At 37.7% G+C, this 72089-nt stretch overlaps 1 protein-coding gene and 1 long non-coding RNA gene across 9 annotated transcripts; one reads left to right on the top strand and one right to left on the bottom strand.

Annotated features, from left to right (window-relative positions):
* Nucleotides 1-16563: 16563 nt before the first annotated feature.
* Nucleotides 16564-41134, bottom strand: SPDL1 (spindle apparatus coiled-coil protein 1). Of its 8 annotated transcripts, none has more exons than XM_070569055.1 (12): nt 40944-41134; nt 36132-36313; nt 32907-33083; nt 30190-30384; nt 29450-29599; nt 29255-29353; nt 29067-29177; nt 27276-27416; nt 22787-22890; nt 22017-22204; nt 19737-20079; nt 16564-17492 (listed from the first exon to the last, which is right to left on the bottom strand). In XM_070569055.1, exons 2-12 carry the CDS (start codon nt 36288-36290, stop codon nt 17345-17347), a joined length of 1815 nt encoding a protein of 604 aa, XP_070425156.1. In that variant the 5' UTR covers nt 36291-36313; nt 40944-41134; the 3' UTR covers nt 16564-17344. The 8 variants fall into 8 exon arrangements, with proteins under 8 accessions (XP_070425156.1, XP_008506326.2, XP_008506325.2 ...); XM_008508104.2 differs by lacking the exon at nt 40944-41134 and adding an exon at nt 40639-40809; XM_008508103.2 differs by lacking the exon at nt 40944-41134 and adding an exon at nt 40627-40809.
* LOC139075046 (uncharacterized) lies at nt 40878-44456 on the top strand. The gene is made up of 2 exons (XR_011525073.1): nt 40878-41316; nt 43280-44456. It is a non-coding gene; the product is annotated as an uncharacterized lncRNA (long non-coding RNA).
* Nucleotides 44457-72089: the final 27633 nt, after the last annotated feature.

Below are 72089 nucleotides of genomic sequence, written 5' to 3' on the forward strand. Positions count from 1 at the left end.
GAAAGGATGCCAAGGACTGCAAGGAGCCAGTAGAAGTGAGAAAAAGACAAAGAAAGTTTCTTCTAGAGTTTTCAGAAGGAGCATGGCCCTGCTGACACCTTGCTTTCTGACTTTTAGCCTCAAGAACTGTGAGACAGTAAATTTTAATTGTTAAAGCCATTCAGTTTGTGGTAATTCACTATGGCAGTCCTTGAGAATGACTACAATAATACTACATTGATTTTCATGTTGATCCACCCTGCATTCCTGCGACAAATCACAATTGACCATGAAGTATAATCCAAAAATAAGCTGACCGATTGGACTTGCTAGTATTTTGTCGTGCATTTTTGCATTCATATTCATAAGGAATATTGGTCTGCAGTTTTCTTTACTCATGATGTCTCTGTCTAGCTTTGGTACCAGGGTAATGCTCACCTCATAGAATGAGTTAGAAAATGACCTCTCTTCTATTTTTTTGGAAGAGTTTGAGAAGGATTAGTGTTAACTCCTGTCTAAACTTTTGGTAGAGGTTCACTAGTGAAGTCGCCTGGTCTTAAGCTTTTCTTTGTTGGGAGCTTTTTCTCTTTTTTTTTTCCTTTATTTTATTGCAGTAATATTGGTTTATAACATTATATCACGTTCAGGTGTACATCATAATATATTTCTTATTCTGTGTAGATTACATCATGTTCACCACCCAAAGACTAATTACAATCCATCACCACACACATATGCCTAATCACTCCTTTCGCCCTCCTCCCTTCCCTCTTCCCCTCTGGTAACCACTGATCCAATCTCTGTTGCTATGTGTTTGTTGTTATTTTTATCTCCTACTTATGAGTGAGATCATATGGTATTTGACTTTCTCCCTCTGACTTATTTCACTTAGCATAATGCCCTCAAGGTCCATCCATGTTGTCACAAATGGCCAGATTTCATCATTTCTTATGGCTGTGTATATACCACATCTTCTTTATCCATTCATCCCTTGATGGGCACCAAGGTTGCCTACAAGTCTTGGCTATTATGAACAATGCTGCAACGAACATAGGGATGCATGTATTTTTACACATTTGTGTTTTCAAGTTTGTTGGATAAATACCCAGCAGTGGAATAGCTGGATCATATGGTAGTTCTATTCTTAATTTTCTGAGGAAACACCATACTGCTTTCTATAGTGGCTGCACCAGCTTGCACTCCCACCAGCTATGTACAAGTGTTCCCCTCTCTCCACATCCTCTCCAACACTTGTTGTTTCCTGTCTTGTTAATTATAGCCATTCTGACAGGAGTGAGGTGATATCTCACTGGAGTTTTGATTTGCATTTCCCTGATAGCTAATGATGTTGAATATCTTTTCATATGCCTGTTGGCCATCTGTATATCTTCTTTGGAGAAATCTCTGTTCAGATCTTTTGCCCATTTTTAAATTGAGTTGTTAGTGTTTTTGTTGTTGAGCTGTATGAGTTCTTTGTATATTTTGTATATTAACCCCTTATCTGATACATGGTTTGCAAATATCTTCTCCCAATTGTTAGGTCGTCTTTTTGTTTTGTTGGTAGTTTCCTTTGCTGTGCAGAAGCTTTTTAGTTTGAAGTAATCCAATTTGTTTATTTTTGCTGTCGTTTCCCTTGCCTGGTCAGACATGGTATTTGAAAATATGCTGCTAAGACCAATTTCAACAAGCATACTGCCTATGTTTTCATGTAGAAGTTTCATGGTTTCAGATCTTACAGTCAAGTCTTTAGTCCATTTTGAGTTGATTTTTGCGCATGGTGTAAGGTAATGGTTTACTTTCATTCTTTTGCATGTGGCTGTGTAGTTTTCCCAACACCATTTATTGAAGAGACTCTCCTTTCTCCATCGTATGTTCTTGGCTCCATTGTCAAAAATTAGCCATCCGTATATCTGTGGGTTTATTTCTGGGCTCTAGATTCTGTTTCATTGATCTGCGTCTCTGTTTTTGTGCCAGTACCATGCTGTTTTGGTTACTATAGCTTTGTAGTATAGTTTTAAATCAGGGAGTGTGATACCTCCAGCTTTGTTCTTTTTTCTCAGGATTCCTTTGGCTATTCAGGGTCTTTTGCTGTTCCGTATAACTTTTAGGATTCTTTGTTCTATTTCTGTGAAAAATGTTGTTGGAACTTTGCTAGGGATTGCATTGAATCTGTAGATTGCTTTAGGAATTATGGACATTTTAACGATGTTAATTCCTCCAATCCAAGAGCACAAAATATCATTCCATTTCTTTCTCTTCTTCAATTATTTTCCAACAATGTTTTATAGTTTTCAGTGTACATATTTTTCACCTCTTTGATTAAGTTTATTCCTAGGTATTTTATTCCTTTTTTTGCAATGTAAATGGGATTGTATTCTTAATTTCTCTTTCTGCTACTTTGTTGTTAGTGTATAGAAACACAACTGATTTTTGTATGTTGGGATTTTGTATCCTGTAACTTGACTGTATTCTTTTATTATTTCTAAAAGTTTTTTTTAGCGGATTCTTTAGGATTTTCTATATATAAAATCATGTCCTCTGCAAAGAGTGACGACACTTTATTCTTCTTTATTGATTTCACTTCTTCTTTTCCAGTTTGGATCCCTTTTATTTCTTTTTCTTGCCTGATTGCTCTGGCTAGGACTTCCAATACTATGTTAAATAAGAGTGGTGAAAGTGGGCATCCTTGTCTGGTTCCTGTTCTTAGAGGGATAGCTTTCAGTTTTTCTCCATTGAGAATGATATTTGCTGTGGGTTTGTCATATATGCCCTTTATTATGTTGAGGTATTTTCCTTCTATACCCATTTTATTTAGAGCTTTTATCATAAACCAAGGCTGTATCTTGTCAAATGCTTTCTCTGCATCTATTGAAATGACCATGTGATTTTTATTCTTCATTTTGTTAATGTGGTGTACCATGTTGATTGATTTGTGGATGTTGAACCATCCCTGCATCCCTGGAATAAATCTTACTTGATCACAGTCTATGATCTTTTTAATGTATTGTTGTATTCAATTCACTAGTATTTTGTTGAGGATTGTTGCAGCAATGTTCATCCATGATATTGGCCTGTAATTTTGTTTTTTTCTGTTGTCCTCCTCTGGTTTTGTTATCAGGATAATGTTGGCTTTGTAGAATAAGTTACAAAGCCTCCCCACCTCTTCTATTTTTTGGAACAGTTTGAGAAGGATAGGTACTAAGTCTTCTTTGAATGTTTGGTAGAATTCTCCTGGGAAGCTGTCTGGTCCTAGGCTTTTAATTTTTGGGAGGTTTTTGATTATTGTTTTGATCTCCTGACTGGTGTTTAGTCTATTCAAATTCTCCACTTCTTTTTGATTCAATTTTGGAAGGATGTATGGTTGTAAGAATTTATTGATTTCTTTAGATTATCCAATTTGTTGGTGTTTATCTTTTCATAGTATTCTCTTATAATCTTTTCTATTTCTGAGGTGTCCATTGTAATTTCTCCTCTTTCATTTCTGATTTTATTTATTTGAGGCTTCCCTTTTTTTTTTGTGAGTCTAGCTAAAGATTTGTCAATTTTGTTTATCTCTTCAAAGAACCAGCTCTTGGTTTCATTGATTTTTTTTCTATTGGTTTTTAGTCTCTATTTTATTTCTGCTCTGATTTTTTTTAAAGATTTTTAAAAAAATTTTTTTCCTTTTTCTCCCCCAAGACCCCCAGTACATAGTTGTATATTCTTCGTTGTAGGTCCTCCTAGTTGTGGCATGTGGGATGCTGCCTCAGCGTGGTTTGATGAGCAGTGCCATGTCTGTTCTCAGGATTCCAACCAATGAAACATTGGGCCGCCTGCAGCAGAGCACACGAACTTAACCACTCGGCCACGGGGCCAGCCCCTCTGCTCTGATTTTTATTATTTCTTTCCTTCTTCTGATTTTGGGCTTTGTTTGTTCTTCTTTTTCCAGTTCCTTTAGGTGCACTGTGAGATTGTTTATTCAGGATTTTTCTTATTTGTTGAGGTAGGCCTGAATTGCTATAAACTTCCTTCTTAGAGCCACTTTTGCTGTATCCCATAGATTTTGGCATGTCATATTTTCATTTTCATTTGTCTCCAGGTAATTTTTTATTTCTCCTTTGATTTCTTCATTGACCCAATTATTGTTCAGTAGCATTTTGTTTCATCTCCACATATTCATGGCTTTTCTGATTTTCCTCTTGTAGTTGATTCCTAGTTTCATACCTTTCTGGTTAAAAAAGATGCTTGGTATTATTTTGATCTTCTTAAATTTATTGACAGTTATTTGTGGCATAATATGCAACCAATCCTCGAGAACATTCGATGTGCATTTGAAAAGAATGTGTATTTTGTGGTTTGGGGATGGAATGTTCTGTATATAACCATGAAGACCATCTGGTCTAATGTGTCATTTAAGGCCAGTGTTTCCTTATTGATCTTCTGTTTGGATGATCTATCCATTGGTGTAAATGGAGTATTAAAGTCCCTTAATATTATTGTGTTACTGTCTATTTCTCCTTTTATGTCTGTTAATAATTGCTTATATATTTAGGTGCTCCTATGTTGGGTGCATAGATATTTACAAGTGTTATATCCTCTTGTTGGATTTTTCCCTTTATCATTATGTAGTGCCCTTCTTTGTCTCTTGTTACAGTTTTTGTCTTAAAGTCTATATTGTCTGTTATAAATATTGCTACCTCAGCTTTCTTTTCTTTGCCATTTGCATGGAGTATCTTTTTCCATCCCTTCACTTTCAGTTTGTGAGTGCCTTTAGGTCGGAAGTGTGTCTCTTGTATGCAGCATATATATGGGTCTTGGTTTTTCGTATCCAATCAGCCACCCTATGCCTTTTGATTGAAGCATTTAGTCCATTGACATTTAAAGTAGCTATTGATAAATATGTATTTGTTGCCATTTTGTTACTTTATTCTGGGTGTTTTAGTAGTTCTTCTCTTGCTCTCTTCCCTTGTGGTTTGATGGCTTTCTTTAGTAATATTTTTTTTTCCTTTCTCTTACTTATTTATTATAGGTTTCTGGTGTGTGATTGCCATGAGGTTCATATATAATATTCTACGTATATAGCAACTTATATTGAGTTGATAGTCTCTTTGGTTTGACCTCTTTCTAAAAGCTCTACTCTTTTACTCTTTTGGGAGTTTTTTTGATTAATGATTCAATCTCTTTTTTTACTAGCTCTATTCAGATTTTCACTTTCTTCTGTAGTAAGTTTGGGTAGTTTGATTCAAGGAACTTGACCATTTCACCTAGTATATCTAATTTGTTGGCATACAATTGTTAATAGTATTCTCTTATAACCCTTCTTATTTCTGTAAAGTCAGTAGCACTGTTCCCATTTTCATTACTTATTTGAGTCTTCTCTCATTTTTTCTTGGTCAATCTAGCTAAAAGTTTGCCAATTTTGCTGATATTTTCAAAGAATGAACTTTTGTTTCCATTGATTCTCTTCATTTTTTTTTAATTCTGTATTTCATTTATATTTGTTTTTTCTTTCCTTCTTCTAGCTTTGAGTTTAGTTTTCTCTTCCTTTTCTAGTTTTTCTAGGTATGAGTCACATTATTGGTTTGAGATCTTCCTTCTTCTTTTCTTCTTTCCTTCTTTCTTTCTTTTTGCTGACAAAGATTAACCCTGAGCTAACATCTGTTGCCAATCTTCCTCTTTTTGCTTGAGAAAGATTCACTCTGAGCTAACACCTTCCCAATCTTCCTCTTTTGTATGTGGGTCACTGCCACACCATGGCCACTGACGAGTGGTGTGTGTCTGTGCCCAGGAACCAAACCCGGGCGGCCAAAGTGGAGTGTGCCAAACTTAACCACTAGACCATGGGGCCAGGCCCAAGAGATCTTTTTTTCTTTTTTAATTCTCTTTTTTGGGACAGAAGATTGGCCCCAAGCTAACAACTGTTGCCATTCTTCCCCACCCCCCAAGCCCCAGTATCTAGTTGTATATCCTAGTTGTAGGTCATTCTAGTTCTTCTATGTGGGATGCCACCACAGCATGGCTTGATGAGTAGTGTGTAGGTCCACGTCCGGGATCTGAACCTGTGAACCCGGGGCCTCCAAAGTGAAGCACATTAACTTAACCCCTCTGCTATGGGACCAGCCCTGAGACCTTTCTTTTTTTTTAATGCAAGGATTTACAGCTATAAATTTCCCTCTAAGTACTGCTTTTGCTACACTACATAAATTTTTGCTATGTTGTTTTGTTTTCATCCATCTTAAAGTATTTTTAACTTTCCTTAGTGACTTCTTCTTTGATCCATTGGTTAAGAATGTGTTTATTTCTACATTTTTGAAAATTTTCCAAATTACCTGGTTATTGATTTCTAATTTAATTCCATTCCGGTCAGAGAAGATAGTCTGTGAGAGTTCAACTGTTTAAATTTACTGAGAACTTATCTGAGGCCTGACTTATGATCTATCTTGCAGAATGTTTCTGATGCACTTAAGAAAAATGTGCTTTCTGTTGTTGGATGGAGCATTCTATATATATCTGTTGGGTCTAGTTAGTTTATAGTATTATACAAGTCTTCTATTTCCTTTATATTCCTTTCCCTCCATTTATATTTAGTTATTTCTATTATTGAAAGTGGGTGCTGACGTCTTCAACTATTATTGTTGAATTGTCTATTCCTCCATTCAATTCTTTCAGTTTTTGCTTCAAATATATTGGGGCTTTCTTGTTTGGGTGCATATATGTTTATAATTGTCACACTTTCTTAATGGATTGACCCCTTTACCCATTATATAATGTCCTTGGATGTGTAAACTCATGTCTGTAGAGGGTTTGAGGGATTTGGGACTATCAAGGAAAAAGATATGACTATGGCAAGGAGTAACATACAGTAAGCTTTATTGGGTGGTACTTGAACTGGGTTGCCTGAAAGAGGAAGTTTCTCACAGCAGGAGACTATCCAGAGGCTATGGGGTAGGGGTCTCCAGAATGGGAGAGCAAGGGAACTCTTGGAGAAGAAGGGAATGGAGAAAGGGTTTACATGTCTAAGTGATGTTGCTCGACAACACAGTGGGAGTCTCCGAGTCAGAAAACTCCAAAAAGCAGCAGCAGCTTAGGACCTTATAGCTGCAAGACCCTCTCTTATTAGGCAATAGGTCATGTGATCAGTTTTGCACAGTAGGGAAGGCAGGCAAGTTCTAAATGACTAAGAATCTGCTTGTTTGGACTTTTTTTTTGTAGTGGAATTGATATTTTATTACAAATGTCACATGGACAAAGGTGTATAAAATATATACTTAGCATTTAAAGAATAAAACAAAATCCACATGTGAGGATCTACCTATTGGGTTAAGGAAGAGAACACTTCCAGTACCTTAGAAGCCCTTGTGTGGTCTTCACAGATCACATTTTGTCCCTCCCTGAAGAGGTGAACATTGTCCTGAATTTCATATTAATCATTCTATTGCTTCTCAATTTAGTTTTGTCACCTTGTATGTGATTCTAAAAAAATATTGTTTTAGTGTTGCCTCTTTTGAACTTTACTCAAATGGGCTCATACTGTATGTACTCCTCAGTGATCTGCTCCTTTTCTATGAACACTGTGTTTTTTGTTTTTTTCTTTTTCTTTTCTTGTGGTAACATTGGTTTATAACATTATAGAAATTTCAGGTGTATATTGAGATATATTTTTATTTCCGTGTAGATTACATCATGTTCACCACCCAAAGACTAATTCCAATCCATTACCACACATCCTCCTCCCCTGCCCCTTCTCCTCTGGTAACCACCAATCCACTCTCTGTCTCTATGTGATTGCTGGTTGTTGCTTTTATCTTCTATTTATGAGTGAGATCATATGGTATTTGACTTTCTCCCTCTGACTTATTTCACTTAGCATCATACCCTCAAGGTCCATCCATGTTTTAAAATAATTGTATATGCACAAATTTGACATTGGGACTGGTAGGCTTTTTGGCTAATGGGTCTCCGCCTGTAGTGAAGAAACAAATAACCTAGGAACCAATACAAACAGGCCATCTTGGGGCGAGCCTGGTGGCACAACAGTTAAGTGTGTACGATGTGCTTTGGCGGCCCAGGGCCTGTCAGTTCAGATCCCAGGTGTGGACATGACACCACTTAGCAAGCCACACTGTGGTAGGCATCCTACATATAAAAAAAAGTAGAGGAAGATGAGCATGGATCTGAGCTCAGGGCCAGTCTTCCTCAGCAAAAAGAGAAGGATTGGCAGATGTTAGCTCAGGGCTAATCTTCCTCAAAAAAAAAAAAAAAAAGAGGCCATCTTTCACTCATCTATACAATAATGTCTTTCATCAAATTTGGGGGTTTTTTGGCCATTATTTCTTCAAATATTCTTTTCCCCCTTTCTCTCTCTTCTCTCTTTCTGGGATTCCTGTTATGCATATGTTGCTATGCTTGAGAATGTCCCATAGGTCTCTTCAGCTCTCTTTATTTCATTCTTTTCTCTTTCTGCTCTTCAGCCTGAAGAATCTCAATTGGCCAATCTCCAACTTCACTGATGCTTCTACCTGCACAAATCTGCTGTTTAGTAACCTCTCCATTGAGTTTATCATTTGTTATGGTACTCTTCAACTCCAGAGTTTCTATCTGGTTTCTTTTAATAATTTCTATTTCTTTGTTGACACTATTTGGTATCATTCTTACGGCTTTCTTTAGGACTTTATCCATGGTTCCCATTGGCTCTTTGAATTCCTTCCTTCCTCCCTCCCTTCCTTCTTCTTCTCGCCGCACCACCCCCCCCCCAAGTATATAGCTGTATATTCTAGTTATTGGGCCTTCTAGTTCTGCTATGCGGGATACCACCTCAGCCTGGCTTGATGAGTGGTGCTAGATCCACGCCCAGGATCCAAACTGACAAAATCCTGGGCCGCTGAAGTGGAGCATGTGAACATAACCACTCAGCCACAAGGCTGGTCCGTCTTTGAACATATTTTAAACTGCTGATTTAAAGTTTTTGTCTAGTAAGTCCAATGTCTGGGCTTCCTCCTGGACAGTTTATTAATTCCTTTTTTTCTATATGGGTCAAACTTACTTGTTTCTTGCAAGGCTTGTAATTTTTTTTGAAAATTGGACATTTTGAGTATTATAATGTTACAACGTTAGAAATAAGATTCTACGCATCCCCAGTTTGTTGTTGCTGCTTGTTGCGGTTGTTGATGTAATTTGTTAATGACTTTTTTGCACTAATTTTGTAAAGTCTGTGTTGTTTGTGGGCGCTTTGTGTTGTGTATGGCCACTGGAATCTCCATTCCATTAGCTTAGTGGTCAAATAATGATTCATCAAAGATTTCCTGAAATGCCAAGACTCAGCTGATTTTCAATTAATTATTCACCTGGTTGCTATAAACCCTTGATTAACTTCCAGAGTCCAATAAAGCTGATTCTGACAGTCCTTTCCAGTTTATTGGCTGATGTTGTGGAGGGATGGGCTTTCAGTGTCTCTTATCCACAATTTTTCTCTCATATCACTCAATATTCTAACTTTTATCTAAGAAAGAGGATGAAGAGTCTGTCTATCCACCTATCTATCTATATTTGCTATGCAAAGAAAAAAACCCCACAAAATTTAAATGGTTCCTGGTGGAAGGAGGAAACAGGGATACAAGGTAGGTTTCTTTAAATATACATTGTTTTGTAGATTTCACTTTAGATCCACACATTTTACATACTAATATAAAAAATATTTAAAAAGCAGTATGTAATTCAGAGTTATACTATTCCCAGAGCCATAAACTTGCCCAAATCTAACTTTTATATGGAGAAGTTGAGATTTGAGTTCTGATAGTCTAACTACAGATGCTACAATATTAACTATTATGCTAAATTATGTAGTAGTAAGAGACATAAGATAGGTAAAGCACCTAGCAAATCAATGAACCTTAGGTCCTTTCCACCAATACCTTACTTGGGGAGACAAGACCTAAGCATTTTGCCATCTTTGTTCTAGGCCCATACACAGGACACGTTATGTCTAATAAGTGAAAACTGAACAAATCAAGGCTATGATTATAAACAGTTGACCACAAGGCCACTTTCTGAATAATGATCAGGGAAACAAAGTGCCTACTAGAATATAGTTATGTTAGTCTTACATTATCCTTAGAAAAATAAAGGTTTGATTAACAGACCTTATTTTTTACTTAATTATAACATTGTGTAATTTCAGGTGTACATTATATCAGTTTCTACATAGACTGCATTGCGCTCACCACTAAGTCTAGTTCTTATCTATCACCATGCATATGTGCCCCTTAACTCCTTTTCTCCTTCCCCTACCCCCTTCCCCTCTGGTAAACCACTAATCTGTTCTCCTTATTTATATGTTTGTTTATCTTCCACATGAGTGAAATGATACAGTGTTTTTCTTTCTTGGTCCAGCTTATTTCGCTTAGCATAACACCCTCAAGGTCCATCCATGTTGTTGTAAATGGCACAATTTTGTCTTTTTTATGGCTGAGTAGTATTCCATTGTATATATATATACCACATCTTACTTATTCATTTATCAGTTGGAGGACACTTGGGTTGCTTCCACATCTTGGCTATTGCAAATAATGCTGCTTTGAACATAGGGATGCACAAATCTCTTTGAATTGTTGATTTCACGTTATTTGCTGTGGTAGGCGTCCCACATATAAAGTAGAGGAAGATGGGCACGGATGTTAGCTCAGGGCCAGTCTTCCTCAGCAAAAAGAGGAGGATTGGCTGCAGTGTTAGCTCAGGGCTAATCTTTCTCAAAAAAAAAAAAGCAGAGGTTTTAAGTCTAAGCTGGAAAAAAAAAAAGGTGTCATGATTCTCAGGCATCAGTAACCCAGTCAGGGAAGAATTTTTGGGGGGTGGTCAAGTTCCTTTCAAGATCCTCTAAAATTTTACCAAGCAGGGATAAATATCCAGTGTGGGATAGTTGGATCATATGATATTTCTCTTTTTAATTTTTTGAGAAATCTCCATACTGTTTTCTATAGTGGCTGCACCAGTTGCATTCCCACCAGCAGTGTATGAGGTTTCCCTTTTCTCCATATCCTCTCCAACATTTGCTATTTTTTGTCTTGTTAATTAGGGCCATTCTGACGGGTGTCAGGTGATAGCTCATTGTAGTTTTGATTTGCATTTCCTGAATAATTAGTGATGTCGATCTTTTCATGTGCCTGTTGGTCACCTGTATATCTTCTTTGGAAAAATTTCTGTTCCTATCCTTTGCCCATTTTTTGAGTGGGGTTTTTTTTCATTGTTGAATTGTATGAGTTCTTTATGTATTTTGGAAATTAACCTCTTGTCAGGTAAACGATTTGCAGATATTTTCTCCCAGGTGGTGGGGTTGGTGGGCTTTTTTTGTTCATGCTTTCCTTTGCCTTGTAGAAGCTTTTTAGTCTGATGTAGACTCATTTGTTTTTTTCTTTTGTTTCCCTTGCTTGTGTAGACATGGTATTCTAAATGATACTGCAAAGGCCAATGTCAGAGTGTACTGCCTATATTTTCCTCTAGGAGTTTTATGGTTTCAGATCTTACATTCAAGTCGTTAATCCATTTTGAGTTAATTTTTCTGTATGGTGTAGAATAATGGTCTCCTTTATTGTTTTGCATGTGGCTATTCAGTTTTCCCAAGACCATTTATTGAAGAGACTCTCCTTTCTCCATTGTATGTTCTTGGCTCCTTTATTGAAGATTAGCTGTCCGTAGATATGTGGTTTTATTTCTAGACTTTCAATTCTGTTTCATTGATGTGTGTCTGTTTTGCTGCCAGTACCATACTGTTTTGATTACAATAGTTTTGTAGCATATTTTGAAGTCAGGGATTGTGATGCCTCCAGCTTTGTTCCTTTTTCTCACGATTGCTTTGGCTATTTGGAGTCTTTTGTTGTTCCACATAAATTTTAGGATTCTTTGTTCGGTTTCTGTGAAGAAATGTTATTGGGATGCTGATTGGGATTGCAGTGAATCTGCAGATTGCTTTAGGTAGTATGGACATTTTAACTATGTTTATTCTTCCAATCTGTGAGCATGGGATATCTTTCCATTTGTTTATGTCTTCTTCAATTTCTTTCAATAATGTCTTATACTTTTCAGTGTATAGGTCTTTCACCTCCTTGGTTAAATTTATTCCTAGATATTTTATTCTTTTTGCTGTGATTGTAAATGGGATTGTATTCTTGACTTATCTTTCTGCTAGTTCATTATTAGTATATAGAAATGAAACTGATTTTTCTATGTTGATTTTGTAACCTGCAACTTTGCTGTAGTTGTTGATTATTTCTAATAGTGTTCTGGTGGATCCTTTAGGGTTTTCTAAATATAGAATCATGTCATCTGCAAACAGTGAGAGTTTTACTTCTTCCTTTCCAATTTGGATACCTTTCATTTCTTTTTCTTGCCTAATTGCTCTGTCCAAAACCTCCAGTATTACGGTGAATAAGAGGGGTGAGAGTGGGCACCCTTCTCTTGTTCCTATTGTCAGAGGGATAGCTTTCTGTTTTCCACCATTAAGTATGATGTTGGCTGTGGGTTTGTCATATATAGCTTTTATTATGTTGAGGTACTTTCCTTATATACCTATTTTACTGAGGTTTTTTTTTTTTTTATCATAAATGGATATTAGATCTTGTCAAGTGCTTTCTCTGCATCTATTGAGATGACCATGTGATTTTTATTCCTCATTTTGTTAATGTGGTGTATCACATTCATTGACTTGAGGATGTTGAATGATCCCTGCATCCCTGGAATAAATTCCACTTGATCATGGTGTATGATCCTTTTAATGTATTGCTGTATTTGATTTGCTAATATTTTGTTGGAGAATTTGCATCTATGTTCATCAGTGATATTGGCCTGTAATTTTCCTTTTCTGTGTTGTCCTTGTCTGGTTTCAGTATCAACGTAATGTTGGCCTCATAGAAAGAGTTAGGAAGTGTTCTATCTAATTCAATATTTTTGAATACTTAGAGGATGGGTATTAAATCTTCTTTGAATGTTTGGCAGAATTCTCCAGAGAATCCACCTGGTCCTGGACTTCTGTTTTTTGAGAGCTTTTCAATGTCTTTACTTGTGATTGGTCTATTCAGATTCTCTGTTTCTTCTTGATTCAGTTTTGGGAGGTTGTATGATTCTAAGAATTTACCCATTTCTTCTAGATTTTCCAATTTGTTGGCATATAGTTTTTCATAGCGTCTTCATATAATCCTTTGTTTTTCTGTGGTATCCATTATAATTTCCCCTTTTTCATTTCTAATTTTATTTATTTGAGCCTTTTCTCTTTTTTTCTTAGTGAGTCTGGTTAAGGATTCATATCTTCTCAAAGAACCAGCTTTTAGTTTCATTGACACTTTCTACTGCTTTTTTTTTTTAAAGATTTTATTTTTTTCCTTTTTCTCCCCAAAGCCCTGCGATACATAGTTGTATATTCTTCATTGTGGGTCCTTCTAGTTGTGGCATGTGGGATGTTGCCTCAGCGTAGTTTGATGAGCAGTGCCATGTCCGCGCCCAGGATGTGAACCAACGAAACATTGGGCCGCCTGCAGCAGAGCGTGCGAACTTAACCACTCGGCCACGGGGCCAGCCACTCTATTGCTTTTTTAGTCTCTATTTCATTTATTTCTGCACTGATTTTTATTATTTTCCTCCTTCTGCTGTTTGGGCCTTGTCTGTTCTTTTTCTAGTTCTGTTAAGTGTAGTTTAAGATTACTTGACAGTGGCGGACTCCATGGCCGAGTGGTTATGTTTGCACGCTCCGCTTTGGTGTCCCAGGGTTTTGCCAGTTCAGACCCTGGGTGCAGACATGGCACCACTCATCAGGCCATGATGAGGCAGCATCCCCCATGCCACAACTAGAAGGACCCACAACTAAAATATATAACTATGTACTGGGGGAACTTGGGGAGAAAAAGCAATAAAATAAAATAAAAAAGATTATTTGAGATTTTTGTTTATTGAGGTAGGCCTGTATTGTTACAAATTTCCCTCTTATGACTGCTTTTGCTGCATTCCATAAGAGTTAGTATGTTCTGTTTTCATTTTCATTTGTCTCCAGGTATTTTTTGATATCTTCTTTGACTTCTTCCTTGATCCAATGGTTGTTCAGTAGCATGCTGTTTAGTCTCCAGATATTCATGACTTTCCTAGCTTACGTTCTCTTGGTGCAAGGTTACTCGTATCATTATATACTGCCCCTCTTTGTCACCCATTGCCTTTTTTATCTTGAAGTCTTATTTGATACAAACATGGCAACACCTGCTTTCTTTTGTTTGCCATTAGCTTGGAGTATGGTCTTCCATCCTTTTATTCTGAGCCTGTTTGTCTTTAGAGCTAGCTGAGATGTGTTTCCCAGAGGCAGTGTATTGTTGGGTCTTGTTTTCTAATCTGTCCAGCCACTCTTTGTCTTTTGAATGGAGACTTCAATCCGTTTACATTTAGAGTGATTACTGATATATGAGGGCTTAACACTGCCATTTTCTCTCTTGTTTTCCTGTTGTTCTGTATGTCCGTTGTTTCGCTTCTTTTCTATTTCCAACACTGCCATTTCATTTTCATGGTTTTCTGTGGACGTTTCCTCAGTTTTCTCTTTTTTTATGAATTGTGGCTCTGCTCTGATTTTTTATTTAGCAGTTACCATGAGGTTTGTATAAAAGATTTCATAGACGAGACAGTCCGTTTAACAGACTTATTCTTTTTGATTACATAAAGATATTTGAACATATCGCTTGCCCCCAAAATGTAACTACACAGGTAGCTGAATAAAAGTGCTCCTCAAAACTGAAATACCTCCCACTCCTATTTCCTGTTAACACCACCACTTATCCACAAAAAGCAGATGTACCTTTCCCCTAGAGCCCACATCCTATTTTGCCAACGAGTCTTGATCACTTTGCTTCTCTACACAGTATCTTAAATCCAACCACCACTCTACATTCCCACTGCTACTGCCTTAGTTCGTATCTGTATTTCCTGCTTGGACTACCATGTGGCCAAACTAGTCTTTTCTGCCTCCATTCCTTTTTTAAAATCCATTTTCCATTATGCCTCTAGAGTGTTTTTACTAAAAATAAGTTGAATAAGTTTTCAACCTTCTTCATCTATTCAATAATTGCTTTGCTTATTCAGTTGCTTCCCATCATCTACAGTGATTTTTCAAAATATATTCCTAAAAGACTCAAGACTCAATAGAACTGTCTGAGTCCCCAAGGGTAATAAGGCAGAAGCTAGATGGATAAGGTTCTCTTGTCATTCCTATGCTCTAACCTTCAACCAAATTCCTTAATTTCTTTACAGGTTTGCATAAGTTTCTGTTGGAAAAGACTTCCCTAACTCAAGGTCTTCATTATTTTGCTCCTAGCTATCTCATTACATTCAACTTACTATTACTGCTTTTCACAAGTCCTATACATCCTGCCATTGGGAAGTCTTCAGTCTGCCGAATTAGAGATGTTGTTCCATGCCTTTATTCTTTGAACAGCTATTTCTTCCACCTGTAATTCTATTCTCTCCATGCCTTAGGAAACCTTGAAGCAATCTCAGCTTAGAGACGACAAAAACATAAAATCCCCCAGGCAGTTTCTCGTCTCCTTCTCTGTTCTTCTGGCATTTTTTACGCTCCATTACTACTTCTGCCGCTCTTTAACTTTTTTCATCATTTACAAACACCTGTGCCCTTGGACAAGTAACTTAACCTCTCTGAGGCCTTGGTTTCCTCATCTGTAATATGAGGATAAGTAAGTATAATACCTAGCTCACAAAGATATTGGGAAGGTTAAATGTGATAATACATGAGAGGGCTTAAAAGAGTGCTTAGCACATCAGATTGATTCAAATGTTAGATATAACTATTATTACTAATAATACTACCACTACTCCTCTATGTGGGTCAATTAAACTGGGAGCTCTGAAGGATTATTTTTCTACCCCTAGCATATAGCTCATAGTAAAAACTCAATCTACCTTCTATAATACGCAATGAATATGAGCATTCATTATGCTCACATTAAAAATATTTGTTACCTAGTGCCTTCAGCTACTTCTTTTTGCAAAAGATATCATTTAATATGAAATTTCTAATTTCCTTAGAGTATGCCTTTTGCAGCAAATTAAAGTTTACTATTTATTTAGAAAAGGCAATTTCCTTTTACCTAATACATTTTAAAAGATTTATCTAATTAACCCACTGTGATGGTTAATTGTATGTGCCAAGTTAGCTGGGCCACAGGGCCTAGGTATGTGGTCAAGCATTATTCTGTATGTTTCTGTGACAGTGTTTTTGGATGAGATTAACATTTAAATCTGTGGACTTTTAGTAAAGCAGATTTCCCTCCTTAATGTGGATGGGCCAATGCATGCAATTAGTTGAAGCCCTGGATTGAACAACAGACTGACCTCCCCCTAAGCAAGGAAGAATTCTGCAGAAGACAACCTTCAAACTTGAACTGCAACATTGGCTCTTTTTTGGGTCTCCAGCCTGCCAGCCCACCCTGCAGATTTCGGCCTTCCAGCCTCCATATTCACATAAGCCAATTCCTTAAAATAAATCTCTCTTTGTCTCTCTCTATATAGACTAATACATCCACCTACAGTATATATGAAATTAAGTTACAGACCAGGCTATAACCATTGAAAGGAAAAAAAGTCTTTATTTGGAAAGTTTAGAATTAAAAATATATATTATGCGTGTATATATAGTTATATAGCTATTATATATAAAATATATATACACAAAAATTTTATTTACCAGAGAATCAAGAATCCCTAAAGTTTCCTTTTTGTTTCCTTTATTCCCTTTGATAATATCCTATTATCTATAGAGAGTAAGAAAATAGAAAGAGGATAAATTATTGCAGTTTTATTTTAACTTCCAAAATTACTTTTTTCATATGCTTGAGACAAAATTTAAATCATGTATATGAGTACAAAGATGAACATTGGTCCTTTAAACACTGACAAAAGCCAGTTACAATATATATTTTTAAACCAAGTTTTCTATTTTTACAACATAGTGAAAAACTATGTTCATAAAAAAGTACACAGGAAAATAAAATAATGATTTCAGTGTTCCCTTTTCAAAGATATGGCTCTGAAGGTATGTGTTAATATCATTTAAAAAATCCATATAAAAGGCAACAAATAGATTTATAATAACACTTTCCTTCAGTTAACAGTTAATCCATTGTGATTTATAGAAGTTCCATGAAGGGTCATCACTTAAGGAACTCTCCTGGTTACAATTACAACCAAATTTTGAACATTTGGTCAAAGAAGCAGGAAAATGCCAAGTCCTGCCACAATGAATAGAAATAAGTAACCTACAAGGTAGTATACTATAGATGAAGACAATCTTAACTAAGGTCCAAATGGTTTGGTCAAATGGTTCCTTACTCTCATTAAAGAAAAGTCTTTACTGCTGAGGACACTGGGTCTCTGGAGTTGATTTGGAGGACACATATAGAATTGGGTGTGATTTCTTACAAGTTTCCTTTTCCAATTTGCTTGCAGTTTCTTTCCCTTCTTTAACTTCTGTTTGACTCCTTGATTCAGCAGCTAACCTACAGGCATTAAAGCATCCACTCTGAATTCAAATGTGGTTATGAAAAATTAAAGAAGAAACAACACTCTAGCATAATGGGCCTCTAATGAGACATGGTGATTTTTCTTTATGTGTATGACGAAAAAAATTATAGTTGACTTCAACACCGTTAAGAAAACTAAGTCACTGCCTCTCTAAAAGAATCTTTTTATACCAATAGACAAATTTTTGAATGTCTAAAGAAATATCTTTAAGGTTGATACAAGGTCATGATGAAGCCTACATTAAAGAATCAAAATATAATGATAAATACACCTAATAAAAAAATGTAAATGCTAGAGGACTATTTTAATGTTAACATGACATACAAAAGACAAACACAACATAAAAATAACAGGGAATCCTGAGCTGCATGAAAAGATGTCTATTTATCTCAAAAAAGGAAAAAAAACCTCAAATTGAGTTTCAAATAGCAGAATAATAATTTTAGAAAAACCAACAGTGGAGAGATATTTTAAAAGGTCTATGTTTTATAGCAAGAGCATAAATTAAATTTATAAAGCATGCATAGTGAAGTTCCCAATAAAGCCCATATTTATTGTTACAATATTTTCATAGGATTGTGTGTCTAAGTTAATCATGCAGAGAGCAAAAGGTTGGAAACATCTTAAGTTAGCAGATGGACTCACACAGACACACAAAAACAAATGTTTTGTGGTATTTTATTTGGTTTGTTTAACTAACAAGACAAAAAATTCCAACATGCTACTTAATTTGAGTCAAATAAGTAGCTACATACATTTGCTTAAGTAATTTTTATCAAGCAAAAAAAGGCAGAAAAAGAAGTGAAGACAACACAGATAGCAAGGTTTGCACTGATTAATTCTGGAAATCCACCTCCAGAAATATACAATCGTCAAGCGCACTTATACAATGAATCACATATATACAAGCATAACCTGTTAAATTCATTTCAAAATACTTAGAACCATGTGTGTGCATCACCTATCATTCATTTAAAGTTACTTTTTCCTTGAGAAGATCAAGCTTTTATTTTATGTGACTTATAGGTTATAATGTTATCATATAAAAATTCAAGGAATGGAGTAATAAATTACTCCTCTCATTAATAATAACAGCAGCTAACATTGTTGAAGTGCCTTCATTGTTGAGTACTACATTTAGTAGCACTGAAGACTTAAAGAGAAATCAGATAAAACATAAAAGAAAGCCCTTTTACTAAGATGGGCTATGTCTTACTATTTCAGCTCAAACGCACACTTAGTAAAATGTCTCATTCTGTACTCCTCCATCTAAGGGTGATGAAGCCCTAGCAGCACCTTCAAGATCTCCTTTCACAGAAGACAATACAAGTATTTTCACATCAATATGCTTAATTTTTTAAATGTCTAAAGATATTTATTTTAAATGCATCTATCATTCCATTGAATAAAGACATCCTTTAGCTTTTATCATCTTTTTTTACCTTCTCCATTTTCCTCATTCACTTTTTTCCCCACTCTTGGTCCTGCTGTACACACCCAGAACCTCTTATTCCACGTTAGCCTCAGCCCCTGTTACCTACCTTTCCCTTCTACTCACTTTCTCTTACTTTCTGACCTATTATTTTAACTTTTTTTAAAAGATAAGACCCTTAAAACATTGATTCCTACAGACATAAATGTCTAAAACTTCCTCTTTTAGTCACAAACTCAAATACGCAGAAACTAGAGGCCTTGAAGTTTTGGTGTAAAATGACAATAAATTACCTTCGATATTTTAAAATGTCAAAATAGGTATCAAAGCCCATTCTTGAAGACTTAGGAGGAACAATTTTAAAAGTCATAACAAATTTCACCTAACAGTTTTCTAGAAGCTGAAATTTCTTAGACTACTAGAAAGCCCTTTTAGGAGGCAAGTTAATTTGTCTTTCATGGCCACTCTTGAACCAGGAAAAAAATAACAGTACATTTATTCAAACCAAAACATTCAGGGATGTACTAGACTGTGATACTTCTGTTTCATGAAACAGAAAAGTATAACTTTTAAAAATAATTCCCTTATTCAGGAGTCCTTTCCCCTTGCAATCATTTTAGTCTTTCTTAAAGTTTTAGAAAAGTTGAAGGTAGGCAGATGAAATTGGGGAATTACACTGCATGCAATACTAAGAAAATAGATAAAGAAACAGATAGCACAGTTCATGCAGCGAAAGAGAAGAGATGGAGAGGTCTGCTGGTTGCCTTGAAGAAAAGAGGACACTGACCTGGGAGAGTTAGGGGTGTTTCCACTTCTTTCACTTAAGGCTTCAGAGTCAGCTGGAACTCCTATAAGTTTCACACATTTCTTTGCCTTTGTTGGCTGAATATCCATGGGCAGATTTTTGTGAGGAGAGAGAATGACTCCTGGTCTGTTTTCAGAATCTATCTTTTCTAACTGCAAGTTGTTATCTTCTAAGTTATTTGGACAGGAGTGTGACTCCTCTTTCTGAGGTGATAATCTATAAACTTCTTCCCCAATGGCACTGTTGGCACATACATCGTTAGGGGTCGTAATATCCACAGGAAGTACCTCACGCCTCTTTTTGAGTACAGGCACTTCAATTTTCTCTGAGAATAAAAACCATTAAACACATATCCAGTCAATAAATCAAAGACACAATATAAAGAGGTAGAACTAGTTACAGATTCTTTTTCCCATTCTTTTAAAACCCACTCATCTCCTTATTGAAACATATTGTTTCTTTTATCCTTTTTCATGGACTCCATTAACTATATCTTTTAAAGGTTCTCTGGCTATAAGTTTTTCCTTGGGAACTCAATATATTTGGCTCTATGAATGAACACAAATGTTCTCTTCTGGTATTATGACAAAAGCTGCACAGGGCTTTATAAGATCTCAGCATAGAGATGAGGGATGAGGTGGCAAAGAGTCAAGAAATCCAGGTACAAATCTTAGTACTAGCACATTGTAGCTCAGTGACCTTGGGGAGTGCTTAACCTCTCTGAGCTTTCTTTTCTTTATCTGTAAAATGAGGATTAAAAGTACCCACTTCACTCGATATTGTGTGTTTTACAGGTTAAATGAAAAGAACAGATAAAGTTCTCTGAATATGGTGATTTGTGCCTAACAGCTTGTAAAATATACTTAAAATCTGAATACTTCCACCATGGATACCTCCCCAGTTCAAACCATATTATGTCTCACTGCTGACTACTGCAATAGTCTTCTACCCCATTGCCTAACATTATATCATTTCATCTCCTATGCAGGTCCATATACACAGTTACTGAATTAATTGCTCTAATACCTTTTCCCTATCCCCATACCTATGTGTGTCCTTCATTTTAATAATCAAAATGTTAGTGAAGTTGGAGAAACCACGGTTGGACAGGGGGTTGGTGGTCCAACTCTACACTGTTGTTTTTAAATCATTATTTTCCGTTTCTCTTGCACTGCTCCTTTGAAAACCACATAATCTAGATTCACTAAACTTCCTCTTGTCTCTTTGCTGTGTTCAATTCAGCAGACCTTTAAAATTCATAATGGATGATTCTTAATCAGGAAACCCTATGAGAATCAGGGAAGAGAAAAAGACTGAGAGAAGGAGAAGCCTTTTTAAACTATAAAAAAATCCTTATTATTGCGGACAACCTCCCTGCCATCATTGAGAATCACTTTGGATTCACTGAGGCAATAATGAAGAGTCTTAGGCATGTGAACAGTGAAAATCTATAACCTAAAACACATAATGATACTTTTTTTTGGTCTAAGAATGATCACATTCTTAGACTTTTTTACCTTCGGCCTTTTACTTGTTAAGTTACGTACAGTAAAATCACTCTCTTTAGTGAACAGGAGGCAGAGCCTGTATGGTTAAGCTACTTTCTATCTCAGTGATTAGACTTGCTAGTTGTCCTCTCATATCTGTCCTACTATTATTCCTTAATAATACAATCCTCAAGATTTAGTTGGGAACATGGCCCCTGAGAATCAAGGCTGTATTCCTCAGCTTTTCTTAAAGGCAGGTGAGGCCACATGATTAAATTCTGCTCAAGGAGATGTATGGTGACGAACAGCACAAATGAAGCCTAGATCCTGACACTTTGACCAATCCTGAAATGCCTCCTCCAGACTTTTATTAGGGACCAATAAATACCTATCTCATTTAAGTCTCCATTATTTTAGGTTTTCTATAAACAATTTAATTAATATAGCTCCCAAACATGAGTTGCCTCAACAAGAGTGAACTCTTTAGTATTACATAAGATGCTGCAACCTGAAATGTAAAAGCATCAAACATCAAGGTTCAGATACTATACAGACATGCAAAAAGAATACCTATTATATTCATGCACACCCAGTACCCAGTTCTCTTTGAATTGTCCTATATATTCTGTAGCAGTAAATTTCTTTTATTAAATATAAATATATAATGACAGATTAGTTTGTAACAGGATTTGCATAAAGCTGTGATAAGAAAAAAATTTATAAGATTTCTCAGTTTCCCACAATTTGAAAGATAAAACATATGAAACATACACACCTTCAGGTTCATACTTCAGTTTTAACTCATCTAGTCTAGCTCTTAGTTTCATATTTTCACTTTGGGAAAGCTGGAGGCATCTTTCATTTGCGAAAAGTTTGCGCTCAATATCCAGAGCCCGTTGGCTCTCAAATAAGGCTTTCATTCGCTGTATAGACAATTCCCCTTTAGTGCTTTCATTTTCTTTGCTATATTAATGAAAAAGGAGAACCAAAGAATATTAAAATAACGTATAATATAAATGTAGTTGTTAGTGCAAATCTTTTATTATATATTTGAACTCTTAGTTTAATATATATTTCCTTGGGGTTTCTAGTAACAAACAGTAAAAAAAATAAGCTTTAACAATAGCACTTTCAAATAAAAAAAATCTCGTGCATTCTTCAAAGGAAATAGACTAAGGGGGAGACTATTCTTCCCACATTTATGCATGTGTAAATAAATTCCCTTAAGTTTTACACTATGTGATACTTATTCTTGAAAAATTTAGATTATAACAACATTTTCTACATTAAAGTTCTTTTCACTTACCAATATAAAAAGCTAAATACAAAGAAATAAAAACAACTATTCATTGAAAGTATTTTTTCTTCAATAATCAACACTATTTATATCTTGAATACATTTCATTTGCTACACAAAGATATTTTTGTTGCCTTTCTTTCCCGGAATTTTCCTCTGGTAATTTTAAAACAAAAAATTACAGTCACTAATACTACTTATAAAACAAGTCAAAAGAGTCTGCATCTTTCTATCCACCCAACACTTACTTTAAGTTGTCAAGCTTTATCTGAAGTAAATCTGTGTAATAGGTGTTATCTTCTAGAGCACCAGAGTTGGCTGAAGACTTAGATTCCATACTTTCATATAAACTCTAAAGAAAACAACAATTGTTATTTCTTAAAATAAGTAACAAATTGGTTAGCATATGTTTATCATTAATAATATCAGCTATCACTTAATGTTTATCATATGGCAGGCACTGTGCTTAGTACTATCCACTTAACTCCTTTACCTTCTGAAGTAGGTGCAAGAATGAGCATTCCTCTCTTACAGACGAAGGAACTGGCTCAAGATGCCACAAGCAAGTAAACTGAGAAGAGAGAATGTGAGCCCAGATCTGTCTCCAAAGCTTCTGCTCCTAACTACACCTGTATCCTCTGGTTTCCCTCTCCTGGCTTTTAAAATGGAAGAAATAAATACTCACTGGGTTTAATCTGGACTTTGTGACAAAGTCATAAATTAGAAAAATATGAGAGTGGAGATCCCTAAAGTTAATTGTACAGAATCTGTGTACAATTTCTCTGGGGGGGGGGGAATGTAAATCTGTTCAAAAACTTGTAAACAATTTCAGAGACTGCAGCTTAAAACCCAGATCTAAAGCCATAATTTTCAAAGTATAGCACTGAACCCACTGGTGGGCCACATGCCTGACGATGCACTACAAATTTAATCAAAATTGCAGTCCTTTCAACAGTTATTATAAGGGAAAGAAATAAAGTTACATAAACAAAATTTTATGGCACACTAATGGGTAAAACTCAGAATGCCTAAGAGGTTATTAACATTTACAAAAATTTGTCATTTATAAATTTTAATCAGTTCTTTTGTTAGTGAGAAGATAACTGTGCTCCCTAAGTTAATTCAGAAATTTAATATAATCCTAATAAAAATACCAACAAGCTTTTCTTGGAGCTAGACAAGATGTTCATAGAGAAAATCAAACATGCAGTAGCCAGGAAAACACTGAGAAAGAAAAGCTATGGTGGGGGACGAGCCCTACCAGACAAAAAATACTATACAACTTCTATAATTAATACAGTGTGGTACTGACATGCAGATAAGTAGACTCATGGAATAGAATGGAAAATCCAAAAACAGACTCAAGCACGCATGTCAGTTTGAAACATGATAAAGGTGGCATCTTAAATCACTGGAGCCAAGATTGACTTTTTAATAAATGATGCTGGGACAACCAGCTAATTATTTGAAAAAGATAAAAGCAGATTCATATTTCACACCATACAAAAGAATAAACTTCAACAGAGCTCAGTCTCTAAATGCGAAAAGTGAAACCATACAAGTACTAGTAGAAAACACGGTTTAATTCCTCTATACACACACACACACACATACAAATACACATTTAAAATGTTCAACCTCATTCATTACTAGATAAATACAAATTAAAACTATACTGAGATACCATTTCTCATCTGTCAGACTTGCAAACATTTAAAAAGACAACACATTCCATTGGTGAGGCTATGGAGAAATAAGTACTCTGATATATCGCTAGTGGGAATGTAAATTGGTACAAGCCATATGGAGGAGTTTGGGAATATCTAACAAAACTACGTACACATTTACTTTTGACCCCACAACTGTACTGTAGGAATTATCCCTGATGATACATCTACAATAATAAGAAAATGCATACATAAGCAAAATGTGCTTTGCAGCACTGCATGCAATTGCAAAATACTGGAAATAACCTAAATACCTGGACACAGGAGAGTGGGTGAGAATTTGTACAATGGAATTCTTTGTTGCTGTAAATAAGAATTAGGAAGATCTCTATAAACTTGAGTTGAAGTGATTTCCAGGATACAGTTAAATGAAAAAAGGACAGTGTAAAAGACTATCTGTGTTATGCTACACTTTGTCTTAAAAAAAGAGGAAGTAAAGCATACATAGAGTCGCTCATTTTTGCAAAAAGAAACACAGCATGAGTAAACCAGAAACAAATATAATCGGCTACCTACAAGGGGAGGAGGTGTGGCAACAGGGTAATAGGGATGGGGAAGAGGGATACTTCTCTGAGTACATCTTTTTTATAGTTCCGACTTTTAGAACCATGTTAATATTTCACATACTGAAAAAAATAAATAAATTCAAGAAGGATGGATGGAGGGCAACAAAATGAAGTAGAAACAAAAATAAACAAATCTAACTATATTTCAGATCAATAACATACTCATACCCCAGGGAGGAGGGGGAAGAAAAATCCCAAACAACCCAAGTAACTTTTAAACACAGTATTTTGACTATGTATACCCTCAGGCTAAAAACAAAAAGAACTGCAAACAAATCCTGAACTCTCGTGAGTAGGATAATTCCAAAACTATATGCATTCCAAGGTTGAGTAAATAAGCAAATATATTGAGGACAATAAGTGCCGGGTTTTTCACTGTTGGAAAACAGGGTAGGCAATGAACCCTGTGGTACTCGATTCAAACTGGAGTTATCAGTACGAAATCAAGGTTTTGTTGTTTGTGTGTATGTATATATGTACATACATATACTCATACATACCTAAATATACACACAAAACATTGATAAACACACACACAACACATATATAAATACACTAAATATATGCCCACAGATTCCTAGTTCTGTGTGCTGAGAGGGTCTAGAAGTGATGACACTCCGGTAGCAATAAGTCCATCTCATACTCGACCTTGGTTTCTAAACACCATTCTCCGCTGAAAAGAACCAGTGCTCATGGAGAAATGTTGATTCCAGGGCGGGGGCAGGTGAGCTAGGAATACCTTCTTGTGCCAGAGTAAGAAAGTGCTCCTACTGGCCTAATCTGGGACAATTTATCAGAGTAAATAAAGAAAAGTAGTGGACTATAATCCATAGGATAAAATAAGAATTCATGAGGCTAAACTGATATAAGTAAATGAATGAGGGAGGAGAAAGCTTCTTCTTTCCCATACATTTACTACTATTGTAACTAATAAATGTAGAAGGAATAGTGGAATTACCATTTGGCAATCATCATAGTAATATCTGTTTCAGACAAGAATCATCAATGGATGTTCAAGTATAAGGAGAAACATACATTTATTTGCTCTAAGTATCTCCTCATAAGAAATTTATTCAATACAGAGCAAAAAATCACAACTTTACAGTAAAGAAACCTGGCAGGCATAACCTTAACTAAGCAATCAGGGTTAATATCACACTAATGGTACAAGTAGACACCACGTGCCACCTGATGTGATGCAGTGAGAAGGGTCCAGTAGTACTCATGTAGCATTCCTGTCAAACGAATACAGCCTGAACCTAATCATGTCACACAAACCCAAATTGAGGGACAATCTACAAATTGGTTGTACTCTTCAAAAATGTCAAGGTCATGAAAGATAAAGCAAGACTGAGGAACTATGCCAGATTAAGGCAGACTAAAGAGACTTGACAATTAAACACAGTATGTGATCGTGGATTGGACCCCAAAAGGAAAGCATTTGGGGTATTTTCATTTTGCTACAAAGGACACTGGTAATTAGTAAACGTAAAAGGCAACTTAGCTAACCCTATGTACCAACGTTAATTTCCTGATTTTGACCATTGTACTATATAAGTAAGAGAATGAACTTCAATAACATTAGGTACAATTTAAGACTAAAGCGCTATCTGGTTTGCAACTTATTCTCAAATGTTTAAGGAAAAAATATATACAGATGGAGAGAGAGACATACAGAAGATAATAAAGCAAATGTCGTAAAACTGACAATTGGAGAATTTGGCTGAAGGGTATATAAGAATAATTTTACAACTCTTCTGGGAGTCTTGAATTTATTTCAAAATTTTTCTAAAAAGTAGTTTATTAAAGACGTGTATGAATTCCAGTTGGTACACAATGTTGGACAATGGGACAAAGCTCCTACTGTGCATCCAATAAAAAATGGAAGCAGACAGCACTGAAAAATAATCAACTACTGATAACACACAAAAGGAGGAACAAATCTTATAGACATAATGTTGAGTGGAATAGAGAAACAGAGGAGTATACACCAAATTATTCCATTTACATGAAGTTCAAAAGTATTTGTACATGTAACGCTGATAAAAAATTAGAAGGTGGTAGTACTCACTTAAAAAGGACATGGCAGAGCTTTTTTGGAGGGTTGGAAATATTCTATATCATGAGCTAAGTGGTAATTACAAGGGAATATATGTATGTTAAAACTCATTGAGTTGTACACTAAAGATAAGGGCACTTTGAGTTATAACTTACATACGAAAACAACAAATATGGGGAGGTTAGTTTAGTTTGGATCTACTAGAAGAAACAACAGTCAAAAACACTGAAAAAAAAAGAAACTAGAAGAAAAAATTAATTTAAATATTAACCAATCTCAACTGAAACTACAAATTAATTACATAAGTTAAAAAATCTATTCAAGTTAAAAGTATTAAAATATTCAAACCAAAATTTGGCTGTTTTTTTAAAGATGTTACACATACCTTAAATTTCTCCAGATTTCTAATTTCACCTAAGAGATGCTTAATTTCACCATTCTTCTGCTCCAACATAGCAAGCAACCGTTCCTGCTGCTCAAATTCAGTTTGAGATCCTTTCATTTGTAGCAATGTGGCAATTTGTAACTAGAAAAAAAAATCACCCCCCCATAAATTTAAGTAGAGGAGAGGAAGATTCTGATAACCATATCTTTTGGTACAATTTACACTTTTTATGAATTTGAACTCATTTTGGAAACTAATTAGCTGTTTCTAATGATTAATAATTTAAAAATATATCAATAAGTTTAGTTATAGACATAACTCTTGAGTACTTGTTTTAACTACTTATGAGTAATATCTGAAGTCCGTAACAATTATTTGTACTTCTGTGAAACATAATTGCATAGCAATCGGAAAGAAGTCAACTAAAATCTAAACCTAACATTCTTTTCCTCCTTCAGAAATTTCTGGAGTTCTAAAAAGTGTCAATTAGTTTAAACATACTTTTAAGTAAAGCAAGCAATGATACGAGATTGCAGGTATGGTTACAAGGAAGAGAGAAAGACGACTTTTAACATTTTTAAGGATCTACTTTTTGTTCTTGCTTGACACTAGAGGCTAGACACATGTAGCCTAAGAAGATTCGGAATACTACTGATGTCTAAAGCCAGTTTGGGATATTATGGGAACACTGGGAGACATGGTAGTAGCCCAACAAACACTGAAAGAAAACAAAGAACAAATGTGAGAAAAGTTACAAAGAAACTCCCAGCAGGGGAGAGCCTCAGTAAACCAGGCAGCACAGTTGAACCCTAGACATAAAAGGCACAGCTATTGTTTATTAAGTCAGCACTTGCTTACTTGCCAGGCACCACGTAAGCATTTTTACTATGCTTTCATTTAACTCCAAGACAATTCTAAGAGGCAGGTTCTAATATCTCTACTTTACAGATGAGGTGACTGATGGTCTGAAAAATTAAAGAACTTGTCCAGGGTCACAAGGCTATCAAGTGACAGAACGAGGATTCAATCCTAAATTCACCTAACTCCAAAGTTTAATTACTGACCTTTCCTATTTTTTTTGGTAAATCTTATCATGTTGAATAAACAGCAGGAAGACTTTCAGTCACCACCTTAGGAGAATTAGGCACAAGAGATCAGGGATGAGAATTCTAAGGGATGGTACAATACTGAACTCTTTCTATCTTCCACATGTTTTTCTGTTGCCATCTGTTTGACTAAAATGATGACCAACAAACCCTTTATGAATTAAATTTTTAATTAAAAGGGCCTATAGGCTTGACTTGAGGAACTGTAAGGGAAGGAAATTCAAATTTCACTCTATAAAAGGGCTTTGTGGGAGAACTGAAGAATGGTGAGAGAGCAAGTTTTAATGGAAGTAGGAACTGTAGGGCTGTGCTCAGAAAGACACCAGGCCGACAGCAGGAAATGAAAACTTTTTTATTAATTTTTTTCCCCACTCCACAAAGAAAGATTTATACCTTTCAGGCAAGGCTAGTGAGTAACTATTAAAAAAAAAAAAAATCAATCAATCAATCAATGCTAAATACACTACTACTAAATCTTTACTACAGGATTAATTTTTTTAAATAAAATATAAATGGATCTTTAGCTCAACTTAAAAATACTGATTTTTTTCTAAAATCATGCTTTTCTAGAAATAACTAAATAAGTATACTCCTTGAAGAAAAAGATGCTTTCTTTGATATATCCATACATGTAATGGTGATATAAAATAGGTTTAATAAATCTTTGATGGTAATAATTCAATACCTTCATTCTTTGCATCTGTTCTCTATTAAATGCGTTTTGCTTCTTTAGTGACTGATACTTGACTTTCATACTGATAAACTGACGTTCCATTGCTGCCCTTCGATCTTCCACCTAGAAAATATTAATCTGTTTCATTATTCTTCTATTAAGTGAAACGTCAATTTAATCAATGGAATATTTGTAAGTACCTCTGCAAACAAAGAGTTGCCTTTACTATTGGGGTCCAAGGCTTGCTGGAGTGCCTGGTCTAACTGCACCTGAAGTTCTTGATTTGCTACACGAGCTTTCTAAATTCAAAAGAAAACAGTTTAGCTAATAGAGATTAGATTAGCAAGAAAACTTATTACAAATTGGAAAAGATGATGTCACTATGACCATAATACCTCTAAAGCATTATAGTAAGAAACTGCTTCTTTCTCTCGCTCCTCTTTTTCTTCTTTAAGCCGGTCTACCTGGCGCATTAAATTAGTACTAAGAAGTTCTAGTTGTTCTTGTCTGTACTGTAGTTCATTCACTTCTTCTTTGAGGGTGGTCTATTCAACAGGAATTAAAAAAGACGAAATCTTCTTGAATAATCCTTCATTTAGTAGCTGCTCAGTTTATCTATCATCAGTGGTGCACACCCAAAACTAAAGTGAAAGAACTAGTCGAAGGTTGTAAGGTGCATAACAAATAAAAATTACTAAATTTTTTAGCAGAGAATCAAATAAAAGGCTCTGGAGACTTTCTTTCCTATGAATTTAAGCCTTCACTTTTTAATTAACCTTAGCCTTCAATGAAAAAAACTGCACTCGTATGCACATCAACTTCTATGGACCAACATTTATAAGGGGCTTTTATGACACAAACTAGGATCAGAGAAAATGTCTCTAAATTTTTCCAGAGGTTTCATTAATCTAAAGGTAAATTCTGCCTTAAGTAATCACGTAATCTAAAGCTTTATTATGCATGAAGTAATCTACCTGAAGACTCTGTAAAACATTTTTTAATTAGTTAAATCAAAATTAGGCCAAAGAATATTTCAGCCTTAAAATTAGCTCATAAGGATTATTACAAAACTATGTAAAAAATATGCAAGAAAAAAAAGAAAGAAAACTGAAAACACACATGCCATAAAAATTACCTTCATACTTTCCATTTCAGTCAATTCAATTTGAAGAGCCAGCATGTCTGAAGACATGCTTTCGTGTACACGTTCAGACATAATCCGCATTTCCTCTGATTTAGAAGAGAGGAGTTCCTTCTGATGATCAACTTTATGCTTCAGCTGCTTTTCACTAAGCCTAGCTTCATCTAATTCTGCTTTCAGTTTTTCTAACTAAAGTAAAAAAAGAAAATAATTCACATTCTTATAAATCAAAAGGTAACTGAAGGTCATCAGAATATACAGTTGTAGCACAAATTGTCCTGGTATCTACAGGATAACTTTTAGGAAAACAGTCAAGTGGAACAAAACTATTTTAAAATGTCGCATAGTTCCAAATCTTGGAAAATTAGAATATATAGCTTAAAGGGAACAAACTTACAGCAGAAGGAGAAAGCTTTAGGGTGAGGCCTAAGTTTAACTTGTCTCAGTGTTGTCATTCCTCATATGTAAAACTGGTAAATGAGCGCACCTACCATCACTGAGTCATTGTTAGGCTCTCAATTGAGATCAGAGGGGTAAAACATTCAGCATCATGTCTAGCATTCACTACATGGTTTCTGTTATCAATAAAAAGCTTTCACTTGATATCCAGGGTTATGATTATCATCTATATTGAATTATCTTCAATAAGGTCTCAGCATTCTTAGAATATATCCTGATATTTGTTTTCTATTTTAAAAATAAGAGCCTCTTAGATTGATTTGTTTTCCCTTTTCTATTTTCATGATATAAAATAAAAATTTCAGCTGAATAATCTATGTCAAAATGTGGCCATCTATCCAAAAAACATCACTGATTGAAGCAAACTTACTGCGTGAGGAGACTATTAGGGTTTCCTATTTGGCCAAGGCCAGGCATCTTTTGATAATGACATGCCTTGTTTTATAAACATACAAAGAATCCATACAAGTTATCAAAGTAGGTCTAGATTCCTGACCACTTGGGCTACTGTGTAAAGAATGAATGTTATGAAGAGCAATGATGGAAGCAGGCTATCTGGATAGAAGGCTACAGTAGTGGTCCAAGAGAGAGATGATATGATCTGGACTAGAATGGTAGTAGTGTAGATGGATGTTCTGTAGGTCAAGTTCTTAAAACTTGTTGATGGAGTAAATGTGAGAAATAAGTGAAAGAAAGATAGCAAATAAACCTCCAAATTTTGGGCACAAGTAGTTTGAGGACATCACTAAGACTGAAAATATTTTTTGACTGATTCAGTCTTTGCTCCACCAAAAAGCCATCTCTATAATTGGCCTTGCCTCAGTCTCTGAATATTTCCTACATTACTCTTTAGTGTTTAGGTAATGAAAGCTACAGCTAAAATCAAAATAACATCCGGGAAAAAGAAAAGGATGCGTTATTATCAGTCATTGGTGTCTCAACTCAGATTAGGTTCAGATAAGCTGGATTATTATTTGCCAGAGGTATGCAAGATGATTCTAAGTATTACACAAAAGCATATTTTGATAGTTATGTTTGTTTTACTGCATATTAGGAAAAAATATAACCAGCTCAAATATGTAATTTCACTATATCACTACTTGAGATGAGAAATGAGAAAATATTTAAAAGTCAATTTAATGAGAAATTAAGTAACAATAAGTGGTACAGAGATATGCAAAAATCTTAAACGATGCTACACCTAACAATGAAAATGGGAACACACACTTCTGAGAAAACAGGACAAAAGTGAGGCAAGTTTTGATAGGGAGGGTTCTGGAAAGTATGGACTCTATACAGAGGAGCCACGACAAAAGTTCTGGATTCCTTATGAGTAACCTGAAGGAACTGGGTAGATGGGGGTGCCAAAAGGGAAGGGACAATCACTGAATAATCATTTATTTTGTATTTATGCTTGAAATGGAGACAGTATAACATGTCATTAGACTAAGTATAGTGACATGGGCTTTGGAATCAGACAGCCTTACTTCAACTCTTGACTATAATTTCTAGCTCTTTAATTTCATCCAGCTTACTCTATCTATTTAAACATTGGTTTTCTCATCTGTTATATGGAGATAATTAATGGTATCTCCCTTTATGAAGTTTTTTTTTTTCCTGCTTTATCTCCTCAAAGCCCCCTGTACATAGTTGTATATCTTAGTTGCAGGTCCTTCTAGTTGTGGGATGTGGGACGCCGCCTCAACGTGGCCTGACAAGCGGTGCCATGTCTGCGCCCAGGATCCGAACCCTGGGCCGCCGCAGCGGAGCACGTGAACTTAACCACTCAGCCACAGAGCCGGCCCCTATGAAGTTGTTTTAAGAATTGGATCATATGTATTAGTTTATCTTCAATAAACAAACTATAAAGTATCAATTCTAATGTGCATTAATTAACAAGAAACTGTTGGTTTCTTTTGTGGAATTACAAAGTGTACCACTAGTTGCAGTCAAAGCTAGGAGACTAGTCTTTCTCAAAGGGGACTGCCACACTATATGCTATAAGCAAGGAGGTCATGCTGGTCACTGAACTAAAACTCCATAACAAACGTCCAGTTACTAAAATGAAATAATTGTATTGAATTAGCAGAATGTTATTTATACAAGTCCTTTGGGTAAACTCTCGTTTCTCAGTGTTCCCACTCCCAACAGTAAGATGATGGAGCCCTTGAGAAAATCTTCATCACCTAAAGGTCAGAGATTGCTGTATAAGCATGGAACATTTTTGTTCTGAAATACATAGATATCCAAACCTTATTTTTTAGTTCATTCATTTCCTGTTCATGGCTTCTGTTCAGTTGCTCTTCTAATTTCTCCAGGTGCATCTTTTGTTGTTGTTTAATAGCTTCACATTCAGAGCTCAAACTTTCTAGCATTCGACTCTTGAGCTCAACTTCTCTCTGAAGAGTATATTTTTCTTGCTCATAATTCTGAAAACAGTTTCAACAGTAATTCAATTACATAAAAATAAGTTACAGTCATCACGTATCAGCAGTTCTACCTTCAACTGTTTCACACATCTGCTGCTTTCTAAGTAACAACCACATGTTAAATCTGGAATAACTGTAGCTAATCAGTCTTAAAAAGCCCGAGGTGTATTCTGAGACTACATTCAAGTCCACGCCAGGGATATAGTATTTGCTTCTATGCCCTCTCAAGGAAGGAAAAAGTGCTACATGGCAATGCCAATGTGTTAAGTAATCTCTGCTAGGAAAAGAAAAAGAGAAAAGATTTAATAGCATTTAAGTCTTCCTAGTGAGAATTACTTGATTTGATAATGATATGCTCTATTTGTAGCTCAGAGCAAAATGAAGAAATAGTGGATGAGGTGTAAAGTGAAATACTGAATAAGCCCTTCTTTCAGAATGCAGTCATCTGAGAAATGTTCACAAATGACTACTCAAATGAATATAGTGCTGAGATAAAAGGAGTATTTAAGAAGGCTTTTGCTTACTGACAGGGAAGTTTAAAGATAAAAAGGGCATCAGTTCAAAGTTCTTCAATAAATTTTAAAAAATAAGATAAAATAGGGCCAGGAGTGGTAGCCTAGTGGTTAAGTTCAGCACACTCCACTTCAGCAGCCCAGTTGAGTTCCTGGGTGCAGACCTGCATCGCTCATCTGTCAGTGACCATGCTGTGGTGGCGGCTCACATACAAAAAGAGGAAGATTGGCAGTGGATGTTAGCTCAGGGAGAACCTTCCTCAGGAAAAAAATAAATAAATAAAATAAAATACAATTAGATTAAATAAAAGAAGGAAAAACAGGAAAAGGAATGCCATTATTTATTTTTACCTGCAATATTAAAAATTTTTTTTTAATTGAGTTCAAAATAGTTTACATCTATGTGAGATTTCAGTTGTACATTATTTCTTGTCTCTCACTACATAAGTGCTCCCCTTCACCCCCTGTGCCACCCCCAACCCCCTCCCCTGGTAACCACTGAGCTGTTTTCTTTGACCATGTGTATGTTTATATTCCACATGAGTGAAATCACCTGGTGTTTGTCTTTCTCAGTCTAGCTTATTTTGCTTAGCATCATACCCTCCAGGTCCATCCATTTTGCTGCAAATGGGATGAATCTGTCTTTTTTATGGCTGAGTAGTATTCCATTGTGTGTGTGTGTGTGTGTGTGTGTGTGTGTGTGTGTGTGTGTGTGTGTATATATATACATACACACCACATCTTCTTTATCCAATCATCAGTCGATGGGCACTTGGATTGTTTCCATGTCTTGGCTATTGTGAATAGTGCTGCTATGAACATAGGGGTGCATATGTTACTTTGGATTGTTGATTTCAACTTGTTTGGGTAGATACCCAGTAGTAGGATAGCTGGGTTGTATGGTAGTTCTATTTTTAGTTTTTTGAGAAATCACCATACTGTTTTCCACAGTGTTTGCACCAGTTTGCATTCCCACCAGCAGTGTACACAAGTTCTCTTTTCTCCACACCCTCTCCAACACATTATTTTTAGTCTTAGTGATTATTTGCTATATTTAAATTTTTTCTCAAAATTTAAATATATTTCTGAGCATTTACTAAATCAAACTGATTTATTCATTCTTTCAATAAATGCGTTCGAGACATTAGGGATACAGCAGTCTTCTGCCTCTCAGAGCTTTTACAATATACATATATTTTTTTGAGGAAGATTAGCCCTGAGCTAACATCTGCTGCCAATCCTCCTCTTTTTTGCTGAGGAAGTCTGGCCCTGAGCTAACATCCATTCCTATCTTCCTCTACTTTATATGTCAGATGCCTACCACAGTATGGCTTGCCAAGTGGTGCCATGTCAGCACCCGGTATCCGAATCAGTGAACCCTGGGCCGCCAAAGTGGAATGTGTGCACTTAACCGCTCTGCCACTGGGCCGGCCCCTCAGGGAGCTTTTATTTTGGAGGTAATTAGCACTGCAGAGAACTAAAAGAGTGAATGATGGCAACTTTACAAACATGGTAAGGGAAGCCGTTTCTGCTGAGGTGACATTTAAAAGAAACCTGAAGGTTGAGGACTCAATCCACGCCAGTGGGGGATGAACATCTCAGATGGAGGGAGCAGCTCGGTAAAGCCTATGAGGCAGGACTAGTATAGCTAAGAACAAGGGAAAGAAGTTTGAGATGAGGTCAAAAGGTTGGTAGGTGTCAGATCACATAGGGATCTGCAAACCCAAGTTCTAAATTTTGTTGTATACATAAACGGAGGCCATTGCATGTTTTTAGCAGGGTTGTGACTGCTCTTTTGTATATTCTTCAATGACAACTTGGCTGCTGTGTGAGGAACGGATGGTCTGAATGGCAATGAGAGAAATAGGCAACCTGGTTAGAAGGCTGCAGTAGTAGTCTAGGGAGAGATGATGGTGGTCGAACCAGAGTTGCAGTAGTATAGACGGATGTTTTGTAGGTCAAGTTCTTAGAGCTTACTAATGGATTAAATATGATAAATAAGGGAAAGATACTGAATTAAACTCCTAGATTTTTGGCTCAAGTAACTGGATGAATGCTACTATATTTACTAAATGAGATAAAGAAAACTGCAAGGGAATGTTTGGTTAGTGGGCAGGAAATCAATTATTCTTTCTATGTTAAGTTTGAGATGTCTATTAGTGCGCAATTGAATACAAAGTCTAGACTTTAAGGGGAAACTAAGAACTTGGCGTAGTGTCATGGGGCTTTTAGATGTCATCTAAAGCTATGAAACAACTGAGGTCACCTAGGAAGAGTGCAGATAAAACAAAACCTAAAATCCAATATGCAGTAAAGAGAGTGATGATAACTTGATTTTTCAAACTCAGAACACACTGGGTCAGAAAGAATTATTAGGACTTCATTTAGTTTATTCCCCTTTATTGGGGATGGGGGTTGGTGGGAACTAGACATAAAATCTTCAGAAAAGAATAAAAATATTAATGATAATTGCTAGACAACACAAATCTTCAATAGTTAACTATACCCTTGTAAACAGAGGAGTCTAGAGTCCTACCTCAGTCATGGTCATCATTTCATTACGACATTTATCCAATTGATTCTGCAATTCACTTTGGCTCTCCACTAGCTGTAAACCATACTGTGCAGCTTTTAGTCGCTCTTCTTCAACCTCTTTGAGTTTGCAGCGAAGATCTGCAATTACATCTGCCTCCATGATTTTTTCTTGTTTTTAGTCTACTGTAAATAGAGGAAATAAAAGTACTTAAGCTTAAACAAAAAAGTTCATACAATGATATCAATTAAATACATATATACATATATAGGGGCCAGCCCAGCGGCATAATAGATACGTTTGTGTGCTTTGCTTTGGCGGCCCAGTGTTTGCAGGTTTGGATCCCAGATGCAGACCCAGCATTGCTTGCCAAGCCATGCTGTGGCAGCACCCCACATAAAACTGAGGAAGACTGGCACAGATGTTAGCTCAGCAACAATCTTCCTCAAGCAAAAAGAGAAAGATTGGCAACAGATGTTAGCTCAAGTTCAGGGGCAATCTTCCTCACACACACACACAAAAAGATATATATATATACTCAATACTACCACCATATAAAAACATAATATTAAAGATCTTCCTGACTTTTAAATGTTCAAAATTGTATTCTTGTCCTAAGAGCAAGGTTTGACCATTCTGTTACCTGATTTGAGACCAAATCAAACAGAGCAAAAAAAGATGAATACATTTAATTTTGCTTCTAAGAAATGCAGTATCAGGAAATTGTTCAGTTGTTGTGTGCTCAGCTTCCTTAAATGGTAAGGTAGGGTGAGTCTCATAAATAGATCATTATTCAGGTAATCAAGGTAAGAAAAGAATGAAAGAAATCAAGAAACTTTATAGTAGCATGACTGCTACTTAACAAATAAAAAGACAGCTTTGAATAAGCTTCCTAAGGTAAAGCAAGGACTATCATGTCCACAATTTTTCATAAGTGTTAACTTCCTGAACACATTAAATTTGCCACATTAAATTTGCTTTATTGAAAACAGACTCACTAGCATTTTTCTAGTTATTTATGAGGGCATGCAAAACAGAAACCATATTCACAGTAATTAAAGAACATTGCTCTCATTATCGATTTTCAAGCAAGGACTTAAACATTATATATATAGAAACATTCCATTTTAACTTAACCTCACTCATCACCCTTTCCAGATGGGTCCCAAACTCTTAGGCCAGACTCAAACTCAGCTTCGCCTTCAAAGAGCAACAGGCCATTATTAAGATGTTCTCCATGTCTCCAATCAATGTACTCATTCATTAAACGAATAGTTTTTGAATGCCTTATGTGCTGGGCTCCATTTTAGGTACTTCAGATATATCAGAGGTCAAACTGACAAAAAAAAAAAAAAGCTCTCTTTTCATAAAACTTACCTTCCAGTGGGAGAAGACAAGCATTAACAGTGTAATATTAAGTGCGTTAGAAAGTAGAAATGAAAAAAATATATATAACAGGATAAGGGAGCCTGGAAGAGGGAGAGGTATGGCAACTAGGATGAAATTTAGTGTTGAGGGGTAGGCCCTCAGGAGACTTCAGGGTAAAGCTTTGCAGAGGATAAGAAAATTACCCAAGTACCTATTTAGGGAAAGAATGTTCCAGGCATGGGGTAGCATTAAGGTGGAAGGAAGCCCAATGAATGAACAAGACAGAGTTTAGGTCAGAAGAGATAATAGGGCAGAACAGACCGATCAAGCCATTGTAAAGACTTTGGCTTCTACTCTGGGTGAAATGGGGAGTCATTGCAAAGTCTGGAGTAGAGGTCTGACATTTAAAAGGATCATTTTGGCTGCTATGTTGAATAGATTGGAGGGGAACACGTTGGAAGCAGAAAAACAAGGTGAGATGAACACTCACATTAGGGTGCCTGCATAGGGGGTGGTGAGAAATGGTCAGATTCTGCATATATTCTGAAGGTAAAACCAACATGATTTTCTGACAAATGGAATGTGGGATGTGTGAGAAAGAGAGAAGTCAAAAATGCCTCCAAGGCTTTTGGCCTGAGCAACTAGTAGAATAGATTCCCCAACAGCTGAGGCACCAAAAACTGGTGAGTAAAGACTGTTTTGGAAAGAAAATCAGAGGACTAAGCTTTAGACAGGAAATATGTCAAGTAAGAAGTTGGCTATATGAGTAAGAAAGGGGTCTGGGCTGGAGATATAAATCTGGGAGTTATTAGCATAAATCCTTGAGACTTGCTATCACCAGAGTATGAGCATAATTAAAGAGAAAAGGACCAAGGATTGAGCCCTGTTAACAGATGGGAAAGAAGACAGCAAAATATACTCAGTCATGGCCAGTGAGGTAGGAGGAAAACCAAGAGCATGTGTTGTCCTGGAAGCCAATAAATAAAAGTGTTTATTCTACCCTAAGGAGGTAGAAGTAATCAATTGTGCCAAATGCTAAGTCTAATAAGGCGAGAATTGAGAATTGGCCATTGGATTTGAATTCATGGAGGTCACTGGTTACCCTAAGAGCAGTTTTGGAGGAGAGAAGGGGCAAAGGCCTGACTGGAACGGGTTGGAGAGAAAATGGTAGATTAGGAGACAGCAAGCACAATTTTGGTACAAAGGAGAACAGATAAATGGGGCAGTAGCTGGAGGGGAAGTAGGGCCAAGACTTTCTTTTTCTTAGATAAAAAATAATTAAAATTTAAACATTAAGAAAAAAATCAGAGCATGCTTGTACACCATGGGATAGATCCAAGAGAGGAAAAACTGATGATATAGAAGACATGGAGAATGGCCAGAGGGATGAATAAAGGGGTGAGGTCTAACGTACAGGAAGTGATTTTAGACACAACATGAACATTTCATCTAAAGTAAGAGAAAGAAAAGTACATGGGTGCAGACACCGGTAGGGTAGGTATGTAGGCAGATATAGTGGCGAGAATCTGCATAAGCGCCTTTCTAACTGCTTCAATTTATCATGGAATTAGGAAGCAAGGTCTTTCAGGATGAAAATGAAGGAGATACAGGGTTTTAGAAGAAAAAAAAGAAGGTATCCTATGTTATCCAGGGATGGCAGTTACTGCTCTAAAATGTAAGACCTTTCCAAAGCCTGTACATGATGGAGTCAGCCCCTAATTATTGCACCGTTAATAATTTATATTTATTGAGGATTTACCCTTTGCCAGGCAGAGTGCTTCAAATGCATTATCTCATTTAATTCTCTTGATGGGCCTAAGTACTATTGTCATCAATATTTACCAAAGAAAAAATGGAGTTAGCCTCAAGACTTCCCAGCCAGCAATGTGCAAGGAAGCCAAAATATTAGCTCTCATTCATTCCAAAGATCTGAACTATAAAGTGTGATAAATGCAAGAGGGAGAGATGTATAGCGCTATCTGAGCCTGTAACACGGGGAAGCTGCCCTAATCTGGGTAGTGGGGTGGGGGCGGGGTAGGGGGGATCACGGACAAGAAAGATTCCCGGAGGAAGTGACTTTTCAGCAGAGGTCTAACGGATGAGTAAGAGTTCACCTATCAACCTGCAGAGCGAGGGAGCCAGGGTTGAATAACATCTACAGCTAACGTGTGCCAGACATTGTGCTTGGTGCTTTGCAAACGGTTATTTTATTTAATCCTCTCAACAACCCCATAAAACAGAAGTCATCTCCCCCATCTTACACAGGTGCAAACTGAGGCACAGAAAGGATAAGGAACTTGCCCAAGGGTTACCAGCTAGGAAATGCAAAGTCAGACGGGGCCGGCTCTAGCTCCGAAGCCTGGCGCTCCTAACCCGCTCCTAGCTCGGCGTCTCAGACCCACAGCAGGCACCGAGCATCTAGGGAACAGGCAGCAGCGGGACCCAGGCTGCCCGAGTCCCCACCCGCCTACCTGCTCACCGGTCGCACGAACTCGGACAGTTCCTTCACGCCCTGTCCGTCCTCCCCAACCCCAGGACATTGACCTCTCCCTAACAGGGTTCTGAGACCATGAAACCAGCTACCGGGCGAACAGCAGTCGGGGAAGAGCCCGGCACGCAGCTGTCCAACAGAAACGTCACGCGAGCCACACAGGATTTTTAATATTCAAGGAGCCACATTAAAAAAAAAAAAGTGAACGGAGTTGCATTTTAATAACATTTTATTTAACCCAGTACATCCAAAATATTATCATTTCAACATTCAATCATTATAAAGAGAATTAACGAGACACACTACTCTTCTGAGAAGTCCTCGAAACCGGGTGCGTATTTTCCATGAAATGGGTCTCTCGCACGGACCGCCGCGTGTGGGCGGCGGCGACCGGACCGGACCCGACCACGCAGACCCGGTGTCCGCTCCTTCAGAGGCCGGCAGCCGAGCCGGCCCCACGGAACTGAGACCGGCTGGGAAGCCGTCCACCAGAGCCCCGGGTTCCGCAGGAGGAGCCGACCCGGCTCAGGCCTCGGCCGAGACGCAGGCCCCGGGTCCCTCAAGGCCCTGCTCTCTGCCCCGCGCCGCTCCCCGCCGCTCCTCTCCACAGGCACCCCCCTCCAGGCCCCTGGCCCCTACCTCTCTCCTCACCCCTCTCCCCTGCTGCTGCAGGGGGCGGCTCGCGGCGAGAGCTCGCGGCGCCCAGGCTGGTGGCGGCAACTCCAACGCACCACAGACAAACCGGCCAGGACGCTCAGCTAGCGCCCCGGGAAGCGCCAGGGCTTTTTGAATGCAGTTCCCGCGAGAATGCGCACTTCTCACGAGACGTTCCGCCCAAGCCGCTCGTAAAGGAAAAACCCGGAAGAACGTTCAGCAGAGTGCCCCGCCCCACTAGAACGACAGTGAGGGCGCACGTGGAGGGCAGTGGGCTGGGCGTGGGTGCCGAGGGGGCTCACCGTCTGGTCAACCTTACTCAGGGTTGGTTTCCCGGGTGTATTTTTTTTAAATGACAGTGTTTCTTGAGAGACAGTGTCCCTAGAAGGCGAGGCGGTGGGGAATTCCGAGGTGTGCCGGCCTCATACACCCTCCCAGCGGATTGGCCAGTGTGCGCTCTGAGGACCCCGCCCTCTGGTGCCTTTCTGGTGGTTCCACGAATCAGAATCAGTATGACAGTGCCTAACAGCATCATCGGCGAGAATCACAGTTACTTTTATGAGATAGAATGACAGTTATTATAATAACGTTAACACTCCAGCCTTCCCCATGTGCCGGGGAAATGCAAAATTTTACACGGATTGTCTCATTTAAGCCCGCACACAGCCTTATGAGGTAGGTATTATTACCTTCTCCTTTTCTGCAGAGGAGAACAAAGCCCCAAGAAGAAAAGAGTCTTGGCCAAGTGGTAGAACTAGAATTTGAACTAATGCAGTCTGCTGCTAAGAGTCCAAGCTCTTGCATGTATGTTTAAATAATGAATTTATGTTTTGTAAACCTGGTGCCTATTCATTATTCAAAAATTTACGCAATCGGAAATAATAATAGCCAACATTTAGTGAGCACTTCTGAGTCCTAGCAACTGTTGTATCGATCATGCTGTGCTTTTGAGCCCATCTTTTCTTGCCTACTTGAGGACTTGGCCGTAGCTCGTATCTTTTTCATCATCAGTTTTTTCTTCCCTTTTGGATCTTCCCTATCAGTAAACATGCTGTAATGACTTCCATCTCATAAAATAATACTAACCTCCTTTGATTCCAAGCAGCTACCTCCCCATTTATTTGCTTCCCTTGATAGCAAAATTCCTGGGGAAAAAAAGTTTAGACTCACTATCTCCATTTTCTACCTTTTATTCTAACTTGTTTCCCACTTCAGGTTTGGTCCCCGCCAGTCTGGTGAAATGGCTCTTCTCGACATCACCAGAGAGTTCTGTCTTGCAAAATCCATTATTTAGTCCTTACTTCTCTTGACATTTGATGGAATTAATTGCTCTCCTTGAGTCTCGGTTTGGGTCTTGGGATAACACACCCTCCTTGCTTTCCTCTTCTCAGTTTCTTTTGCAGCCTTCTGTTTCTGACTGAGCTAGGCCAGACCATAAAGAGTTGATCTGGGTTTGAACACTGGCAACAGTGATGCCTTCAAGTTGTTCACAGTATAGACTTGCAAATGTGTTTAAGGGCTGAATGAGCCAGATGCTCATTCATTTATCTTCACCCCGACGTTCTTGAATAAATGAAATTCCATTCTCTATTATGTAGCAAAGACTCCTCAGCTCAGGAGTCAGGAAGACACCATTCTAGCCTAGGCCAATCATGACCGGCTGAAATTAGGTAATCTAAAATGTATCTGAACTTCATTTTCTCCTTTGTTATATGAGAAGGTAGACCTATATTTCATTAATGTTTCTAATATTTTTTAAATATTTTAAACTATGAACTGAGTGGACACAATGTGCTAGGCATAGTGGAAGGAATTCAGAGATGTGGTAATCTCCACTCTTGTCTGGAAGATGCTCACAATATACTAAGGGATTAAATATATATATGTGTGTGTGTGTCTATATGTATATATAACTACAGGGCTACACTACAGTAAAGGAATTGTGTAAAGGGAGAGGTCAGTTTTCTCTGAGTATTCCCTTAAAGTTTCATAGTGCATGTAGCATTTGAGCAGGGCCTTCAAGGATAGCAGAGCTAAGAAGGAGGGCATTCAAGGGGAGGGCACAGCATTAGCAAAGCCACAGAAGCTACCCATATCATATTAAGATCATTCTTTAGGAACTGTCTGCATAGAGTACTGCCACTACCACCACTGGACACTAGATGTCACAAGTGAAATGAATTCTAGCTGGTCTCTGCTTGTTTGGGTAACTTGCTTAAGATTCACAGTTCCAGATGCAGATCTACACGCCCAGATGAGGTCCACATACCATGTGCTAAATGCTAAGGGTCAGGAGGAAAAAACCACATATGTGTCATTTTGAGCTTACAAGTTGAGAGAGAGGATTTTGCCTCCTCACAGAGAGTAGTGGATTCACCAAGCATATGAAGGGAATTTAGATATTGGAAGACAACACCACCACTCCTCCCTCAATACAATTCCTAATATTATAGCTGTTCACAACCAGAATAGACTGCTGGAGTAAGCTGACCATCATTCCTTCACTGTGACTGTTCTAGTGGGAATGAGAGGATTGGTTATCAGAAATGGTGTAGGAGGGAGTGTTGCTTTGTACTGAAATCTGTGTATATTTTGACATGAACTTATTGAATGATTAAGTTTGTTTTTGCTACCACAGATGAATAGTCTCTGTCCTCAAGGAACTTGGAATTTAGTGGAAGGAGCTTTTACCAAACGATAAACCTTTACTCAGAGTATGGCTTAGACTTTCTTTTTCCTTCATATTGTTAAGTAAAGCTCCAAGTTGGTCTTTTTGGGGTCAAACAAGAACAAGCCCAGGATTCTAAGACACAGAGTTTGCAAATAAGAACTGGATTCATTTACAAAGTCCATGATTCATAGAATGGGCCAGCAGATGAAGTTTTGGAAGTTACAGTCAAAGTCGTGGTCATTGAAACCTGGAGAATGGCTGAGATCAAGAAAAGAGGCTTAGAGAAAGAGGGGGCTGTGTGCAGGACTTTGGTGATGGTCCTAATTCACAGAACAAGAGGAGAATAAGCATCCAGCAAAACAAACAGCAGAGCCATCTGAGAAGAGATAAGGAAATTGCATTGTCGCAGCTCCCTCTGTGATGATTTGATATCAAAATGAAGAATTGTGCCAGGAGGCAGGTTGGACTGTTTAAGAGTAATAATGACAATGGCAGCCCACTCTGCAGTCTCTCCTGGCCCTGCTTTGTATAACATCAGCTTCAACTCTGCATGAGCCCTATTGCTATACTCCTTTTCCCCTTAAGTAGGTATGGTCCTCACTCACGGCAAAGGTGCACCATCCCAATATTGTGGACATTTATTGGCTAACTTCCCAGCATCAGTTCCCTCACCTTTTTTGTCCAAAAGCATTCTGATTATTCTTTGGGTAATTCATCTTTCCCTCCATTTTCAGCGATGTGGATTGTTTAAAATTGGTCCCACCCTTCAGCTCTAGGGTATCCCATCACTCTGGTTGTAGTCATTGGTTCAGAGATGTGCATGTGACTGAATCCAAGTCAGTGAAATAAAATGAGATATTCCCTGGGACTGCTGGAAAAATGGATTTTGCTAACCCCTTCTGGACTTGAATGTCACAGCCCAGAGCTACCAGCTGCCATCTTGGTTCCATGAAGTTTAAGTCTGTTTGAAATTGAATCAAAAGCAAAGCTGACAAATAGAGAGAAGAGAGTCCTGCTTATGCTGTTTGGGCCCTACATGAAGCTCCTCTTGAAGCTAGAGATATCCCTGAACTGTTTAGTTTTTGCTCAAATGGCTTCAATTTCAGTTTTCTGTTACTTTCAACATAAAGGGTTTTAAACAGTACACTCAATAATACTTGTGTTTGAGCTTGAGTGGACTAATTAACCTGTCAAGTTCTCATTCTACATTTAGAATTTTATAAGGCTAAAACTGAAAGGTGCTAACTTCCAGAGATAGGATCCACTGATGGCTCCTCTGAGAAAAATGCCTTGGTTGAACTAAAAGGAAGGTTTATCCTAAATGAAGAAGCCTAGTGTATAGTGGAGGAAAATAAGGATCCAAACAGCTGTGTGTAATCCCTTTCTTGGCTCCACTTCACATTACCATTACACCCCTGTTAAGCTGACTTCTTCAGGTGACTTTAACACCTAAGCCAGTTAGAATTAAGACTGAATGTTTCTATCAGTTAAGGTTTTTACTTTCCAAGAACAATACCCACTCTAGTTAGTTGAAGATATATATGTATATAAAAAAATGCTAGAGTCCTAATTTTTGCAACTATTCACAGGACTGTAGTTGCTGCTTATCACTTCCTATCTTGCAGTACCCATTACATATTGCTTTTATTTTCTGGTAATACCTCAGCTGGTTGAGGTTCTTTGTCCAGTAGAGAGACCCACATCTATACTACTGAAAAAATATAATCACTAGTTATGATTTATATTACTCACTATTCTGTTGGTGTAAATTTATTTGGTCTGACTCAAAGTGGGATGTGATAAAACTTAGGGTCTTGTTCTTTCTCTGAGAGCTTGAAACTGTCACACTACTTTTCTCTGTGTGTGTGTGTGTGTGTGTTTGTATGTGTAGTGTCTCAATTCAGTGGAAACAAGTGGTGGCTGCTAGATGTTGTAATGCTGGGTTTAATGTATTTTATTCTTAGGAAAAACAACTTGGGAGTGCACATGGTAAAAGGGGAAGTTGATGAGTCAGCACCCCGAAGTTAGCAGCTGAATACGCCTGTTCAGTAATAAGCCACCTCCTGCCTGTTGCCACTAGGTGACAGTCTTTGCAAATGCTTTATCTGAAGGGAGACTTTCTGTTACAGAAATTCATTTCTATTGGTGGAGATGTTTACCTTGCTAGTTTCAGCTAGATTAGCCAAATACACGTATTTGTTATAACCTACACTCTTAGTCATTTGAGATCGTACTTATTCCTTATATGGAACTCTTCTCTCCTGCTGCTTGGTTTACTCCATGCTATAGACTGAATTGTGTCCCCGCAAAATTCCTGTATTGAAGCCTAACCCCCAATATGACTTTATTTGGATTAGAGGCTTTAGGGGGTAATTACAATTAAATGAAGTCATAAGGGTGGGGCCCTAATCCGTTAGGATTGGTGGCCTTATGAGAAGAAGAATCTCTCTCTTTCTGTGCATCATGGAAGAAAAGCCATCTGTACACACAGTGAGAAGGTGGCACCTACAAGCCAGGAAGAGAGCCCCTACCAGGAGCTGCATTGGCCAGTGCCTTGACCTTGGACTTCCCAGCCTCCAGAATTGTGAGAAATAAATTCTCTATTGTTTAAGAATTCTGTTATTGCAGCCCAAGAAGACTAATATACTCCATCTCTTCCTTTTCACTGGAGAGGCCCTATGACTAGTGGTTAAGAATACAGTACGTATTCTGGAGTCGGCATCCAGGTTCAATTGCAGGCTCTGTTACCTCCTAGCTGTGGTTGCCTTTAACAAACTACTTAGCCTCTCTAAGCCTCAGTTTCCTCAAGTACAAAAGGGGATAATCAAAGTACTTAATTCTGTAGGTCATTGTGTGGTTTAAATGAGCTAATACTTTTAAAACTGTTAGCATAATGTCCGTAAATTGTAGCTGTTATTATTAAGAGCATTGTCTCAGCTCCAATGTCACTCCCTCTGGACCCCCTTTGCTGAATCTGGAGCCTAGGGCATGACCTCTGTGTGCAGTTCATAGCACCTGTGCTTATTTTTTCAACCACTTAGACTAGTTTGTAGTAATTTGTGTGATTTATGTCTGCCTCCCTCACTAAGTTATAAGCTCTGTTAGGATAGAAAAGACCTATCTAAGTTTTACTCCCTACAGTTTCTCCCAGCAAGTGCTTTGAACATGCTAGGTGCTGAAGTTGTTTGATGAATGAATGAAAAATGCAATTCATTGGTTTAAATGGGGAATCTGTAAAACTCTCTTTGAGAGATCAAAGTCAAGTAACTTGTAAAATAATTACTATTCTTAATCCTGAGTGAAAAATGCTGAAAATTTATTAATCAGTTTACATAAAACAGATTAAATGTCCCAGAGACTGTATACGAAATAAGTAGTTTGGGGCATTTGCTACCCTTTGAAATTTTAATTGCTTCATTGAACTGTGACAATATGTGTCCCTCACTTGAACCAATATTTCTTCATTGAGAATTTGTGTATTGATGTAATTTCAGTAATTCAAGTATTGTAAATTGTGCTACAGAACTTGGTTTATAAAATAACCCCATCGGAGCGGCCTGTAAAGCAAAGAATCCTTGGCAGAAGTAAATGTTCACTTCTGTGTAAATATAGACTTGCTTTTTTATGTTACAATCTCTTTCTTTCTCTTTAAATTAAGGTATAATTGACATACAATATCCTATTCGTTTCAGGTGCATATCATAATGATTCAATATGTATTTACATTATGAAATGATCACCATGAAAAGCCTAGTTACCGTCTGTCACCATGCAAAGTTATTAGAACATTATTGACTGTATTCTCTATGCTGTATGTTACATCTTCATGACTTTTGTATTTTATTACTGGAAGTCTGTACCTCTTAATTCCCTTCATCTATTTCTTCCACCCCCACCCCTGAACCCCTCCCTGCTCTGGTAACCACCAGTTTGTTTTCTCTATGAATTTGTTTCTGTTTTGCTTTTTTTGTTCCTTTTTGGTTTTTCAGATTCCACATATACATGAAATCATACAGTATTTGTCTTTCTCGCCCTATTTCACTTAGCATAATATCCTTTAGGTCCATCTATATTGTTGCAAATGGCAAGATTTCATTCTTTTTTTATGACTGAGTAGTAGTCCATTCTATTTATATACCACATATCCATTCTATCAGTGGACACTTAGCTGGCATCCATACCTTGCCTATTCTAAATAATGCTGCAATGAACATAGGGGTGCAGGTATCTCTTCAAATTAGCATTTTTGGTTTCTTTGGATAAATACCTAGAAGTGGAATTGTTGGATTATATGGTAGTTTGATTTTTAATTTTTTGAGGAACCTCCATACTATTTTTCATAGTGGCTACACCAATTCACATTTCTACCAAGAATGTATAAGTGTTCCCTTTTCTCCACATCCTTGCCAACACTTGTTATTTTTTGTCTTTTTGATAATAGCCATTCTGAGAGGTGTGAGGTGATACCTTATTATGGTTTTAGTTTGAATTTCCCTGATGATTAGTTATGTTGAGCATCGTTTCATGTGCCTGTTGGCCATCTGTATATCTTCTTTGGAAAAACGTCTACTCAAGTCCTCCACCCATTTTTTTAATTGGGTTGTTTGTTTTTTGATGTTAAGTTGTATACATTCTTTATATATTTTAGATATTAACCCTTTATTGGATGTATGATTTGCAAATATCTTCTCTCATTCAGTACATTGCCTTTTCATTTTGTTGATGGTTTCCTTCACTGTGCAAAAACTTTTTAGTTTGATGTAATCCCATTTATTTTTGCTTCTGTTGACCTTGTACGAGGAGACTGGTCCACAAAAATATTGCTAAGACCGATGATGTCAAAGAGTTGACTGCCTATGTTTTCTTCTAGAAGTTTTATGGTTTTAGGTCTTACATTCAAGTCTTTAATCCATTTTGAATTTATTTATGTATATGGTGTAAGACAGTGGTCCAGTTTCATTCTTTTGCATGTAGCTGTCCAGTTTTCCCAACACCATTTATTGAAGAGACTGTCTTTTCCCCATTGTATATTCTTGCCTCCTTTGTCATAGATTAATTGACCAATTGTGTAGGTTTATTTCTGGATTCTCTATTCTATTCCATTGATCTATTTTATTGACACATTTTTGTGTCAGTACCATACTGTTTTGATTACTACAAGGTATAGAGAAGATCAGGGAGCATGATACCTCCAGCTTTGTTCTTCTTTCTCAAGATTGCTTTGGCTATTCAGTGTCTTTTGTGGTTCTGTACAAATTTTATGATTCTTTGTTCTAGTTCTGTGAAAAATGCCATTGGTATTTTTGAGAGGACTACATTGAATCTGTAGATTGCTTTGGGTAATACAGACATTTTAACAATATTAATTCTTTCAATCCATGATTGTGGTATATCTTTCCATTTATTTGTATTATCTTTAATTTCTTTCTTTCATTAATGTCTTATAGTTTTGAGAGTAGAGGTCTTTTACGTCCTTAGTTAAGTTTATTCCTAGGTATTTTATTCTTTTTGATGCAATTGTAAATGGGATTGTTTTCTTAATTTGATTTTCTGATAGCTTATTATTAGTGTATAGAAATGCAACCAATTTATGTGTATTAACTCTGTATCTTGCAATTTTACTGAATTCATTTATTAGTTTCTAACAGTTTTTTCATGAAGTCTTTAGGGTTTTCTGTATATAGTATCATGTCATCTGCAAATAGTGACAGTTTTACTTCTTCCTTTTCAATGTGAATGCCTTTTATTTCTTTTTCTTGACTAATTGTTGTGGCTAGGCCTTCCAATACTATGTTGAATAAAAGGGGTAAGAGTAGGCATCCTTGTCTTTTTCCTGATCTTAGAGGACAAGCTTTCAGCTTTTCACCATGGAGTGTGATGTTAACTGTGGCTTTGTCATATATGGCCTTTATTGTGTTGAGGTCCATCCCTTCTATACCCACTTTCTTGAGAATTTTTTATCATAAATAGATGTTGAATTTTGTCAAATGTGTTTTCTGTGTCTATTGAGATGATCATATGATTTTTTAACCTTTGTTTTGTTAATGTGTAGTGTATCATATTGATTGATTTGTGAATATTGAACCATCTCTGTATTCCTGGAATAAATCCCACTTAATTGTGGTGTATGATCCTTTTAATGTATTGTTGAATTGGATTGCCAATATTTTCTTGAGGATTTTTGCATCTATGTTCATCAGGGATATTGGCTGGTAATTTTCTTTTTTTGTGATATCTTTGTCTGGTTTTGGTATCAGGGTGATGCTGGCCTTGTAAAATGCATTTGGAAGCTTTCCCTCTTAGAACTAGTTTTGCAGTGTCTCATAGATTTTGGAAAGTTGTGTTTCCAATTTTATTTGTCTCAAGATATTTTTTGATTTCCACTTTGATTTCTTTATTGACTCTTTGGTTGTTTAGTAGCATGTTGTTTAGTCTCCACATATTTGTGTTTCTTCTGGTTTTCGTCTTGTAATTGATTTCTAATTTCATACTGTTGTGGTCAGAAAAGATGCGCGATATGATTTCATTCTTCTTGAATTTATTGAGACTTGTTTTATGGCCTAACTTGTGATCCATCCTGGAGAATGTTCCATGTGCACTTAAAAAGAATGTGTATTCTGCAGTTTTTGGATGGAATGTTCTATATATATTTATTAAGTCCATCTGGTCTAATGTGTTGTTTAAGGCCAGTGTTACCTTATTGGTTTTCTGTCTGGACGATCTATCCATTGATGTAAGTGAGGTGTACGTATTATTATTGTATTCCCATGAATTTCTCCCTTTCTGGTTGTTAATATTTGCTTTATATATTTAGGTGCTCCTGTGTTGGGTGCAAAATTTTTATGAATATTATGTCCTCTTCTTGGAGTGGTCCCTTTATCATATTGCAATGCCTTTCTTTGTCTTTTGTTACAGTCTTTGTTTTAAAGTCTATTTTGTCTGATATGAGTGTTGCTACCCTAGCTTTCTTTTTGTTTCTATTTAGATGGAATATCTTTTTCCATCCTTTCATTTTCAGTCTGTGAGTGTCTTTAGGTCTGAAGTGTTTCTCTTGAAGGGAACATATAGATGAGACTTGTTTTTTATCCATTCAGCCACCCTATGTTTTTTTATTAGGGCATTTAGTCCCTTTACATTTAAACTAATTACTGATAGGTATGCACTTATTGCCATTTTGTTAACTGTTTTCTGATTGTTTTTGTAGTTCTTCTCTGTTCCTTTCTTCTTTTCGCTCTCTCCTCCCTTGTGGTTTGATGATTTTCTTTAGTGTTATGTTTGGGATTCTTTCTCTTTATTTTTCGTGTATCTATTGTAGGTTTTTGGTTTGTGGTTACCATGAAATTCATATATATTGACCTATACATATTGCAGTCTATTTTAACCAGCTGATTGGAGCTTAAGTTCAAATGCATTCTAAAAGCACTGCATTTTTACCCACAATGTTTTATGTTTTCAATGTCATATTTTACATCTTTTTATTTTGTGTATCCCTTTTGAGGTTTGTAGTTGTCGTTGATTTTACTACTTTTGTCTTTTAACCTTCATACTACCTTATAAGTGACTCATCCACTGCCTTTACTATATATTTGCCTTTACCAGTGAGATTTTTTCTTTCATATATTTTCTTATTTCTAGTTACAGTCTTTTCTTTTCTGCCTAAAGAAGATCCTTTAACATTTCTTGTACCACTGGTTTAGTGGTGATGAACTCCTTTAGTTTTGCTTGTCTGGGAAACTCTCTATCTCTCTTTCAATTCTGAATGATAACACCCTTGCCAGGTGGAGTGTTCTTGTTTGTAAGGTTTTTCCTTTCAACACTTTAAATACATCATGCCACTCCCTTCTGGCTTGCACAGTTTCTGCTGAAAAATCAGCTGACAATCTTATAGGGGTTCCCTTGTATGTGACTAGTTGTTTTTCTCTTGCTGCCTTTAAGATTTTCTATCTTTACCTTTTGCTATTTTAATTATAAAATGGCTTGCTGTGGATCTCTTTGAGTTCATCTTGTTTGGGACTGTCTGTGCTTCCTGGACCTGGATGTCTGTTTCCTTCCCCAGGTTAGGGAAGTCTTCAGCCATTATTTCTTCAAAGAAGTTTTCTGTCCCTTTATCTCTCTCTTCTCTTTCTGGGATATCTATAATGTGAATGTTAGTATGCTTGATGTTGTCCCAGAGGTCCCTTAAACCATCCTCATTTTTTAAAATTCTTTTTTCTTTGTGCTGTTCTGATTGGGTGGTTTCCACTATTCTGTCTTCTATTTCCCTGATCCATTCTTCTGTGTCATCTAATCTGCTGTTGATTCCTTCTAGGGTATTTTTCATTTCAGTTATTGTATTCTTTCTCTCTGATTGGTTCTTTCTTTTATTTGCTAACACTTTATTGAAATTGTTACTGTGTCCTTCCATTCTTCTCCTGAGTTCTCTTGATGCTCCTGAGCATCTTTATGAACATTACTTTGAACTCTTTATCAGTTAAATTACTTATTTCCATTTTATTAGGGTTTTTTCCCCCTGGGGTTTTACTTTGTTTTATTTGGAACATATTCCTTTGTCTCTTCTTTGATTTTCTGTGTTTTTGTTTCTATGAATTAGGCAAAACAGCTACTTCTCCTGGTCTTGAAGGAGTGGCCTTGTGTAGAAGCATCTGCTGTGTAGACTGCATGTGCTGGTGGCTTTGGCAGGCTCTCTGGAGCTGGAGCAGGCCTGGGCTGGGGGGGTTCCAGGTTGCACTACACTGAGGCCACCCCTGTAGGGGGCTGGAGCTGAGGTGGGCATAAGCCAGGGCAGTAGGAGGTCTGGAGCTGGTGTGGGCCAGGCTCCTGGGCATACTAGGGCAGCCTTGACTGGCAGGCTAGAGCCCCTGGACCATGCTCCCACTCATGCTGTCAAAGTGGAGAGAGAACATAAAATGGCACTTGCAGGCACCTTCAACCCCAGAGAAAGTTCTCGCAGTTCCCCACTTGTTTGGCAAATGCTGTAGATTAGTAAATGAATTTCCTTCATGTATAGTCTAGGTGCGCTTTAAACCACTGTTTTTTTGCTGTGCCCCAGGATGAGAGAGACTGCACGCAGGCCCCTCAGTGATATCCCTCCCTACTGCAGGTTGTCACATCAGTGGTGGATTTTCCATTGATACCATGCCTCCATCTCTCCCGCTAGTCTCTCTATGGTCCCTTTATCATTTCTTGTGCAGAAGCTGTTCGTTCAGCTCTCAGCTCTTCTTCAGGAGGAATTGCTTTATACGTAGGTGTAGATTCAGTGTGTCCTTTGGAGGAAGTGAGTTCACGGTCTTCTCATGCCACCATCTTGTACCCTCTTCAATACAGACTTTCATGTATTAAGTTCCCTTAAGGGGGGCCAGCGCCAGGGCTGAGTGGTTAAGTTCACACGCTGTGCTTCAGAGGCCCTGGGTTTTGCTGGTTCAGATCCTGGGTGCAGACATGGCACTGCTCATCAAGCCATGCTTGATCTCAAATAGCACAACCAGAGGCACTCACAACTAGAATATACAACTATGTACTGGGGGAGTTTTGGGGAGAAGAAGAAGGGAAAAAAAAGATTGGCAACAGATGTTAGCTCAAGTGCCAATCTTTAAGGAAAAATGAAGTTCTCTTAAAGGAAGAGCCACCCTTGATAAACTTAAAGTTTTACAACACACATTTTCTTAATATTTTACCATGTCTTGGATGAGTTTATCTATTTCCTACGAAACAAATCTGGCACGTTTTGTCCTATTAATTTTCCAAAAGTAGAAAATATTAAAAAGGGTATACGATTTCAATAATCCTTAAAGTCCTTTGGTTATGAAATGATCGACTACATAAGAAGGCTCAAAAGTATTGAGAAATGTTAGGTATTTGTATTTAAAAGGTTTTTTTTATGTTTTCAAAGTTTTCTCGAAATATGAGAAATGAGAAAGTGTTTTCTGAACTTTACATACCTTATACAGACAGTAAAAACTCTGTTTTTTTCTGTCATGGTGATGCAACTTTAGGCAGCCCTGATACTAGACGTGATCCTTTCTTTGTATTAGTCATTACTTTGCCATTTTATTTGCCTCTCCATTATCAGGCAGGATGCTTGGACTCTGGCTTCATCACAAATGAATCCCATCAGCTCCCCCATGACACATTACATGCTGGCAGTGTTTGGCAATTTTTGATAAATTGGTCAGTCTTGTGAAATACTTCCCTAAGCTGAAGTTCTGGAACTTGTCAAGTGTCCTCTCTGACAGTCATGTCTTCCTTTGGCTCTCAGATTACCCAACTGGCTGGGGTAAAGCCCATATCCTCCCACAAAGCATGCCTCTTTGGAAATTCAGATCTATTGGCTTTGGGCACTAAAAAGTAATGCTCTTGCCCTTTCTGTCAGGTCAGGGCTGAGCAATCTCTTGGGAGTGAGTAACCTTTTAAATGTTGGAGGACTAACAGTTCCAGGGATCAGTGTGCATTTAGCAGTTTATAAGAAAGATCAGAGGAATACTGTGTCCCTTATGACTATATTTGAATGTAGCAAGGCCCAGATTATTTTTTTTCTTCTTATAAATTAGTCGGGAGGTTGGCATCTCACTCTTCCCCCAAGTCAATCCATCAGTTTGTGCACAGAGCAAATTTCTATGTACAAAAGAGGTTTGGCTACTGAATTACATCGGCACATAGTCATTGTTGTTGTATTGAAGGTAGGGAATTATGACAGGGTCTTGGGTGATTATCATCCTTCCTCTTATAAAACTTCTGGCAAAGGGATTAATAGATGTCCTGTAAATAGAAGCAGAGTTAAGTTCTTGAAAACAGCATCCTGTTCATAGGGTTTAAATCTCCCAGCCAACATGGGAAAAATCGATTTAAAAAGTAACATATAATTGATTCTTAAATATGGTTGGAAGGTCTGATTTTATTCCTGTTTCCACAAAAGTCGTTGGGGCTATTCTCATCCTAAGAAATAGAGGTATCTAAGTTTCGAAGAGTGGTTTCCAAACTTTGTTCTGTATTAAAACACCTGAAGAGCTTTTACAACTCCTGATGCCCAGTCTTTACCCAACACTAATTAAATCGGAATGCGTAGGGTCAGGCATCAGTAATTTTTAAAGATCCCTGGGAGAATGCAATGTGCAGCAAAGTTTGGAAGCCTGAGTTAAAACAGTCATATACTCTACCACACTTCAGTTTTTCTTCATTGCCTCTGTACCTCAATGGTTCTCAACCAGCCTGCTCATTAGAATCACAAAGCATCTTAAAACATCCCATTCTGATTCATTTGGTCTACGGCAGGGTGCAAGCATCGGAAATGTTTAGCTGTTCCCCAAATGACTCTAGTGTGCAGCCGTGGTGGAGAGTCAGTGGGCTAGCTGATGATGTAAACAGGTAGGATAAGGTGGGTCCTTTAGGCTGTTTCTGGCAGTTAAGAACTTTCTACATTTTTAAATTGCTGTTCATTAGCTTTGTTGAATGAATTTTCTTCTTCAATTCACTAGGCTCTAAAGTCCAGCCATTTTCCTGAATCCATTGGTGATAGGATTACCCGATAAAATACAGGACAGCCAGTTAAATTTGATTACAGCTAAACAATGAATAATTTCTTGGTACAAGTATGTTCATGCAATATTTGGGATGTATAATAAAAAAAGATTTACTGTTTATCTGAAATTCAAATTTAGCTGGTGTCCTGTATTTTTATTTGCTACATCTGGCAATGGTAATTGGGAGAGCATGGCTCATCCTTAGAAAAATCAGCAGCTGAATTCAGGGTGAGTTCCCTCCTTTCAATCTTCAGGGTTTATGGCCTGTCTTTTAGCTGTTAGCCCTTCTAGCTGCAGAGGTGGTAGATAAAAAGACATAAGCAATTTGGGAATTAAAAACTGCTTAAAATCCCCCAGTGAGCCAAGAAGAACCACATTTTTCTTTTGTTTAGGGTGTTGTTGGGTGACCAGCAGGGGAGGAGTATAGGAGACTTGGCGGGGGCGGGGGGGGGGGGGGGGGGGTGTCGCCATGCCAGAAAATAGAAAAGAGGGAAGACCTGAATCTTGAGTATAAGCTTTGGTTCCAGGAACCCCAGTTCTGCACTCTCGAAAGGATTGCCATTTTGAGCTTTTTCTATGACTTTCAAGTGCTTCAGACTTGATTTCTTTTTGCACGTTATTTCTTTTTAATTTATCTGAATATCAGATGCTTGCTGCTTTGGCTGGAGTTGAGATAGTTTCCAGGTGAAACTGTTCTCATAGCTTACTGAGTCTGACTAATGGAAACTTCGGAAGTCCTTGACAATCTTGTAAGAACCCCCTAATCTCAAGAGGGTTCTCAAGCAGTCTGGATTCCTTTCAGCCTCATCCTCCAAGGACTGTTCACCACCAGCTGATTCCTGAAATGTCTTTCCTCCCTACCATCCCAAATAGGCCTTGAACTGTAAATAAACGTCATGGGTGGGTGTATTTCTTGGCCAATGGCAGGCACTATACAAAGGGAAAAGGAGTGAGATTTCACGATAGTTCCCAGAAAGCAGGTGTTATAATGATTTTACCAAATTGGAACCTGACATTTTGATGAACAACTCTTGAGCACCCCTCATAATTTTCTCCATGGAGGAGATAGGCAAACAGGTAATACATCAAATCCCCCTTAGCCGGTCCAAGTTTACTAATGGAAGGAGGTGAAACAGGTGAAGCACATTAACTTTTAACCTGTTAACATTGATTTTTTTCACTAAGCATTAGATGTTTAAAAGGGAAATACACACTGGCAGAAAGGAGACAAGACAAAGGGCGATAGGAAGGGGCTGAAAGCTGGCCTGCATCATGGAACATATTTGCAAGCCAGCTGGGCCCACTTTGTGCAGATGTTTTTGTAGGAACGAGAGGGAGGAACAAGTGTTCTAATGTTCACCACATTAGCAAAGCAGTGGAATATCTTTTTCCATGATGTTCCTCCTTTCTCCTGGCTAGAGGTGGGGGTTGGGGGTTCAGTGGCTTTGGGACAATTTTATTGTTCAACCTGAGTTTAAGGAAATTGCATTCATTGATAAGGCTTTATTCCAAGTTCATTTAAATGGGGTAAATTTATTTTTTTAGGATGCCAACTCTGAAAACCAAAGAGCTGCACGTTTATTGACCTATGAATAAAAATCCAATCATCATCAGCTATTTTATTCATAGATGAAAAACCATGTAGCTATTTGGAGAAAATACTTTCAAAATTGATCTCTCTGGATCTAAATGTTGAGCTTGTTTTTGGGCAATGTGGATTAGGTCCTCCCTTTCCCAGATGGTTGGCTTGGTCTTCCACTTTTTGCCTGAATGCTTCAGTAGCATGTCTATGCAGCATGCATTCCAGAAAATGGAGGAAGTCAATTTTCTGCATAAGTTGGAGGTTTGCAAATTGGTGGCCTCCCATTGCACTGTTTGGTCCACACAGTGCAGGAAAGAAAAAAAAAATCAAAAACTAACTTTGAGACAAAATCAGAAACTTGGGAATTTACACACACACACCCATATCTGGATTACTGGCTTCTTTTGAAAAATCAGAAGATTTAGCTATGCTGTGCCCACATTCCTCATGCCAACACTGGTAGATCTTTGTATTTTGTACTGGTCACATGTTTTGAATTCACCACAGCCCCTGTCACTCTATCATTGGGTGTGCTCATTCGGTGAAATGGGTCAGATCTAAGGAGATATTTGTATTACCTATATGTGTGGTTCCCATGTGCATTTGAATTGGCCACTCATGATATGAGGCAAGACTTGATTATATTATCACTCTGACATCTCCAAGCTGATTTTATGATCTTCTCTTTTATGCAAATGGAGTTTTTAATATTGTTACAGATTATCTGATACTTTGCTTGAGGAAAGAACTTGACTGTATTGTAGCTCTAAATCATTTCTGTCCTATTTCAATTTATTCTGCTTAGAGCATGAATGAATTTATGAGTAACAGAGTAACTCTTAAGTTGACTTTCTTCTTTGCCTGTATTTTCATTGATAGAAAATTAAAGTGATTATCTAGATAAGCTCATCTATAAATGAAAACAGAAATTAGTAATTTGGATATTCAGACATGGCTGCCTGTACAGGTAAAAGCTAGTGAGGAAATGCTCAACTGTTCACTCCATCTAGTATCAGACAACTTGAACACCCGATGCGCCCTTAGGGACAAAATCCAACCACTTTGTTTTACAGATAAAACTGAACTTGAGAGGTAAAGTGACTTATTCTGAATCACACTTTAGGTTAGTGTCAGAGCTGGGACCCAGACCTATCTCTTTTGACTTTATCCAAGGCCAATGTTATTTCTATTGTCCTTAAGCACTTCTAATTACATAGATACAATTTCAGATTTATTTGTCAGCTTTTGCTGTTGCTTACTGTTTATTGCAATGAGCATTATTTACAATAAAAATTATAATAACTGTCATAACTGTATAATTATAATTATCAGAATTAGTATGATGAAATTATAAATCATTTCATAGGTACTTTTCTTGAGAATATGAAGATAACCCTTAATGAAAAATTTATAATTTTCATTTTAATAATAAAGGCTTCCAAACAACAGAAATGCTAACAGTAGTTGTTTTTGCATTACTTCCCCTACTTCTTTCTTTTTGTTATGTGTTCCAAATTTTCCATAGTGGATCTATATCACTTTTAAAATTGTTAGAATTTTTTAAACAGTTACATAAAAGAAACAAAGACAAATCCAGTCTGATAAAAGATGTGAAGTATTTATGGGAAATTAAAATGTTCTCACACCTCATTCATTCCTATGAGTGGAATGTAAAGACCATTTCCTGTGACTCAAATATGCACACACAAAAAGAAAGGATTTGACACTTTCCCACAGTGAAAGAAAAATGTCTGGTGGCCGTGATTACAAGGGGCGGGCATGTGCTAAGGGCTGCGACCTAGAACGCATTCCAGGCTGAGTAACACTGACTTTAAAAATCCAAGACTTCCAACTCTCTCAATTATGATCCCTTCACAGTATCTGGCTAGTCCACTTAGCCCGATCTTCTGGTTATGAACTCTTATTTTCTCAGAAATTCTGAAAGCTAAGGAGAATTCGAATTTTGATTTACTTTTGTCTAGTGTTAGGGAACTTTAAGGAAGGAAAGTTAGCACCCGACCTTTCTCCTAAAGGCTAATGCAACAGCTGCATGGTTACCAGGGGATGAGTTTACTTGGATGGAGAGAGAAAATACTTCTTTATAAATAATCTGTTTTTACTACTCCTGTTTCTGGGAAACCTGATACATACAATGCACCCACACTTGGAGGTCAAGTTCCAACTGTGTTTTTATTAAATATTTGACTGTTTTATGTGTTATTGTAATTGGCCAAGTTTGAGACCTGGGTGATTAAGGAGCTTGTCTGTAAGGAGCTTGCCTCTCTGTCTCTATCTCTGTCTTTCTCTCTCCTCTCTTCTCTCTCTCTTTCTCTGTATTTTGAAAATATTAAGTTTTTAAATATGGCTCACTCTACTTTCTTCTGCTCCTTAATTTCAGTTTCTTAGTAAAGTGAAGCTCCAGAGAACATTGCGTAGCTCAATGTTGACCAATCAGTTAATGTCCTCAGTCCTGTAATGTCCCCTCTGCGAAGCTACGAGGCTTGGGGGAATACTATTGAAAAGTAGATCCAATGTTTTGTGTCTGTGAGGAAGGCACTGTTTTACTTACTTTCCCTTCGTCATGGAAGGGACAAAAGCCCATCTTACAAAAGGATATTTTAGGACCCCAGAGAAACAATTTTAATTTTGAATCTCAATAAAATATTGCATCAACTTTTTTTTCTTTTTCTTTTTTTGAGGAAGATTAGCCCTCAGCTAACTGCTGCCAATCCTCCTCTTTTTGCTGAGGAAGACTGGCCCTGAGCTAACATCCATGCCCATCTTCCTCTACTTTATTGTGGGACGCCTGCCACAGCATGGCTTGACAAGTGGTGCCAGGTCCACACCCAGGATCCGAACTGGTGAACCCCAGGCAGCCAAAACAGAAGGTGCACACTTAACTGCTGCGCCACCAGGCTGGCTCTGCATCAGCTTTTTGTATCAGCAGTTAACTCTTAGAGGGACTACTCCCTTTTAAAAATGTTGGTATGTTTCTAGGTAAGTCATGACCTCTTTTAACTTAAATCAGCATTAAAACACACACACCTCCCTAATCTGCATCTATAGACCTTTCTGTTACCTTCGGGACATGGCACTGCCGCTGCTGATAGAGGTGGACAAAAGATCCCTTCAGGCAAAGCTAGCGACACTTCACATGACATAGGCGTGAAAACCCCTCCCTCCTGTTTCCCCACTAAGTATTTTAGTAAATTACACTTTCTCACTTCCTCAGAGTCAGGAGTGATGAGCTGTGGGTTCAGGCTGGGGTGGCCGAGGCCCTGACCCACAGACAGGGGAGTACTTGACGTGAGAAAGAGCGCCTCAGCTTAGGAGGAAGAGTAACTGAAAAATCCCAGGCTGCCCCGTGCACTCCTCAGGTCACTCCTGGAAACGAGCTTTTATAGTCAAAATGCCCCCTAACTCACGAGTCTTCTTGCTTCTCACCCTACAATGACGCAGGTATAAAACAAAACACATGTACAGTTGCAGATGTTGGTGGAGAAAATTCCAAAGGGAAACTTTACCACAAGTTTTGTCTTCTTTTGAAAGTCTTTAAAAATAACTTTTCAGATAGTTGCTAGTTTAAAATGCTACTTAAGGTGAAGAATGATTGAACCTTTCATATTACCTTATAGTTTATGAAGCACTTATAGGTACATCATATTATTTAGTAGAAGAAAATAGAGGAGTTCCCCCTGTGGAAAATGGGTCATGCAATTGAGTCCTATCCCTGATTGAGGATGGGGTATTAATTGTCAGTACAATGTGCAAATTTGGGAGGGAGAAGCTGGGACAGGCAATGCTGAAAGAACATGACTGGGAAGCACCCAGCTCTGAAAGGCCCAGCCTGCCACTGTGCTATGGGAAAGTCCTGCCAATGGAGCCAGACAAACCTTGGTTCTAATCTCAGCTTTACTTCTTTACAGGTAGTAGTGTAAGAGGGGAGGCTTTGAAGCCACATTTCTTAGATCCATATTCTGCTTTTACTACTTACTCTATGACCATGGGCAGCCTCTTGGCATTTCTGTTTTCTCATCTCAGAATGGAGATAATAATACCACCTGGTGCATCGTATTGTGAGGATTAAATGAGATATGATAGGTAATGTGATTGGAAAGGTGATGGCATGTTGTATGTCTTTAGTAAATTATAGCCATTATTACTAGATGTGTAACCTTAGCAAAGGCCAGTCGCATGACTGCTCCCTCTCTGTTTCCCCATGTATAAAAGGGGAGAAGAGAATTCTTGTAAGGGTTAATTGAGAGTGTGTGTTTTGTTAATTTGATTTTAACCCTTTATTTAAAAAATTACAAACACACACAAAAGTAGAGACTAATGTGACTTCAGTTTCTGGTTCCACATCTAAGGAACTTACAAGTCACACTCCGTCCTAACAAGTAAAGAGGTGAACAGACTGAAAAATTACTAACTCTTCTAGTATCTGTAAGAGAGGGGAGGACGCAGGGCAAACCATTGCCCCCAAGATTGGAAAGACAGACAGGTGAACACAGGCAGCCACTGCTACCTGGAGCAGAAACTCGTGAGCGGATACCGCCGCCGAGCCAGTGCCGGGTAGGAAAACCTGAGCTGTAAGTGACGAATTGCTCGAGGCTCAGTGCCGACAAGTCTGAGTGTTAAAAAGTCCAAGGGGACCAGGGTACGAGGCGGGGGCGCACAATATTGTGAGATTTACCTCCAGGGGCTCAACCAGTCTCCCACAGTAAATATCAGGGGAATAGCCCTTTATGCTCCCAGCAGGGAGGAGAAAGGAACCAATTTGAAATACGCCAGAGCACTCTGTCCTTCTTAACTAGGCTTGCCCTCAGGAGAAATTAGTTAACCAGAGCCTAGCCACCTGGGGTATTATCAGAGGAAGGGAAATACTCAACTCCAGCCAGCTCTAGCCATTCTGTCCCTCCTAAGAGGGGAGGAAAAAACCTGAGAAGCACTTGCGCAATTCAGTCCAGAGACATGGGCTGACTGAAGCCTGAAACCTGATCACAGGACTCCAGGGTGTTTCCCCTCCCCACACCTCACCACTGCGTTACTGAAGGCCTGTTCACACCGTACCTTTAACCTGGTACATCGTTTCTGGCTATCAAGAAAAAATTACAAGGCATACCAAGAGTAAACAACAACCAAAAACACCACCGCAGTTGGAGGAGACGGAGCAAGCATCCGAACCAGACATGGCAGGGATTTGGAATTATCAGACCAGGAACTTAAAACAGCTATGATTAATATGCTAAGGGCTCTCATAGATAAAGTAGACAGCATGCAAGAACAGATGGGCAGTGTAAGCAGAGAGATGGCAATCCAAGGAAAGAACCAAAAAGAAATGTTAGAGAGACTAATGTAAATAATCCCATGTGCCCATCATCAACGATGATCACTTTTTGCCATTTTTCTTGCAACTATTGTGCCATCAATTTTTTTCTGTGACTTGTCAAACACATTGCAGACATCATATATTTTTAACTATGAATTGATTCTTCAGCATGCAGATGTAGTAGATTGTTTGCAAGATGGCCACAATGATTCTTCTGTGTGCAGCCCCCTTGCAATGTGACTTTGTGGCTCCTCCCATTAGGAGAGAAGTCTGTTTCTGGTCTTGTGACATGCCTTGACTAATGAATGTGGCAAAAGTGATGTTATGGGATTCTAAACCCAAGGCTTGTAATTCCTAGATAAAAGAATTTTTCAGCCGAGCCCAGTCTAAATTGCTGACCCTACAGAATCATGAGTAAATAACAATACTAAGTTTTGAATGGTTTATTGTGCAGCAATAGATACCTAACACAGCGATGTGATCTTTAAAGTGCCTAACACAGGTCTTCATACATAATAGACATGAAGATTTTACCCTCCTGACCAGGGGACTGAACTGACAAGACATGAGACTTTTATAACTCTGAGGAAGAGTGTCAGTGTGCTAGAGTCAGTGTGGAAATAGTATTCTATGACATTCATTCTAACTATGAGCCTTCTGTGGCTAAATTAGATATTCCAGTTTAAGGTCCAAAGGATGCTGATCCTTGACCCAAGCTGTGGGTCATGGTCTCTTTTGAAAATCTTATGAAATCTGTGGAAATTCTACCTAGAAAAAAAATGCACCTGTGTACAGAACCCCTTGCTACACACACACACACATACACACACACGTACAAATAAAAATTTGCTTATGTCATGGGGGCTTATGTACCAGTCAATGCATAGATACAGTTAAGAAACTCTGACCTTGGTGAGCAGACCCTTACTTGCCTCCCCAGGGCTGCATAGTCAACTCTTAACTGCCAAAGCATCTGTGTATGACTGTTTGCCAGGGATGTTTACATTGCTATTGCTGTTGCAGCTACTGGAGAATGAGGAGGAGCTGTTGTTACGGGTTTTTGGTTAGATTTCAGGTTTAGACTCTGAAAGTTTCTTTTTTTTTTTTTTTAAAGATTTTATTTTTCCTTTTTTTCCCCAAAGCCCCCTGGTACATGGTTGTATATTTTTAGTTGTGGGTCCTTCTAGTTGTGGTATGTGGGACGCTGCCTCAGCATGGCCTGATGAGTGGTGCCATGTCCACACCCAGGATCCAAATCAGCAAAACCCTGGGCCGCCAAAGCGGAGCACATGAACTTAACCAACTCGGCCACGGGGCCGGCCCCTGGAAGCTTCTTGACTGGTGCTTGGTTTAACCAGATTTGTTTCAAGGCCTTTTGAATCTTTTAGCTCATTCTTCCCACTCCCACTCGACCTTCCTTTAGCCCAAGCTCTGGGTAATAGAATGCTCAGAAACTTGCCAGCTCCCCAGCAGAACCTCAGCTGCCACACCTTACCATGCTACTGGTGCTGTACAATGTTCTGGATGCTTCCACATGACTTGACTGTGCATTTCTTGGAGGTTGTAGTTGACAATTTTTTAGGCTTGTGCAGATTACAAATATTTGCCTTAGTTCATATTTTACCACAGCTTGTTTGTGGTCTATGCTGTTTACTACACACTAGTTTGTTCAGCATCTTAGTGATGGAAAAGGCCAGCCCTTTGACCATTGAGTCCCATCCCTTGCTAATACTCCATAGGGTCCAGTGTTCTCCAGGAACAGGCAAGGATGGAAGGAAACAAGGACATACTGAAGACTAGGGAGCTAGCCCAAAACCCACGTGAACTGAGAAATTGGAATGCCCTTAAGATTGATATTAAAGTAACCTTATTGCTTATAAGAGAGCTAAATCAAAGGTATTGATTATTAATAAATGTAAAGTAGTGCCCACTCCACATCACTCATCACTCTCTTTTCCCTTACTTTGCTTTATTCTTTGTAATAACACTTTCTACCTTGCAAAATAATATGCATTTGTTTCTTTATTGTTTGCTTTCCTCCATTTTAATGTAAGCTCCATTAGAACAGGGCCTTTGTTATATTCCCAGAACAGTGGCTGCCACATGGTAGGTGCTCAGTAATTATTTTAATTATTTTTTGAATGAATGGCTGAACAATTGAATGAACTAATATTAGTAAACTGGCATCTCTCAAAGTTCTTCCAGCATTGGTGTATGTAAGAATCTCCTGGAGAGGGCCTTTAAAAGATGCAACTGTCCCGTCTATATCTTTAGAGACTTTCATCATTAGTATGAGAATTGAATTCCAGAATCAGGTATTTAAGCTCTTCAAGTGATGCTGGGGTAAGTGGTCCTAGGAAAGAGTTTTGAAAAAGCTGCCTTAAGGGACTTGTATTTCCTCCAAAGATGTACACCAGGAACACTTAGCAAAACAGTAGAGTCCCATCCTTTGTCCCTGGCAATTTGGAACAAATCAAAGTATAATCAAAATTTTAAAGTAATCAAATAGATAATCCAGTAATTCCTTTTCATTTAAAATAAGTTTCTTCCTGTTTCTGTCTCCCATCTTTTCACTATGTCCCTTTTTATAGGTTTTTCTGAGATACACATCTCACAAAGGCTGAGAATGTCTCTTGACTAGATAATTCTTTCAAACTGAGAAAAATTTAGTAGCAGTCATTGCCAATGTAAACAGAAATGTTTGGAAAATTGTCAGGCTCACTTTTGCCACAGTATTTAAAAAGAATATAGGTCAACCAACACCTACAACATAAAACCAGTTAAGCCTTGAAGGATGCAATCAAGTAATTCACTTAAAAAAAAGGAACATGAATGATTAAAAGCATTTTTAAAATTCCAATTTTTTAATGATCAAAGAAATGCAAATTTAGAGAGTAATGAGACTTTTCAGTGACCACTTTGGCAAAATAATATCCGGTGTTTGAAGTGGTATGGAAAAGCAAGCAGGCTTATACAAACACAAGCACTGTTACATGGCCTGGAATAAGTTTTCTGAAGGGCAGCTTGGAAGTAAGTGTCAAAATTTAAAATGTGGATATCCTTTGGCCCAGCAGTTACATTTGAGGAACTGTATCCTTAGGAAGTTTTTGGACATGTGTCTGAAGATGTATTTTCAAGGATATTAATAGATAGGCCATTTATAAAATCAAGTATTTAAAAACAATATTAATATCCACCAGTTGAAGATGAATGAAATTAGTTGACATATTTCCATACAATAAAAATAGCTGACATTTATTGACCACTTACTATTTACCCGCCACTGTACTAAGTTCATTATAGGGATTAACTCCTTTAATTTTTACAACAATCCTCTGTGTAGATAGTATTATTATCCATTTTAAAGATGAGAAAAAGTGAGGCACAAAGAGCTCGAGTAACTTGCCCAAGGTTATGCAGCTCGTAAGTGGTAGAGTTGGGGGTGACACCGAGGCAGTCTGGCTTGAGTCTGCGCGTAACCTCTACAAATATGGAATATAACGCAGCAACTGTATGGAAAGAGGACAAAGGTATATTCAGTAGAGGAAAATAGATTTCAGAAGAATCTAACATAGCTACAGAAAGCATGGAGTGGAGGAAGGAAGAATATATGCTGAATGCTTAGAAAAATATTTGAAAGGACATGTACCAAATACATCAGGGTAACTTTTACTTTCTTCTTTATAATTCCTTACAATCTAAGATTCTTGTTCAGAAGCTTGTATTTCTTTTACGATTAGAAAAGATATCTTTTAAAAATAAGCCAACTTTTAGCCTTAATTTGTTTTGACAAATGTTGAGGCATTCCTGTTTAACTCAGTTGGTGTTGGTTTTCCCTGCTAATGTTTCCTATGAACCAGTACCTTCCTAAATTTCAATTATTCAATAGTTTAATGTTGGTTCCACTTCTATATTTTAGTGAAACCGTAGATATAACTATCCTGGGAGTTGCAATTAAAGAGGTATGTAGGGGTATGAAGATATAATATTGAAATGATTGTAATAGACATGGTCACTTGGCTGACCCAAGAGCCATTGAAGGGATCTCCGCTCTGCAGGCTGGAGAAGCTGGATATTCCTTTTGCAGCCACCCTTGGACCTAGAGTTGGCCATGTGACACATGGGACTAAAGGGGCTGGCTGCTGCAGGAGCTTCTACAAAATACGTTGTTTTCCTGGCAGAAAGATCAAACCTAACTAGCCCTATTACCCTCTGCCCTGAGCTTTTCAGCCAGTTGTGAGAGTATGATTTTTGCAGTTGCAGCAGCCCTTTTGTGAACTTGAGGCTACAAGTGAGGGAAAGATCAAGAGATAGTCTGACCCTAACATGTGGTGCCGCTAAACCAAAGCCAGCTGAAGCCTACCTCCAGACTTCTTTTGTGGGAAAAGGAAAACCTTATTTGTTTCAGCCACTCTTAACTCTTTGATTAGTTGCAGCCAAGCATACTCCCAATGGATGTAGTGTTCAAAATGCTCAGGTATTATTCTTTCTTGCATTTAAAAAATGTTTTATATCTTAACATTGCTAGAAATCTTGTTTGAATCATTTTCATGGAATCCTAAAAGACTAAAATTAGAAGTAAAATTAGAACTTCATTAGAATTAGAATTCATCTGGTTAAACGTCTTCTTTTTACATACAAAAAAATTAACAGTTAGGGAGGGTAAATGATTAGCACAAGGTTATATGACTGGTGGTTATTTTATTTTATAAACATTTTTAGAACGTTGCACGGTGATGCCTCCGGGTGGCTATTTATGTTGACCATAAGTCATAAGACATAAGGTATATGAAGTATAAGATGATAGACTATGAACATCCTTCAGCATCTCAGTAGACAAACTGCCTGACAAGAAATATATCTGCTCCTTCCCCTGAGCATTGGAACTGCTAGCTGATGAATTCACAGAAGACATGAATGGAAGAAGTCTTGCCTGGGTGTGCTGATAGCTGTTCTTCATCACAAGCACTTACAGAGTCATTTTGTGGGATGAGTTTGCTCATTGAGAGAGGCTGAGATATGCAAGCCTATGGCAGCCAGAACAGCTATGAACTCATTATTTTTGTCTAAAAGGAAAGCTCAGCCTCTGCTGGAACATCTCTTTGGAATTTCTGTATCACTCACAGCTAATGGGTCTGGACTTGCCACTTATATTTCCAAAGTGGATTCCAGTGGTATAATATCATTTTAGAATGAAGCTTAAAAAGGAAGAAGGTTGACATTGAGGATATAATATAGAACCCCATCCACAGATGTTTATTCTAATAACTGCATTTTATTGTGAACCAAGGAGATCTTTTTCTCATGGCCAAGCCATAAAATGACCCAAAAAATCAGAAGACAGAGCCATATCCTAAACACTTGTGGGTCAGCTCTCAGCTCAAACGTAGTCTCCAGGAGAATGTTCCCTGACCCCTTAGTCTGAGACAGCCCTATAGCCACTCTAAGATATCACTCCATTTTTATTTCTTCTAGGCTCTTCTCACCATCTGACCATTATTTTATTAATTTTGTTCCTTGCTCAATGTCTCTCTCCCCTCACTAGCATGCTAGATCAGAGACAGCAGGACCTACTCTGTCTTGTTCACTGTAGCATCCTCAGTGAAGATACCAGGTCCCAGAGTAGGAGTTCACTAAATATTTGAGTGAATGAAAGGATGACTAGGATGCTCTCTCTACTTTGGTTACTTAGTCAAATCAATAAATTGTCTTTTAAAGGTGAGATGCAAGATGGGTTCTCTCTTTTTAGTTTTGGTGATGGTATTGATTAGAGTTAGCCAAGCTCTTGGTCACCTCAGTCTGAAGAATTACAATATAAATATGTGGAAAAAATATTGGAGCAGTTAGAACTAGCACATGCCTGAGTCACAGTAAAATTCGTGTGTGTATGTGTATGCATATATGTCAGGTTTATATAACTTGCTTTACCTGAGTGGCTAATGGTCTGGGTTACTGAGGAAAAGATATATATTTTTAAACTGTGCTACAATTATACAGATATTTCCACATTTCACTGCATAATATGTTATACAGATATTTTCACAACTTTCAACTGATCGTGTGCTCTATGCGAGCATACATGTTGGTCTGAGGCCTCGATATAAAAAGCACTGAAACCAGGCGAGCATTAGCCCTGCTTAGGAAACCTGCAGGGAGCTTGGCTGAAAGGAAACCGAGGCACCTGCAACTGCTACATAACAGGAGCAAGAACTTGACAATTTGCCCAAGAGAGAAGAGCTCGTAGAGAGTCTGGAAGCATCTCGCCCACCCTCAGGATGGAAAGTTGCGTGGGATGTGGTGTGGCAAGAACATTATTCAGCTCGAAAGAGCAGCTAAGCTGCCAGCAAACTGAATTTTCAAAGAAAGATAAAACGTTAATTACAGATGTCAAGATTAGAGTTTGCTTTTTCTGCAAATTCCATGGAGTCTCTAAGCAACTTGATCTTTGAATTCCCAAGGTACCAAAATCTACAGAGAAGAGATCCTTACCCTAATGTTGCAAGAATCCCCACCTTGAGCACTGCCAAGTAAAAAAAATCTAGCTTAATGAAGCAGACTACAGGAATACTTTTGGTTTTTTTTTAGAGGGCTGACATTTAGACACAATTTAAGCTGATAATTGTAACTGTAAATTCTTCCAACATTCTATGAGTATACAAGGTGCCTTGCCTGAGCTTAAAGAAACAATTGTGTAATCACCAAAATTGGATTTTGATTTTAGAAAGTCTTTCCACACACTACTTTTTAAAAGTACTTGTCACTTTAAAAGTGCTTGTCATTTTAACAGAGAAGCACGTCCCAGACGAGAAATTGGCTGCTAGAAGGCAAAAAGCTCAGTCCTCATATTTCATATTCATAAATGTAAAGTCACCTTCTCCTCTCTTCTTGCCCCAGTCCATTAATACTGATCACAGAGAATCCCCGGGAACAGAAAACAGAGTAAGTTACCAATGTCCAAGGTTTGGGATAAGTTACCAATGTCCAAGAAATATCCGTTTTTTAGAGAGAAAATGTTATTGTTGTGTTACAGACTCTCAGGCCACAAAGAAATTTAACACTCAATTTTTTTGTTTGTTTTTTGGGTTTTTTAGCACTGACCCTCATCTTGATGTCGATCCCTCGTTCTGTTGAGTGAGTTTATGTTTATGAGTATAAAACATAAAATTAGTCACTTGTGGATAAACTCAGTCTTTCCAGGTTTAAACTGAGTACGTCGAGAGGCTTTTTCTCTCCATCCTTCCACAGTGGCAGATAGCATCGTGGCTTCAGGGAGATGAGGCTGCTGCTGGAAATCTACAAATCCCTCTGAAAAAATGGAAATAATATAAAACCCAGCTGCTCTGCCCTGCCTTGGGAAATGTGGTTGGCTGATGTAAGCTCTCTTGGCCCTCAACACTCCATGCAGCCTTCTTTACCTTATTACTCCAGGCAAGGCCACTGCCTCCCAGGAGTCCTGGTGGGAAGTGGGGTACAAGTCCCCTTTGCTATCGCAACTGAGCACTGCATTATTTCCCCTTTTGCTACAAACAGTGGCCCCTCTCCTAAGAGCCCCTGATCAGTATCTCACTATTTTGTTCTCCTTTCTGATTCTGTCTCTTTTCTCCTATCTCACAAAATGTGTTAATTTTGAAAAACCCAACCTTCAGAAAAGTCGTAAGACTAATATAATAAACAGCTCTATACCTTTTGTTTAGATACACCAGTGGTTAACTTTTTCTCTCATTTGCTTTATCTCTTTCTTTCTGTCTACACATAAACACACTTTTTTCCCCTAAATCAGTGAAGAGTTAGTTGTCTACCTCATGCCATTTAACCCTGAAATACTTCACCGTGTGTCTCCCAAGAACAAGGCATTCTTCTAACTTATCACATTTGGGAATTTAACATTGACACAATGCTTTTACTAGTATTACTAACATACATCTATATCTAAAAGTTTCCAGTCATCCCAGCAATGTCCTTTATAGAATTTTTTTTTCCTTTTTCGCTAGGATCCACTTTGGGATCATTAACTGCATTTAGTCATCATGGGTCTTTACTCTCCTTTAATTAGAATATCAGCTCAGAAAATTATTATCTTGTCAGAGTGCATGGAGGGAGGGGAGGTTGATGTGGAAAGGGAAAAACTCACTTTGTTCTTTAGGCCTAACCCTTGGTTTTTTAAAACTCAAAAGCCAAGAGATCAATTCTTTCATCACTCTTTGCATTTTGTTCTTAGATGCCTATCCTGTGGGCAGCGAGTGTCAGCAAAGGAAGGCTGGAAGGAGAAAAACCATGCCAGTTAATATTACACTTCAAATTACTATCCTGCTCTAATGTAGTTACAGAAAAATGGATTTGTGTTTCCCATTAGGGTGGACTTTTCTCCTTGGGGAGTTTTTGATAGTTCCCCTGGTGTCGTCTTGTTCTACCTTATAGAACTCAATCTCTGGTGGACGATCTTCTTCCCTCTCACCTTGCTGTCTCTCTCTTCTGATTCCTTTCCTATTGTGGCATTATTGCAATTGTTGCCAGATACCGCATACTTTTTGTTGGCTTCTTGGAGGAACTTTTGGACACTGACTAAATTTAGAAGGACAGTCATGTGGATCAGTATGAAATCAGTGATATTATAGATGAAAATTTACAGGCCCCTGGTAATGAAGTGAATTGCTTTCGTGCAGGGCTTCTGTAGCTAAAAGCATCAGTGCGCGAGTTAAGAGTGTCTTTGCTGTCTGATAGTCTCTGAAACTGTCCTCTGGAGGATGAGCTCAGTTTATTAATTAGAGCTGAGGACTGTGAACTTTAAATCAGTTGCAGTTTCAATATGACAACCTCGCTACTTTCAAGAGGCTTCTATTATAAAGCCAACAACTTTATGACAATGAACTCATGGCCCTTTGTGCTGTTTTAAGCAGTATTTTATATGACATCAGGGAGATGTTGTGTAAATACTTCACTGGTGGAAACACAGAAGAGTAATTATTCTTGTCCAAATAATAGCATAAACAACTGAGCTCAGATTCTGGGATTTGCTCAGCTAACGCTCAGAACATGGTTTGCTCCTGCTGGGATGTACAAAAAAGAAACCTTTTCTCTGAAAGATAAGTCACAGACTGGAAAAAAATATTTGCTATGCATCTATGTGATAAAAGAGTTGTATCAGAATATATAAAGAACTCTTACAGTTCAATAACAAGAAGGCAAACAAAGCAACTAAAAATAGGCAAAAGATGCAAACAGACGCTTTAGTTAATAAGCAGACAAAAGGTGCTAAATAACATTAGTCATCAGGGAAATGTAAACTATAATGAGATACCACTTCAGACCCACTAGGATGGCTAAAGCAAAAAAGACTGCTAATACCAAGCGTTAGCAACCTAAATGTCCAACAACATGTGAAAATAACGTGTCCATACAATGGGACAGGACTCAGCAAAACAACCAAAAGGAGTAAGGCAACAGCATGGATAAATTTGAAATAACTATGTTGAATGAAAAAAGCCAGGCAAAAAAAGTGTACATATTATATGAGTCTTTTCACATAAAATTCTAGAAAATGCAAAGTAATCTGTAGAGACAGAAAGCATACCAGCGGGTGCCTGAGTATGGGGGTGAAGAGAAGGAGTGTGAGTGGGATGGATTACACAGGGGGTGAAGAAACTTTGGGGATGGTTCACATGTTCAGTATCTTGATTGTGGTGATGATTTCAGAGGTGTATAGATATGTCAAAACTCATCAAATCGTACACATTAATATGTGCAAATTATTGTCATTACACCTCGAAGTTTTTTTTTAAAAAAAGAAAGCATAGATTAGGGGAAAATATTTATAATATGTAAAACTTATAAAGGAATGATATCCAGAATATTAAACAGAATATTAAAAGTAAGAAATTTCCCATAGATCCATAAGTTGAAAAGGCAATTGGAAAATGAGCAAGTAGCCCTAATGGTCTTTATATCTGACCACAGTAGCACAAAAATAAGAAGACAGGCGGGAGGTAAATAGAGTTAAAGTGTTCTAATATCCTTGAATTTCTTGAGAAGTGGCAAAAATACTCATTTATAATTAAATTCAAATATGTTAAGAATGAATATTGCAATTTCCAGGAAAATCACTATAAGATAATATAAAAATAGATAACTAACAAGATCATAGAGAAGAGAAGTGTAATAATAAAAATACTTTTTTTCTAATACTTCCCATCCCAAGAGCTCTGAGCTTAAATCTTTCCTCTCTCTCTCTCTAACCCTGGTTCAGTGTTCAAAAAGGGACAAATTTGTAGATTGTTCAGGTTTCTTACTTTTTGTTTTTTACGGTTTTTTTTTTCTTGTAGGAAGATTAGCCCTGAGCTAACATCTGCCACC

Source organism: Equus przewalskii, chromosome 13, assembly GCF_037783145.1.
Source record: "Equus przewalskii isolate Varuska chromosome 13, EquPr2, whole genome shotgun sequence".
In the NCBI taxonomy this organism is placed as follows: domain Eukaryota; kingdom Metazoa; phylum Chordata; class Mammalia; order Perissodactyla; family Equidae; genus Equus; species Equus przewalskii.

Coding starts and splice junctions, on each gene's coding strand:
- SPDL1 (XM_070569053.1), bottom strand. CDS start 36,290: ATGGAGGCAGATGTAATTGCAGATCTTCGCTGCAAACTCAAAGAGGTT. Junction 33,084..36,131: donor AAATGATGACCATGACTGAG/GTAGGACTCTAG, acceptor AACTGTTTTCAG/AATTATGAGCAAGAAAAATA. Junction 22,891..27,275: donor GAAATCTGGAGAAATTTAAG/GTATGTGTAACA, acceptor TGTTTTCTTTAG/AGTTTATATGAAAGTATGGA.